Source organism: Podarcis erhardii (genome assembly GCF_964252035.2).
Source record: "Podarcis erhardii genome assembly, chromosome: 7".
NCBI lineage: Eukaryota > Metazoa > Chordata > Lepidosauria > Squamata > Lacertidae > Podarcis > Podarcis erhardii.
In genome coordinates this window covers 70,918,031-70,990,119 of record NC_138511.1, presented here as the reverse complement: position 1 = coordinate 70,990,119, position 72,089 = coordinate 70,918,031, and the positions used below count along the sequence as shown (strand labels likewise).

Here is a 72,089-nt window from a genome sequence, read left to right as displayed (position 1 = left end):
GCGGTGGTGCAGCATCAGTGGGAGGCCCCATTAGCTAAAGTGGTATCTCAGGTTAAGAACAGTTTCAGGTTAAGAAAGGACCTCCGGAATGAATTAAGTTCTTAACCCAAGGTACCAATGTATTCCCTTCACGACAATCTTCTGCATGCCAGGAGTGGATAGGGACAGAGGCAAATTGGGTACAGAAATACCAATTTTACCCTGGAATAGTAAGACTAGTTTTCATACACAGTAGTCTAGGGAGGAGTTTCCAGGGAAAGGCCCTAGTAGGGGGATTCCTTAAGCCCCTCCCATTTACTGGAAGCCAGGACACTTCCATCCAGATAAGCAAGGGGAACTATCAGAGTTTTAGGGGCACATTCCAGCCAGGCAAAAACACTCTAGGGGGACATGAATCAAAGGCAGTGAGGGGTGTGGCTAGTGAAGGTGTCTGGCCTGGGGAGGGGATGCCCAATGATCAGAACTCAGTTGTTGTGTGTGACAGTGTGTGGCAGTGCCTACACTTTGGAACTCCCTGCCTATTGAGAGCAGGCAGAAGCCATTGCTGTACTCTTTTTGGCACTTGCTATAAATATTATTCTTTAGACAACCTTACCCAGATGTTTGGGAAGTTGAGGTAATTTAGTGTTTTAACTTTTGCATGTTTGAAAGTAGAGTTGTGATTTTTTCCCTTGATTTGCTGTTTTATCTTTTGTAAACAGCTTTGAGGGTTTTGTTTTGTTTTTACAATCAAGTGGTGTATAATTTTTTAAATGAAATAAATAAAACAAATTAAAATTAGACAGAGAGGTCTGGTGTGTGTGTGTGGGGGGGTGCATTGGCCCCTGGGACTCAAGTCTCACACTGCTGGTATAAATCAGGGACAGAAGGAACATATTGCCTTCCTCAGCTCTATTAGCACCTTCGCACCTTCCTTCCTTCCTTCCTTCCTTCCTTCCTTCCTTCCTTCCTTCCTTCCTTCCTTTCTTTCTTTCTTTCTTTCTTTCTTTCTTTCTTTCTTGTCTTTGTGATTTTCCTTTCTTTCTCCCTTTTGAAGTTTTCTGCTCATCGATTTCTCTTCTAACACACCCATGTTTTTGAAATGTGTGTGGATGATTCCAATCACAACTTAATCAATATCCACATGACAGGTTTATTTCCCAGGCTCGAAAGCAATTCCTTTATTGTGCTGACACCATTTGTTACTTTGAAAAGTGCACAATTTATGCAAGCTCCTGAAAAGGGATACCTAATGTAAATATGTCAGAAACAGAGGCCTGTAAACCCAGAGCTAATCTTGTTAATCTTAATTTTGCTTAAACTAGTGAGGCACTTAGGCAGCGATTTCATGGTGAGAGGGTCTAAGAACGTAAGAAGCTGCCTTATATTGAGTGAGACCATTAGTTTGCCTAGCTCAGAATAGTGACTGGCAGCATCTGCCCAGGTGTTCAGACAGGTGTGTCTCCTAGTGCTCAACCAGGGCAAACACCTGAGCTTCTTGCTTTGCCATGGTGCCTGTCCCAAACATGTCTACAACTCCCTCCATCTTGCTTTCTGCCTCCTCCTTCCCTCTGTGACCCAGAACATAATCATACTATTATTTGGTTCATTACAGCTGACACTTGGCTTCTGTCCACGTAGAACTTCACTGCTGGAAAAAGATGCAGTCCTTTCCCAGTTTCTTTTGACATGAAAAGAAGCGGTTAATGACAACTAGGGATGTTGCAATATTCCAATGAAAACAGAGATGGGAGCATGAATTGCTGATCTTCACTTATTTGTCCCATGTCTGGAATGGAAATCATTCCAGCTAATATGATTGGTGCTTGTTGTTGTTGTTGCTGCTGAGGCTGTTGCTGCTTTTGGTCTGTAAATGATACATAATTGATTACAGACAAATTTTGCATTTTGTTTTCCTTCCATTGTAATGAATGGGGTTGAGTAATGCAACCTATGTAATTTACATAATTAATTACATACCCTCTGACATTTCTCTGATGAAAATAGGGACTTCCCATTCCATACATCTTATTGGGGTTGTCCCAGCACTCTGGGAAGCTTCCAACATGTGTAATGTTTTATAATTTTTTTTAATGTAATACACGATTGCCTTCGGATGGCTCGGGGTTTGGATAGCTCCATGTTTCTCCAATGAAAATAGGGACATCCTAAGTCATGCTGGCCACATGACCCAGAAGCTGTCTGAGGACAAACACCGGCTCCCTCAGCCAGTAAAGCGAGATGAACGCTGCAACCCTAGAGTCGTCCGCAACTGGACTTAATGGTTAGGGGTCCCTTTACCTTAAGGAAAAGCGGGACATTCCAGCGATCAAATCAGAAACCAGGATGGCTTCTCTAAATCAGGGACATCCCTGGAAAATAGGGACACTTGGAGGGTCTGTAATTATGGAAATTATGCAATGCTGCTTCAATGGACAGCAAATAAGCAAACACTGTGGCAATTTTCATTCCTGTTTCTGTTTTCTTTGGAATTCTCTGTTATCCTAGGCTCGCTATATGTCAGGAAAATGACTTGTCCTGGGTTTTGGGTGTAAAAATAGTGACAGGGAAAACCTGGATGAGATGGAAAAGGCAGTGCAAACAGCCTCAAAAGCTTAAAATCACTATGGGGAGTTTCCAGTAATTTTGATGAGTTTCTAAAATAAAGCTCAACAACTTTGCGGGTGTCAGGAATTTTTTCTTTTTGGAATATGGCAACCCTATGTTATCCTTGCTCTAGGGTGGTTGTTTCAGAAGTAGCAGGCAATGAATCTGTCATCTGTGTGTGTGTTTGTGTATGCACATTCCTGGAAGTTAGAGGGTCTTGCCAGCCAGTACAAACAATTTGTTATTTTTTGAAATAAAAAACAAGTTTGCATCAAAACCAGAATTAGGTTGTCACTAGTTAATTATCACTTGTCAAACAGGCAACACAACAGATGCCTGGTTTAATTCCTGTAGAGATTTGCAAAACGACCTTCCTCTTTTTGTAGTGTTTTTTGCTTATTAATTATTTTTTAAAAAAAACCTCAAAGAGAATGAGATTGACCCTTTTACACCGGGGGACACTCATTGTTTTAAAATGACTCCCAGAGGATTTTGCTATTGGAAAAAAGAACTTTTAAAAATAAGAATCATAAAAAGTTTGACATAACAGGATTGAATTTTGCTGTTGTGAAAACTGGCCTGTTCTGAGATCATATAGCAAAACGTTGAGTAAATTGTGATGGCATTTTTTAGGGTGTTAAAATGCCCTTTATCCTAATGCAGATGGATTGAGGCAGCTAAAGCTTTCTGGTGAATCCTAAGTAATATTGGGTCTGAATTTCAAAGTGAACTCACCTGTTCAGTACCTTCTGGACAAATATACAGATTGAAACTATTTATTTAGTAATTAAATCTCTGTCCTTCCTCTCCTCAGTGGTGCAGCTAGCCGCTCGGGTGCCTAGTGTGGGTGGGGGGGTGTCCTGCAGCCGGGCGCGATCCGCACCCATGGGGGCAGGGGTGAGCTGCCCATGGGGGCGGGGCTATCCACCCATGGGGGGGCGAGCCTCTCCGACACTTGGAGCCTCTCCGATGCTTCCCCCTCAGCTGTAGGGCGGCTGAGGGAGAGGCAGTAGGCAGACGCAAGTCCCACACTGCCGTTTCAGGTAGAGCGGAACCTGCAGGTGCCTAAGCAACCATGTCACTCCTAAAAAGTTTTGTGAGCCCATTTTTAAACAAACAAATAAACAAACTCATTTTGTCACCACCACCCCAGTGATGGCACCCAGGGCGGACCGCACCCCTCTACTCACTTCCTCCGCCATTGCCTCTCCTTTTGATGGAGTTTCATGCAGCAAAGTACATAGAAGCAAAAAGCAAAACCAACATGTAAAATAAATGAAGACATTTAAAGCCTTTTAAAAGAGCAAGTACATCTAAAAACAGTCGCATATCCTCACTGCTAACAATGTCAGAGTTACAAGGAGCAATATTTTCTATCCATCAACAGGAATGTTTTTGTGTTCCTAGAGAATGTTAATAAGGAGAGAGACAGATGCCCCCTAGACCATTTTTGTCTGACTGGGGCACTATATTTGCACTATATATTTTAAATACTGTCATACCACTTTAAACAGTCATGGCTCCCCCCCCCCCCCGCAAGCATCCTGGGAACTGTAGTTGGAAAGGCTACAGTTGTCACAATGGCAAAATGCCCAAGCCGGTGCTTAATTGGTAATCACTTTAGCTGCCACTCAACTGGGAGTGCCTTAGACCTTGTGCTCAAACAATCTGCTGCTTTTTAGATTCCGTATTGCTCCTGGGCCCTAGTGCTCATCCTGTTGTGATGTATGTGAAGAAAACCTATAAAGTGCTGTGAAGACAAATGGCTTTATGTTGGCAGAACTTTTCATGGATTGTGAACCAGGACCCTGATCCAAATCTGCCACTACTCCCATTCTGCCTCTGAGGTGCCTTTGGAGCCAGCCCTGCTGATTGATAGCCATCCAGCCTCTGTATAAAAACCTTCAAGTCCACCGCCCTCCAAGATAATCTGTTCAACTATTGAACAGCACTTCTTGTCAGAAATTTTCTTTTTCTAACCGGAATCCATTGGTTCAGGTCCTTGGTGCACTATATTATCCCTCCACCATCCCTGATTATTTGCAATGCTGGCTGTGGTTTATGTCAGTTGGACTTCAACAACATCTGGAGGGTTGCAGGTTTCCCTGCTTTAAGATTTTTAATATCCTAAACTTGATATTACTATTATTAGTCTTTACTTAGACAGTGTTTTGTTATTTTATTTTTGCTCCTGTGGGATTACTCGTGTGTGTGTGTGTGTGTGTGTGTGTGTGTGTGTGTGTATCTATCCATCTCTATAATCCAGCTAGACCTTCATGAATACAATGGGAATACCATGAACTGCATTTGTCAGTCATACCCTCCAACATTTCTCTGATGAAAACAGGGGTGGCCTACCATACACCCCAACATTTCTTTAATGAAAATAGCAGCATGGAAAAGTTGGACATTACAGGATCAAATCAGAAACTGGGTTTTTGGAACAAGATGGAGACAGAATAAAATTGCAGAGTTTTGAAAAATTGAAAAATAAAGTGCGAGATTGGCTCCATTATTATCAAATAATGGAGGCATACAATTTGGACAAAAAAGTTGGCTTTCAGGTGGAAAAATCAAAACTGGAAACAGAATTGTTAGATTCAAAAATTAAGAATTTGTCAAGAATGTATAACTTGCTGTTGAAATGGAACACTCAAGATGAAATTGTGAAATCTGATATGATTAAATGGGCACAAGATGTTGTACATAACATTATGATGGCTGACTGGGAACAGTTATGGACCACAGGTATGAAATTTACGGCATGTAATGCCCTAAGAGAAAACTTAATGAAAATGATTTATAGATGGTACATGACACCAGTCAAGCTTGCAAAAATTTACCATTTGCCCGATAATAAATGTTGGAAATGTAATGAGATTGAAGGTACATTCTTTCACCTTTGGTGGACATGCCCAAGGATTGAGACATTCTGGGAGATGATTTATAACGAAATGAAAAAGGTATTTAAATATACCTTCCTGAAGAAACCAGAGGCCTTTCTCCTGGGCATGGTTGGCCAATTGGTGCCAAAGAAGGATAGAATATTTTTTATGTATGCAACAACAGCGGCAAGAATACTCATTGCGAAGTATTGGAAGACACAAGATTTACCCACCCGGGAAGAATGGCAGATGAAGTTGATGGACTATATGGAACTGGCGGAAATGACTGGCAAAATCCGAGACCAGGGAGAAGAGTCGGTGGAAGAAGATTGGAAAAAGTTTAAAGATTATTTACGGAAATATTGTAAAATTAATGAATGTTAGAAAAATGTTGGAATGAAGTTATATGGCTTTAGTAGAAATGTTATAAGGAATTAAGTATAAATAGATTAATAGATTAATAGAGTATTAAAAGAAAAAATAAGGTTAGAATGTGTTAAGATAATTATAGGATAGAAAACAGAAGAAGATGGAAAGGAATTGCTGAAACAATTAATAGAAGTGGAATACAAAAAGGGAGGTGTGAGGAGGTCGCGAAAATACGTGAATGAAAGATAAGATATTGAAATTATTTGATGTGTTTTTTAAACTGTTTTTGTTTTGTTTTGTTAGTTTAATGTGTTAGTGTTATGTAGTGTTTTTGTTTTTGTATTGTATTGTATTGTTTTTCTTTTTTGTAGTGTTTAAATTGTTGGAAAACTAATAAATATTATTATAAAAATAAATAAATCAGAAACTGGGACAGCTTCTGTAAATCCGGGACTGTCCCTAGAAAGAAGGGACACTTGGAGGGGCTGAGATGTAGCATCTCTATAGACTTAGGTAGCTAAAGATGCTCCTCTAATGGGTAAAGGTAAAGGCACCATTAGGTCCAGTCGTGGCCGACTCTAGGGACTCCGGCGTACAGCTTCCAGGTCATGTGGCCAGCATGACTAAGCCGCTTCTGGCGAACCAGAGCAGCGCACGGAAACGCCGTTTACCTTCCCGCCAAAGTGGTACCTATTTATCGACTTGCACTTTGAGGTGCTTTCAAACTGCTAGGTTGGCAGGAGCAGGGACCGAGCAATGGGAGCTCATCTCATCACGGGGATTCGAATCGCTGACCTTCTGATCAGCAAGTCCTAGGCTCTGTGGTTTAACCTACAGTGCCACCGGCGTCCCTTTCCTCTAATGGGTAAAAATGGCTAAAAGATCTTTGGCTTAAAGGAGCATTGATAGAGTTTGGATGCTGGTGTCTACTAGCTACCAAATGCAGCCTGCCTGCTGTGATGAAGTTCGTAAGGAAACTTTTTGGAATGTAGCAGGCAAAGGAAATACAAATCTAGCTTCTGTAGCTGGTTAGTAACAAAGGGCCTTCAGGGATGGGGGAACTGATAACATGTTGCTTGCTTGTGGGAGCGAGGAAACTGACAGTGCTTTACAGACTAGCACAGTCTGTTTACCATGTTCCACCACAAATACTTGAATATTTGCAGACAAATTATTATGCAAACACCATATGTCACTAGTGCTCCCGAGGAAACTGAATCCAGAAAAGGGTACACACCCAGAAAACTTCCGCTGAGAGAAATGAAGAGAGTGAAATTATTTACCATTCACTAAAATTTATACATGTCCTCCTGGCTCTCAGCCACATAATTCTCTTTTCCCACATACTCCCTAGTGGGAATAATAATATTAACAACAGAAACTACAATAATGACAAATAACAGTAACAACATCCGCAATAAAAAGACTCTCCATAAAAAAGAAATATTTTCAAAAATGAAGCAGTGTCTGTTAATCATACCCTTGATCAGCTGGAGAACACAAAAACAACCCACTTAAAACATGAAATGCAGTCAGCAGACTGAGAGGACTTTACAATGGAGGAAGGCAGAAATGAAAGCACTGTATGTAGCTGACATCGCTGCCCAGCGCTAAGCAATTTGCAAAGACCAGCAAGTAATGTAGAAATTATCTCTCTTTTACATTGTGTCTTCTATTACCCACTTTTCTCTGTTCGGTTTCCTTTTGAGGACATTTCGTTCTGTTATGCAAGAGATGCTGCCGACAAGAAGGCTTTTGTTATTAGCATTATTACTATGATTATTGGTAAGTGAAGACTCTATCTTCCCTCACCGCAAACTCTGAAAAACAACAATTTGGGATGTGCAGTCCCAAAGGCCACGTACAGAGTGAATTTCTATGGCAAGGGGAGGAGGAGAGGAGTGATATTCACAGTAACATAAGAACGGTCTTCCTGGATCAGATCAAAGGCCCAGCCACTACAACTTCCTGCTTCCTCCCACAGAGGTAGGGATGTACAGATCTGCCAGTTTCTGTTTCTCTCAGTTTCTCATTTTTATTGTCGATGGTTTATAGCGGGGTTTCCTCAAACTTGGGTCTCCGGCTGTTTTTGGACTACAACTCCCATCATTCCTAGCTAGCAAGAGCAGATGGGAATTGTAGTCCAAAAACAGATGGATACCCAAGCTTGGAAACCCTGGTTTATGGGAAGTGTTTAAATAATGGAATTAATTAAATAAATAAATGGCTCAACCCCCCCCCCAAACCTCTTTATAAGACACAGCCTGGGGAGCTTTTCCATGACATTTTCAACCACTGCTATGTCTATGGGAACGTATGAAGCTACATTAGATTGGGACAGATGTTTTGACAACCTTAGCTCAGTATTGTCTGGTTCAGGAGTAGCTGATGCAACACCCTTCAGATGTTGTAGGACTACTGGTCCCATCATTCCTGACCATTGGCCATGCTGTGTCAGACTGATGGGAACTGGAGGCCAACAACACCTGGAGGCACTTTGCTAGTTATCCTTAGTCTGGTCCGATTGGCAGCAACTATCCATCATCTCAGTCATTAACCAGCTACCTGGAGTCATTTTAACCAGCTATGAAACCTGGAAACTTACACATGTAAAGCTTGCACTGTGCCACTGAGCTGTACCTTCCCGAGAATGCTATGTGAGAGAGTCAAGTAGAAGCCATAGCCAAGGTTGTTTATTCCTATAGTAACTGAGGTCATTTTCAGGTTCCAAACAACTAAATACAATCAAATTGCAGGGAGATGGCAAACAATGGTTTAGCGGAGGGTGGTTGCAAATTGGGAAGAAATGTGAGACTTTTTCAGTACCCTTAATTCACAGCAGCTTTTTCCAATCTGGTGCCCTTTGAGATGTTGTTGGACTCCACATCCCATCAGTCCCTGCCAGCAGGGGCTGATGGGATTTGTAGTCCAATATGATCTGAAAGGGCACAAAGTTGGACCTACATCACATAGAGATATATCCTCTTCAGGCCAGACCTTACCAGCCCAGGAGCAAAATTAAATATTTTGCTTGGGTATTTTAGGAGGGAAAGATTAATCAAATGTTATTATAGGTTTTATGTGCGTGCTTCAATTTGCATTTTTAAAAGGCATGATCTTGCTTAGTCTCTGAATACCGCTTTTTGTGTTTACCACTTAGATTGATTCTGTGTTTGATAGGTTATAATTAAAGCAGGCACATTAAGGATTTAATAGTGCTACTTATTGTTAAGAAGGATTAAAGGGGAATTGGGATTTATCCTCTCCTTTAATTACTTTGATTAACAGAGAATGTTGGCGTCTGAGATAGGAGTGTTCAGCTTTGACCTTGGGAAAGTTCCTTAACCCCTTCAGGGATCACGTCAATTCCATTTGCACCTGTGCGAACTCTGAGAGCACAGGCTTCGAAGTGCGATGAAGCTGGTGGTGGGGAGCAGAATAAAGAAATGTGTGATAAGCAGGGCCAGCCCAAGCCATTTTACAACCTGAGGCAAAGGACAAGATGGGGTCCATTTTTCACAGGCAGAAACCATCCAGATGTTGCTTCATTTTCCCTTACATTCTCATTTTCCCAGTCTCAAACTCATTTCTCTTTTTGTTAATTTGAATTTTTACTGAAAGTTTTCAACATAAAATACAATAAAAACCAAACCAATCTAAATAAAATTGGAGAAGGAAAGCAAAACAAAACAAAAAAGAAAGAAAGAAGGAGGGAAAGCAAAAGGAGACAATAGGAGGGAAAGAGAAAGGAAGGAAGGAAGGAAGGAAGGAAGGAAGGAAGGAAGGAAGGAAGGACGCAGAGCTCTCTATCAGCGATAGATCTAAGCCTTTATTTCACAAAAGAGAGAGTGGGCCATCCCATCTCTCACCTGGGAATTTCCACTTCTTCTCCCAGCCTGGGAGTTCTTCCCTTCCCTGTCTTTCACGCAGGATCCTTCATCAGTCATATATCACCATACATAAATTTTATAAACTATCATGTCAGAAAGAGCATTCAGGGAATTATGGCTGACATGAGACTGGAGAATCTTAATTCCTCTGGGCTCCTGTGTGTATAAAGACAGTTAGTTCATCATGTGTTTTGCTGATGTGATGCAGAGCCTTTGATAGTCTAGCCTACAATTACTCAAGCTCTTCTTCAGTACTGGTTAGGATCAGAGAACAGCTCCATCAGAAATGTGAGAAAAAGCATGATTGAATTTCTACAAAAGTCAAATGGCTTTTCCAAAGATGACATGCTGAAAGTGAGAATGAGTTTGCTGTTTCCAACAGACCTCCAAGAAGTCAAAGAAGGAAACTTGGAAGACAGAAGGTCATGAGAAACCATGAAACAAAGAGAAAAGGGTAGGGTCGGGCAAGGCTGTGGATAACCTTAAATAGGGATGAACGAGGAAGCCATAGTCTTCCAAATGTTGTTGGACTACAACTCCCATCATCTCTGAACATGGTCTGTGTCCTTTATGAAGCTGACCTCCCTCAGAAACACAGAGCCAAACAGGGCTGGCACAAGTCATTTTGCTGTTTGAGGCAGAGGACAAAATGCCCCCTCCCTATTCCACATCTCAAAGCTGCCTAGACTAGTATTCAAGTCTTTTTTCAAGAAGGGATATCAGATAGCATTCTCCACTGCAGCTGAGGGCAGAAGACTAGCTTCAAAGGGCCTAGGACACACTTTGTGCCCTCCACCATTTTGCCAACCAACCTTCTTCTTTGGCGATCACTCATAGCTGAGTAAGATTGTCTTCCATAAACATGGTTTTAACAGTGAGTCCGTAAGTGAATGTGGAGGCCAGTTCTGGATCCATACAACCTTCCACAGTAGGGACATTGGTTTCTAGGTAGGAGTTGATCACAGTGTGGATTTGCCAAGCGTGCCTTCCTCTTAGCATGTTTCTCCCTTGCATCCTGAGTTTGAATGTCATCAAAGCCCATGACACCTTTGGTAAAGGCTGTTCTCTAACTGGAGCACTTGCAGGCCAGTGTTTCCCAATTGTCAGTGTTTATACTACATTTTTTAAGATTTGCCTTGAGACAGTCTTTAAACCTCTTTTGTTGGCCACCAGCATTACGCTTTCCATTTTTAAGTTCGGAATAGAGTAGTTGCTTTGGAAGACGATCATCAAGCATTCGCACAACATGACCAGTTCAACGAAGTTGATATTGAAGAATCATTGCTTCAACACTGGTGATCTTTGCTTCTTCCCGTACACTGGTATTAGTTTGCCTGTCTTCCCAAGTGATGTGTAAAAGTTTTCAGAGACAACGTTGATGGACTCTTTCGAGGAGTTGGAGATGGCGTTTATAAGTGGTCCCTGTTTCACAAGCATACAGTAAGGCTGGTAGTTACAATAGCATTGTAAACAAGCATTTTGCCAGCCAACCAAGGGGGGTGGCTGCAAGGTTATAATCAGTACTATTTCCCCCCCCTAGAAAAAGTGGTGCCTGAGCTCACCCCTTCTTAGAATGGCAATGGTGCCCACCTGAAAGGAACTGAATTCTGATGAGAACCAGCTGAGGGGAAAAAGCCCTGCTTATAATTACTCTTATTCATTAGACTTGTTAGTTGCTTGTCACCTGAAGGTCTCCAAGTGAGTTACAGCACATTTCAAAAGTGGAATAGAAGTATATTGTACCATAACATTTAGGATGAATGGCAAGGAAAGCTGCCACTGTTGCCCCCGCTCTCTGTGGTCCATCATCTGCCACCAGTGGTAGTTGCCACACTTACCCCAATGGCAGAGCCGGCCTTGCAGCCAAGTTCTCAGTTCTTGTAAATAAAGTAGCTGAATTATACTGTAGTCAGAAGCATCCCACTCCCTCCCCTTTCCCACTGCAGACATTTCTGTTGATGCAACTCTGGTGTTGCCTTGTGCTAAATTATTCAGCTCAAGTAAGGATTTAATTAAAATTTCATAAGGCAGTCGCTGCACAGTATTTCAGCGCCAACTGATCACTGAGATCACATTTGTGGAGATCTGACAATGAAGCAGCGCAATCTTTATCTGTTTCCCGGGCTCATTACAAAACAATTATTCAGGGAAGCTAATTAACGGGTAAGTGGACATGAATATTTCACCCCTTGCATATAGAACAGCCTTATGGGCATCTTTGTTTCAAGAAGGAACTACTGGTCATATTTATCTGCAATCTAAATAATTGCTATCTCCCTCTCTGACGCTTGCTCACCCAAGCAAGATTGAGATGTTTCTGCCTCACATCCAACCCTTCGTACTTGGAAATCAGAGGAATGCTGTGTCCTCACTAAGTATAGGGCTTAATTCTCTAATTAAAGGCGACTCTACCTAATTCACACTTCCCGGAGAAATATGCGAACCAAAATGCTATCATCACTGAAAATTTGCACATATATGAATTTTGCAATGCAGTTCTCCATTTTGGATACAAAAATGGACCTGCTAGGTAAAGTGTGGCTTAAAATGCATATAGTTGTGAAAAATAGATACAAGAAAGCATTGTGTCAGGGGAAATTCCTCATAAAACTGGCCATATTAGGTCAAATTGCATACAAAAGCACGCAGATCAGGAGGAAATCCACACCAAAATGCTAATTTGCAAACTGATATGGAAATGTGGAGGACTGGAATTAAGCCTAGAAAATGAGAAATTGGGAGAAACTGAAAGGAACTGTTTCATCCATCCCTATTCCTCACAAGAGACCACAGGAAGTTACAGTCTGTTGTTTTAGGTGAATGGCCCACATAACAAGCTGTTGCCTACTCTGATGACCCATCCCAATACCTGCTGACTGAGATCTTTGAACTGGAGATGGTGGGGGATCAAACCCATCTGAATTAACTTTATCATAGTCCTTCTGAGCTATGGAACCTCTCCAATAGGATGAGAAATGAAATGTGTCCCAATAATTTCCATTAGTTGGCGATGGCCTTGGCCTTGAGTTTTAAATCCAAGTCTCTAGAAGTGGCCACACAGCACACGTTAGTATATAGAGTTTACATGCAGCAGCAGCAGTTTACTTTAATTAAATGAATGCTTGCTTGGAGTTGAAAGGCATTCAGAACGAAACTCACATACCTCTCTCTATGCTTGACCCAGACAAAAAGGTTGCGGAGATTTCTGAGGGTGAGATAGAGAGGTCTGGAGGGCCACACTGGGTCCCGTAGGCCTGAGGTTCCCTACCAATGCCTTTAAAGGTTCCTGTGCGCTTCTCAGTTGTGTGGCTCAGCTCACAATTAATCAGGCCCCGATGAATATCAAAACGAAGAGACGATCAAACCAATAACTGCAAGACTGAGCTATTAGCAAGCTGAGCTATTGCCCAACGCATTTTGAACATTCTGAGTAATGTGATTCTAGCAGGAAAAAATAACAGCACAGACTCCGTTCACATGGGAAATAGAATACAGAGCATGATTTGCACTTCTTGTCACATGTATATTAAAAATTGCAGCAAAGACATTTTAAAAAATCCTGGAGCAGATGACGTCCATATTTAGTGGGGGATATGTGTATTCTCTCTCTCTCTCTCTCTCTCTCTCTCTCTCTCTCTCACACACACACACACACAGCAAGTTTATTAGAATAAAATTGTCAAGATTATTAGAAGAATTACATGGCACAGGTCATTATTATCACAATTAAGGTTTCTTCTAGGATGCGTTGAGGTTGTACTATGAGCTGAAATGCAAGAATTGGCCGGGAACTAAATTGTTATTGCACACATTAAGGTGGCAAATAAATGGGGAACTACAAAAGATCCAGAGATAAATGGGTGGTTGAAGAGAGTATGGAATATGGTATGCATACATTTAGCTGGCTTAAAAGAAAGTGGGAAGGAAGGAGTGACTTGTGTAATGGCCTTCCTTTAAATGAGAATGTATCTGTCCATTTTTGGAATGAATAGCATTGACAGGAAATTGCTGCTGAGATTTTTAAGATCAAATCAGCTAAATGAAAAGTGGTGCATTATTTATTATTGTTTTCATTATTGCCATTTCCTTTATTTCTTTGTAATTGTAATTGGTTTTTTTTCCAATTTAAAAAGTGCTCAGCGGGACTATTGAGAATCTGAAGCCTCATAACTTCCAGAAATGTCTGAAACAATGGTGGGAACCTGTGGCCCTCTAGACATTGTTGGACTACAACTCCCATTATCCTGACCAGGTGTGTACCTGCGGTCTTTGACACTACCCACCTGTTGTTTTTATTCAGGTATATATTCCTATATTCTTTTAATGTTTAATAGGTTATTGTATTTTAGCATTTTGTTGGAAGCCACCCAGAGTGGCTGGGGAAACCCAGCCAGTTGGGCGGGGTATAAATAATAAATTATTATTATTATTATTATTATTATTATTATTATTATTATTATTATTATTCCTGCTAGTCTTTCTATTTTGGAATAATCCATTAATTTAATTAGCCACTTGTCAGGGAACTGCCATCGGAAAGGCAGGTGGTGGAGGGGCTCTCGGAAGCTAGGAGAGACTCAGCAGCGGAGGAAGGTACCAGCAGGGGGAGAGAGGGAGATCAGAGAGAAAGTGAGTCGAAGGGATGGCTCAGGGAGTCTTCCAGCAAGAACAGTCAGACAAGGGATTAGCCATGGATCCCAGCAAGGTTCAAGCGGTACTGGAATGGAAGACACCTAAAACAAAGAAGGACGTGCAAAGGTTCCTGGGGTTTGGAAACTTCTACCGGAAGTTCATCAAGAACTTCGCCCACTTAACGGTGCCCATCACGGATTGTCTCAGCAGCAAGAAGAAATTTGTCTGGACGGAAGAGGCGCAGCGAGCGTTCGAAAGGTTAAAGAAGGCGTTCGCGTCGGAAGAACAACTTTTGCACGTGGATCTGCGGCAACCGATGAGAGTAGAGACCGACGCATCAGACCGAGCGGTGGGGGCGGTGCTTCTTCAGCCGGGAAAGGATACGTCAGAATGGAGACCACGTGCCTTCTTCTCGCGGAAATTGAACAAATCCGAGAAGAACTACACCGTGTACGACCGAGAACTACTCGCCATTCATGAAGCGTTCCGGAGATGGCGACACTTGCTGATTGGAGTGCAGCACAAGGTCCAAGTGCGCACCGACCACAAAAACCTAGAATACTGGAGAACCGCCCGAGTACTGAACCAGAGACAAGTGAGATGGGCCCAGGAGTTCTCCAAATTCCATTTTGAAATTTGCTATGTGCCAGGGAAGGAGAATGTCAGAGCGGATGCTCTCTCTCGAAAACCAGAGTATTTAGAGGGAGAGGGAGCACCAGAGGAGAGACATATCATCCCCGAGGACCACTGGGTGTGTGGGGCGGCATTGGTGGGGCCAAGAGAACTGGTAGAGAGAACTGAGAACGATGAATATGCCCAAGAGAAGCTCAGAGGACTCCGGGGAGGTGGAGAGAACACAGGGGGGTTTGAGGAAAGGAACGGAACGTTGTATTACAAGGGGGCACTGTACATACCCGAAGGAGAATTGAGGGGCCGGGTACTCAAACAATTGCACGACAGCCCCACAGCGGGGCACTTCGGGCAACACAAAACCATGTGGTTGGTTATGTGAGATTAAGAAATAAAGAAAAATTACAAGCAAGGGTGTGCCTCAAACTCAGTCTGGAAAGTCCCCATGAACTGCGTACACAGGATAAAGAAATCCAAGGGGCGTAGGCCCATATCTGATAATAGATGAAGTGGTTAGTGTAGAGTGGACAATGTATTAGAAATGTGTTGAACTCTGATAAGTAGATTGTAAGCCAAGCCTCTGAGAGAGGGGCGGCAGCTGTAGGGATAAAACTGCTGCGCTTACGCCTGATCGAGGCTCTTCGTATCTACGGGTACGGAGGGTCCGCCTTTGCAAACGCGACTAATAAAAGGGTTAACCTTATATTGAAGTCCTTTGTCTGTTTGTTTCCACGAACGACTTCTCACAATTCTGGCGCCCAACGTGGGGCTCTTGACGGGTGGCTTGAGCAATACTCGGACCCCGGGCAGGCGCCCCTCCGTCCTTTCGGAGTGGCTCGGGGCCGGGATTTGTTCATAGCGATCCACAACGGCTAAGACAGGACTCAATATAGGTGGGAGAGACAGTCTCGATTATTAGCGGTCAGGGACCGCGAGAGCCCAGCGGGGACGCCCGCCTGTTCACTAGTCGCGAGAAGCGGCGCTGGACTGTATTGGGTGAGTAGACGTGAGAATTTTGTAAACTGTGTTACGGGGCAGGGGTGAGAGACTCGTCTCTTGAGTGAAAGAGAGGTTCCATACGGACGCGTGAGTGTGGATCAGGGCTCTGCCCTGACGAGAGGATTAGCTTGCGGTTCCGTCTATCCCGCGAGGGAAGCGGCCAGGCGATTCCGTGTGATTGTGATAGAGAGTGAAGTTGGAGACTGTGATGGCCTGGGATTCCGAGTCTGAGAGTGATCCGGAGGAATCCCAGCCGGCGCAGGAGTCCCCGCCTCCAGGGCCGGCTGAACTGGGGCAAGGCCTAGTTGCTGAGGAAACTCAAGAGCAGGCACCAGGTGAAATCATTCAGGCCCCAGAGGTGCTGGAAGACTCAGTGGCTACAGGTGAGCCTCCCCCGGGGCCCAGTAACCCTTCGGCCTCTCCTGATCTGCAGAGGCTTAGGGCAGAGAGGCGAAGGGAACTGGTGTCTCCCAGGAGGAGTGCTCGCCTTAAGGCCAAGAGAGGCGGGGCTTCTGGGGGCCGGGACCGCCCCCGGCCTTAGAAGAAGATAAAGGTCAGGCAGCCCGGTCCCAGGTTGCGGGAGCAACGTCGTTGTGAAGTATCTGCTTTACCCAGTCCTTGTTCGGCACTCCCAGTGTGCCTGTTCCTCGCCCGGCTTCCTGCTTCTGCCTTACCAGTGTTCCTGTTCCCCGCCTGGACTCCTGCTCTGCCTTACCAGTGTTCCTGTTCCCCGCCTGGACTCCTGCTTTGCCTTACCAGTGTTCCTGTTCCCCGCCTGGACTCCTGCTTCTACCCTACCAGTGTTCCGGTTCCTCGCCTGGCTTCCTGCTTCTGCCCTACCATCGTTCCTGCTACCCCGCCCGGCTCCCTGTTGATCTTGGCCTACGGTAATAGTACCTCATCCCCCCTGGGACCAGCACAGTTTGCTCCCGCCATACCCGCACTCCCCCTTCGTAGGGGTGCGTTCGGGAAGAGCCAGAGGCCATGGCTGACCAGGCGGCTGCACTGGTGGATTTGGCCCAGAGGAACCAGACCTTGACTCACACCGTGCAGCAGCTCAGTGACGCGGTTGTGGCACTTCAGCAACGCTTGGAAGCCCTACCGGCTCCTGGGGCCGACGCCCCGGCTCCTGGCAAGTACCCAGTGGCTTTGCCTGAGAAATTTGATGGAGCCCCGGCCAGCTTTCCCATGTTCCTGGCCCAGGCCAAGCTGTATATTCAGGGGCGAGCCCGGAACTTTCCTGACGACCGCACCAAGGTGCACTTTTTGATTAGTTTGTTAAAGGACCAGGCGGCCAAGTGGGCGTTGCCGCTACTCAGGCAAGACTCCCCCTTGCTGGCAGACTATACGGGGTTTTGCAATCATTTGGAGGCCGCGTTCGGCAATCCCCAGAAAGGGAGTCAAGCCAACCGGGCGATTCGGCGTTTGAAACAGGGCAAGTCCACGGTGGCCGCATATACCACGGAGTTTCGGCTGCTGGCACAGGACTTGACCTGGAATGATTCGGCACTGCGGGACCAGTATCTCGAGGGGCTTTCAGACGAGGTACTGGACCAGTTGGCCACAATGGAACGCCCCACCACGCTAGACACTCTCATTCAACGGTGTCTACAAATAGACGATCGGTTGGAGGATCGTCGTCAGGCCCGGGGTCGCCGACACTTCCAGTTCACGGCACCAGCTTTTTCCAGCAGCCCCACGGTCACAACTGATTTAACGGAGGAGCCTATGCAGCTCGGGGCAGTGCGGCCACGCCTTTCCCCTGCAGAGAAGGTGCGGCGTCGGGAGGGAAATCTCTGTCTTTACTGTGGCGGAAGTGGACACTTCGCTCGGTCTTGTCCAGAGAAACGCCAGCCGCAGGGGAAACCGCCAACCCCAGTAGCTGATGGCCCTAGCTACCGGGGGTCCCAAACAGCACAGAATGGGGCCGCACCAATTGAATTACAACACCTTATGGTTCCGGTACATCTATACCCTCCAGGAGGGCCATGGATTCTTACCCATGCTCTGGTGGATTCAGGGGCAACCCGCTCTTATATGGACGCTGCTTTTGCTGCCCAGCATCGGGTGCCACTTCGGAACAAGCCAGAACCGGTACAGGTGGAGGCAATCGACGGACGGCCACTGCGTTCGGGCGCCGTCACTCAAGAGACCCAGCCCCTGGTCCTGTGCCTCCAGCAGCACCGTGAGATGCGAACTCTGGATATTGCTTCCATGCCCCGGTTCCCCCTGGTGCTTGGGATGGACTGGCTAGAGGCTCACAATGTGCAGATTGACTGGGTCAAACGGACTGTACACTTCCCAGACCCCAATTCTCCTGCTGAGACTGAGATGCTAGCAGCTGCGCCCACTGAGGAGGCGGCTGCGACGCTCCCCGCTGAGTACCGGGACTATCACGACGTGTTCGAGGAACGGGGGGCAGACCAGCTGCCGCCGCATCGGTCCTTTGACTGCGGCATAGACCTCCAGCCCGGAGCGCCTCTACCGGTGAGTCGCTTATACTCGTTAACAGAGCCAGAGCGCGAGGCTTTGCAGGACTTCTTGCGCAAGAACCTGGAGCGTGGGTTCATTAGACCCTCTACCTCGCCCACTGCTGCACCAGTGCTCTTTGTTAAAAAGAAATGTGGGGAGCTCCGCCTTTGCCATGATTACCGGGCCCTGAACAAAATTACCATCCCGGACCGGTACCCCTTGCCCCTTATTTCGGAGTTACTGGAGCGGGTGCAAGGGGCGCAGGTGTTCACCAAGCTAGACCTCCGGGGAGCCTACAATTTGATTCGGATCCGCGCCGGGGATGAGTGGAAGACAGCATTTGGGACCCGGTACGGACAGTTTGAATACCTGGTTATGCCCTTTGGTTTGTGCAACGCGCCTGCTGTGTTCCAACGGTACATCAACCACGTGTTCCAGGACTTGCTAGACAAGTACGTGGTGGTGTACTTGGATGACATTCTGGTTTACTCCCGTGACCCGGCGTGCCACGAGGGCCATGTCCGGACCGTGCTGCAGCGCTTGCGCGAGCATCGTCTGTATGCAAAGCTCAGCAAGTGCGAGTTCCATCAGCAGTCAGTGGACTTCCTGGGTCATCGACTCTCACCAGGTGGGGTGCAAATGGATCCTGGGAAGGTGGCAGCGGTTCGAGAATGGGCGGCACCTCGGAACCGCAAGGACCTACAGCGTTTCCTGGGGTTCGCCAACTATTACCGGACCTTCATTGCGGATTATGCTCACCGCACCACCCCGTTGACCCGGCTTCTGCGCCCCAAGATGCCGTTTTCCTGGGACAAGGAGGCGGAGGAGGCATTTCAAGGGTTGAAGGCCTGTTTCCAGAGAGCGCCAATCTTGCAACATCCGGATCCTTCTCGACCCTTTGTGGTAGAGACTGACGCCTCCAGTACGGCTCTCGGTGCCGTCTTGTCTCAGCAGCACGGACCGGAAGCGCCACTCTTACCCTGCGCCTTCTATTCCCGCCAGCTCCTTCCAGCGGAGCGTAACTATACCGTGTGGGAGCGGGAACTGCTGGCCATCAAGGTGGCCTTTGAGGTTTGGCGCCACCATCTGGAAGGAGCAAGACACCCGGTGGAGGTGAGAACCGACCACCGGAACCTGGAATACCTCCAGACCACCCGCAAGCTGAACCAAAGGCAGATCCGGTGGGCGTTGTTCTTTTCCCGGTTCCAGTTCCGGATCCGCTACATCCCTAGCTCCCAAAACCAGAAGGCGGATGCCCTGTCCCGGAAACCTGAAGACAACGCAGACACGGTTCAGCAAGCAGCACCCACCACGATCCTACCACCAGCTGCGTTCCTGGCCACCCAGGAGGTCGAGCCACTGCAGGCTCGGGTGCGGGAACAGCAGCGGGTCGACGCTTGGGCCCAGGAACGACTCCGGGAACTGGCCGAAGGATCATGCCCTCAGTATCCAGGGCTGGTCTCGCATCAGGGTCTTCTGCTGCACTACGGGCGCCTGTACATCCCACCAGGGCCGCTGCGGGCTGAGGTTCTCCGGATGACCCATGACGCTCCAGCGGCGGGGCACTTTGGGCGGTATCGGACCACCCATCTGGTAAGCCGTGAGTTTTGGTGGCCCCGTTTGAAGGCTGACGTGGCTCGCTACGTCGCTGGTTGTGACGTCTGCAGGCGGGCCAAGGGGCCTACCGGGCGACCCCCCGGCCTCCTTCAGCCGTTGCCGGTTCCACCACGTCCTTGGCACACAGTTTCTCTAGACTTTGTAGTGGAGTTACCCCCGTCTCGTGGCTGCACCTGCCTTCTAGTTTTCTCCGACCACTTCACGAAGATGGTGCACTGTGCCCCCTGCCCATCCATACCCTCAGCTAAGGAAACCGCGCAGCTGTACCTTCAGCATGTCTTCCGCCTGCATGGCCTACCTGAGCGTGTAGTATCCGACCGCGGCGTTCAGTTCACGTCCCGGTTTTGGCGTGCTTTGCACCAGGCCCTCGGAACAGAGGTCTGTCTCTCATCTGCTTACCACCCACAGACTGATGGCCAGACGGAACGGGCGAACGCGGTACTGGAACAGTACCTCCGGTGTTACTGCAGCTACCAGCAGGACGACTGGGTCGACCACCTAGCATTGGCGGAGTTCGCTTATAACAACGCGGTGAATGCGTCCACCCAGCAGACCCCGTTCCAAGCCAGTTATGGCCTTCATCCACGGTTGTTTCCGGATGTGCTGCCGGCATCTACGGTCCCTGCGGTGACAGAGTGGCTTCAGGAGCTCCAGTCCCAGCAACAGCTGTTGATGGAGCAGCTGCACCAGGCCAAGGAGGCGTACAAGGTCCAGGCCGACCGCCACCGCCAGGTGGGGCCGGAACTTCACGTCGGTGACTTGGTATGGCTTTCCACTCGCCACCTCCACCCTTCTCGACCTTCGCGGAAGCTGGACGCCCGGTTCACCGGCCCGTTCCCTATCGTGGACCAGGTCTCGCCTGTGGCATTCCGTCTCCGGTTGCCAGCAAACCTGAAGGTTCACCCGGTATTCCACAGGTCCCTTCTGAGTCCGGTGGCCCCACCCGACGAGTTCCACCCGGACCGTCCCCGACCGCAGCCAGTCTTGGTGCAGGGAGAGCCTGAGTACGAGGTGGAACGCATTCTGGACTCCCGATACCGCAGGGGAAGGCTGCAGTATCTCATTGACTGGAAGGGGTATGGGCCAGAGGACCGTTCCTGGGAACCAGCGGTCAACGTCCACGCACCTGCCTGCATCCGGGAGTTTCATGCAGCGTACCCCAGCAAGCCGGGTCCGGGCCCTCAAGTGAGGGGGGGGCCTGGGAGGGGGGATGGTGTGATGGCCTGGGATTCCGAGTCTGAGAGTGATCCGGAGGAATCCCAGCCGGCGCAGGAGTCCCCGCCTCCAGGGCCGGCTGAACTGGGGCAAGGCCTAGTTGCTGAGGAAACTCAAGAGCAGGCACCAGGTGAAATCATTCAGGCCCCAGAGGTGCTGGAAGACTCAGTGGCTACAGGTGAGCCTCCCCCGGGGCCCAGTAACCCTTCGGCCTCTCCTGATCTGCAGAGGCTTAGGGCAGAGAGGCGAAGGGAACTGGTGTCTCCCAGGAGGAGTGCTCGCCTTAAGGCCAAGAGAGGCGGGGCTTCTGGGGGCCGGGACCGCCCCCGGCCTTAGAAGAAGATAAAGGTCAGGCAGCCCGGTCCCAGGTTGCGGGAGCAACGTCGTTGTGAAGTATCTGCTTTACCCAGTCCTTGTTCGGCACTCCCAGTGTGCCTGTTCCTCGCCCGGCTTCCTGCTTCTGCCTTACCAGTGTTCCTGTTCCCCGCCTGGACTCCTGCTCTGCCTTACCAGTGTTCCTGTTCCCCGCCTGGACTCCTGCTTTGCCTTACCAGTGTTCCTGTTCCCCGCCTGGACTCCTGCTTCTACCCTACCAGTGTTCCGGTTCCTCGCCTGGCTTCCTGCTTCTGCCCTACCATCGTTCCTGCTACCCCGCCCGGCTCCCTGTTGATCTTGGCCTACGGTAATAGTACCTCATCCCCCCTGGGACCAGCACAGAGACATTGTAAACCATGGGTAAGGGTCAGAGTAAGAGACAGAAGGAGATAAATGTGAAGGGTCCTATAGACCCTAATAGTCCATTAGGGCAAGTATTAATATAATGGAATGAGGATTATATGAGACAATATACAGTTGGTTTGTCAAAAGTGACTATGATTAACTTCTGTAGGGTGATTTGGCCAAAATACCCTATAGGGTCGGACAAAATGTACAACTGGAACCCTGAGGGGGAGACTGAAAGGTATTGGATGACACAATTGAAAAAGTACCTTATAGAAAATAAGAGGAACAGGAGGATGGATTAAAATGGGAAGAAATAAAAAGGACACTGATCGGGGCCCCGGTCTTAGCATTACCCAATCTTCAGCAACCGTTCCACTTGTATGTAACGATCGGTTCCCAGACTGCTGTAGGGGTCTTGGCCCAAAAGAGAGGGGGGCGATATCAGCCAGTTGCATATCTTAGCAAAACCTTGGAACCAGTAGTACGGGCATGGCCCACCTGCATCCAGGCGGTGGCAGCAGCGGCTGTATTGGTGGTTGAGAGTAGAAAATTGACTTTTGGAGGGGCCCTAATAGTTCATAGCCCACATCAAATATCTACTGTGATGACGGGGGCAGCCTCCACCTGGATGATGGACGGTCGCTTAGTAAAATATGAAACTATTTTGAGGACAAGCCCCAATATTACTCTGGGAACTGACCGAAATTTAAATCCAGCTGAGTTTCTGATCGGGGAAAGAAAAGAGTGGGAGCCAGATGAACATGACTGTATGAGTACTATACAATTAATGTCAAAAGTCCGGGAAGATTTGTCAGAAGTGCCCCTGGCGGAAGGAGAAAGATGGTACACTGATGGTTCAAGTTTTGTTGAAGAAGGGAGGAGAAAATCAGGATACGCTATAGTTAAAGAAGATGGGGAAATTCTCGAAAGCGGGGCTTTGCCGGCAACCTGGTCGGCTCAGAAATGTGAAATCATGGCCCTGATACGGGCTCTCGAGTTGGCAAGGGGCTTAGAGGTAACCATATGGACAGACTCCCGCTACGCATGGGGGGTGGTACATACTTTTGGTAGAACTTGGCGGGACCGGGGATATATTAAGGCGGATGGAAAGCAAATAGAGCACATGGCATTGTTAGAAAGGCTATTGAATGCCCTTACTGGACCAGAAAAGGTGGCAGTGGTTCATATTTCAGCCCACACCAAAGGAACGAGTCCCGAAGAAGAAGGAAACAGGTGGGCTGATTTGAGAGCGAAGGAAGCCGCCAAGGGCATCCCTAGAGCCGCACTGGTTCAACAATATAGTTTGAAAATACCTGTCTTGACCAAAGCAGACACAGAAAACCTGGTTTTTACCCCCCAAGAAATTGATTCTATGAAGAAGGAGGGATGGAAACAGAGGGATAATGGATGGGAAACCCCAGCAGGGCAAGTGGTAATACCAAAAGCTATAATGATGGGGATCCTAGAAAAGGTGCATGAGGGTGGGCACTTCGGGACGGAAGCTATGATCAATATGGTAAGACCCCTATATTGGAGTAAGGACATGTGGCCTATGGCACATGCCATAGCCTGGAAATGTTTGATATGTCAAAAAGTAAACAAGACCAGGGCCAAAACAACTGAGAGAGGAGGGAGGCCGTTAGCAGTATGGCCTTTCCAAAGAGTGCAGGTAGATTTCACTGAACTACCCGAAAGGGGGGGGGGGCAGAAATATTTATTGGTGTTCAAGGATCATCTCACAGGGTGGATAGAGGCTTTCCCTAGCAGGAAGGCGACGGCGCAGGTGGTTACTAAGGCTGTTCTAGAACATATCGTTCCCCGGTTTGGAATAATCGAGGCCATAGATTCAGATAGAGGCACACACTTTACCCAGAAAGTCTTACAAGAAGTGATGGTAGCCCTGGGGATTAAATGGGACCTCCACACACCATGGCATCCTGAAAGCAGTGGGAAGGTAGAAAGGGCGAACGCAGAAATTAAAAAACACTTAACTAAATTATACTTGGAAAATGGGCTACCCTGGACGAAAAACCTTCCCCTGGCTTTGTTAAGAATACGAATAGCACCAAGAAAGGACCTGGGACTCTCCCCCTTCGAATTGGTGATGGGAAGACCATACCTAGCCCAGCTGGGTCAGCCCCTGGTAGAATTTAAAGATTTGTTCCTAAGAAAATATTTGCGGTCACTCTCCCAGTCTTTGTTGTCTCTTCATAGACGTGGCGTTTTGGTCCAGCGTCCTCCACTATTGGAACATCAGCACACATTTCAGCCTGGTGACCGGGTCCTGATAAAAGCGTGGAAGGCGGAGAAGCTACAACCTGCTTGGGAAGGTCTGTTCCAGGTACTGCTTACCACCGAATCTGCAGTAAGGACCAGAGAGCACGGGTGGACGCACTATCATAGGGTCAAGAAAGCTCCGCAAGATTGGAGGGTATCTGTTGATTCAGACAACGCACTAAAGGTGACGCTTACCAATCAGGGAACCAGGAACCAGAGAGGACTCAAACGCTGACCTTAATGTGCCTATTCTGTGATTGCAAGTGCTTCTATGAATGTTGTTGTTGTGCCCATTGTGAGTGTTGTGTACTATGCGTGCATTGTACAAGGTTATGTAACATAATCTTCATAGAGGACATAATTATCCAATATTGCACAATCACCTTAGAAGGAGAGGTCCATTGTAGTCTGACTAGAACCCCTACAGTGGTGCAAGCAGTGGACCAATTAAGACAGAAACAATGACAAGGGAGGGAGTAAAGAAAGTAGTGATGGGAATTGGCCTGTTGATCATGTTAAGGGGTGTCACGGCCAAAGAAATTCAGAATTGTGACCAGTGCATCCAGACTACTAAGACTGGGACTATGATTACACGAACTCTAATGTATTACAACGTTGCTCTAGAATGTGTGAAAAAATTAGATCCCTGTGTCCATAATCAGACCCAATATTTTAGATGCAAAACTAGAGAAAATAAGATAGAATGTTACGAGCCCCTAGCAGTGGGACCCATTACGTCCAGCATATATGTATATGGATATAAAGGGGGAACAGCAAACAAAGCAAGCGAGAGAGCGTCCATGTTTTCCCTAGCACAAACTAGGCAGGGATATATAGCCCATAACTCCACCAGGGGCACAGCGAAGATACATGTTTGCTTTGATGCGTGCATTGCCATCGCCAAGGGGCAAGGGCCTAACAATCAAGCTGGAGTCACCCGTGGATCATTAAGCTGGGAGAGATCTTATCTCCAAAAGAATAAGTACCTGTCCCAGCAGGTTGCCGGTTTTAATGTAGGGGCCACTCGGACGACAAATTATTGGTATACCGGTGAGGTGGAAGGGACACCCCCATATCGGGGCCCAGAGGGGATCAATATCACCAAGGGGGCGGCTTTAACGGCCTGTATTTCGGGGAAATGCAACCCTGTATGTTTATGGGCTAAGGAACGTCCTTCCACTAGCCCCAAATATATTCATTTTGGTTTAGGGATAGATGGAACCGGAAGGGATCCTTATGGGTATCTGATCATAAAAATACATACCACAAAAGTTAGCAAAAAGCTCATTTCAGTATATGAGAGCTTCGAGGAAGAAATACAGCAGTTAAACAACTTACCCCTACCCCCAAGAGCCCATAACATGTTTTTAAGCCTGGCTGAGACCATCGCCAAAGAGTTAACTGTGAGGAATTGTTTCGTGTGTGGAGGAACAAACATGGGAGACCAATAGCCTTGGGTGGCTCACGAGGTAAATTACACTGAGGTCTGGAGAAATGAAAAGAAATACACATACTATCATCCAGGCAATGAGATACGAACCCATACCGACAAATGAGGAGGAGAGAAATCACTGGGAGCAGCTATGTGAGTTTGAGGCAAGGTATAAAAGAGAGGGGGGATTGTGAGATTAAGAAATAAAGAAAAATTACAAGCAAGGGTGTGCCTCAAACTCAGTCTGGAAAGTCCCCATGAACTGCGTACACAGGATAAAGAAATCCAAGGGGCGTAGGCCCATATCTGATAATAGATGAAGTGGTTAGTGTAGAGTGGACAATGTATTAGAAATGTGTTGAACTCTGATAAGTAGATTGTAAGCCAAGCCTCTGAGAGAGGGGCGGCAGCTGTAGGGATAAAACTGCTGCGCTTACGCCTGATCGAGGCTCTTCGTATCTACGGGTACGGAGGGTCCGCCTTTGCAAACGCGACTAATAAAAGGGTTAACCTTATATTGAAGTCCTTTGTCTGTTTGTTTCCACGAACGACTTCTCACAGTTACCAGGGAGTTTTGGTGGCCCAAGGTGCGGGAAGACGTACGGGAATATGTAAGGGGATGTGACCGATGCCAGCGAGCAAAAGGGGAGAGGCTGGCACCAGCAGGGCTACTGGAACCCTTACCCACACCAGAAAGGCCATGGGAGGCAGTATCCATAGATTTTATGACTGATCTGCCAAAATCCAAAGGGAAAACAGCTGTCATGGTGGTGGTAGACCTATTAACCAAGATGTGCCATTTTATAGCCTGTTCGCATGCAGTCACAGCGGAAGAAACCGCCAAGTTGTTTGTAAAACATATTTTTAGGTTGCATGGCGCCCCCTTGAGGGTGGTCTCAGACGGAGGGAAACAATTTACTTCCAGGTTCTGGAGGAAGCTTATGAGCTTACTGCATGTAAAGGTCAATTTTTCGACTGCCCGACACCCAGAAACAAATGGGCAGGCGGAAAGGGCAAACGGTATTTTACAACAATACCTGAGGTGTTATGTTAATGACAGAGAAAATGATTGGGTAGATAAGTTGGCCCTGGCAGAATTTGCCTACAACAATGCGGAGAATGTGTCCACAGGGATGAGTCCCTTCCTGGCGAATTATGGGTGTCATCCCAGGGCATTTCCAGGAGAAGGAGGGGAAAGATGGAGTGTCCCGGCAGCGGAACACTTTGTTGAAGAGATGGAAGCGATCCACCGGCAACTCCAACTTAACTTAGAGAGGGCCAAGGAAGAATACAAGAAGCAAGCAGACAGAAGCAGACGGGAAGGTGAAACCATAAGGGTGGGGGACCGGGTGTGGCTATCCACCCAAGGACTGCCGTTCAAGGGAGGGTGTAAGAAATTGAGACCCAAACGGCTGGGACCCTTTGAGGTCATACAACAGGTCAACCCGGTAGCATTCAAACTCAGGTTGCCCAACCACATGAAACTGCACCCAGTATTTCACAGGTCCTTACTGTCGCCGTACCGAGAGGGGCGGGAGTGGGGGGAACGTGAGAGGGAGGTTACTCAAACACCAGTCATAGAAGAAAGGGAACGCAACATGCATGTGGCAGAAATCATTGATTCCAGGTGGAAAGGGAATCAGGTGGAGTACTTGGTAGAATGGGAAGGGGAACCGGAGTCAGAAAACACATGGGTACCGGCAGAGGAGGTCAATGACGAGGTTTTAATAGAAACGTTTCATCAATGGTTCCCAAGGAAACCTCAGCCCGTGGCACGGTTCGGGAGGGAACACTTCGGCACCACCGATGAGGAAGAGGAGTTTGAAAGGTTCCCAGAATCAGGGCTGGAAGAGGGAATAGACTCCGACGAGGAGGAGGACTCAGGGAGAAGAGACGGGAGTCAGTGGAGAGAAGTGTTTGAATCCTCTGACGATGAGGAGTGTTCTTTCCGGGGTTTTCCATCCTCACCGCCAGTAGAGGAGGGGGCGGGAGGGGGTGAAGGGGGCCCTGGAGGGGAGGTGGATGTCAGGGAACTGCCATCGGAAAGGCAGGTGGTGGAGGGGCTCTCGGAAGCTAGGAGAGACTCAGCAGCGGAGAAAGGTACCAGCAGGGGGAGAGAGGGAGATCAGAGAGAAAGTGAGTCGAAGGGATGGCTCAGGGAGTCTTCCAGCGAGAACAGTGGAGAAGTCTCAGGACCTCCTATAGGTACACCCACTCCTCGCCGGAAACTGTCGCGCAGAGAATCCAGAAGACGCGTTTCCATTAAGGAGCTTTTATGCTGGAGTAGATTCCGTAAACGCCCACTGTCGGATTCTGCCAGCGATTAAGGGAGTCATGTTTAAGGGCTCCGCTAAGGACAGAGTTTGAGAACCATGCCCAAACTCTGAGGGACTAAGCTTTTACGCACAAGCAGCTCATCATCCCATCACACCACTCTTTCTTAATCAGTACTACTTCTTCTTTCCATCTCTTGGTAAAAACCATTCCAGCTGCAGTTACATACATGAACGTATTTTTTGGATGGGTGGGTGTGCCTTTGGGTATCTCTGTATCTACTATCCCTAGAAGAAAAGCTTCTGGGTTTTTTTTTTTTAATTAAAAGTTAACTTAAATACTTCTTCAATTTGTTAAAAATTATTTCCCAGATTTATCCACCTGTTTTTGGCACCATTCACCTGTCTGCTGGCATCGACTTGTTTCTGTGCTGTTCTGCCAGATCATTCTCTGAACAATCATTGCAGTCAATGGGTGTCTTTGCCAAGTAGGTCCAGTAGGTTAGCTTTCCTCATCCTGATGCATAGAAACATAGAATCGTAGAGCTGGAAGGAACCCAGACGGTCATCTAGTCCAACCCCCTGCAATGCAGGAATATGCCGCTATCCCATACAGGGATTGAACTTGTGACCTTGGTGTTATCAGCACCACGCTCTAACCAGCTGAGCTATCCAGTTGCCCAGTTTTAAATTACAAGTCCCAAGCATCTGTAGAGCACCAGGGTGTGGAAAGTTACAGGACGTCTATGTTTCTAGGAACAATGAAAAAGAGTTATAGTAAAATTAATTTCCAGGAACAAATGTTGCCCGGTTTCAACACTAATTTTGTGTAATGTCTGTGTTTTCTATACAGCCCTTTAACTTTCAGTTTATTGTTAATAAGCCATCAGTATTTACTCAAGAAGCAATTACCATCTTATTAGTCGACCTTTGGTGCTTAGCAAAGTGCTTGTATATATATAAGAGCTTTTACAACTCCATGTGACTGAATAAAACACAGGCAGAATCTGTCCGCAGCCAGGCGAGGATCAGGATATGAGTATACTTTCCAGTTGTCTCTGTTTACAAGGGAGAATCTTATTTTCTGGCCCTTGTCCTTGGTAAACCAGTCTCTCTATTTATTGTCCTTGTTATAGTTTTTTTGGGGGGGAATGCCCTCCTACAGTTCTGTTAGTTTAACCTGCTACCACTTCCCCCTGGTCTCTAGTCCAACTCAAACTATTTTCAGGGGTGGATCAAGACAACTCTATTCCTTCTCCCATTTCTGACCATGGCTCCGCCTACCATGGGCAAGTGGCCCCCAGAAGGTTGTCCACAAAGGAATGTGGCCCTCAGACTGAAAAAGGATACCCTGCTAAAGCCTCTAAACTGTAGCCTACATGATATGAGAAGTTTCCACTTAGGAATCCATTTTATACAGACTTATGCACATATGTTTTGGTGGTTTTGACCTGATCACATTGAATCATAGACTTGTAGAGTTGGTCATCTAGTCCAATTCTCTGCAATGTATGAAGCATTCATACAGATGACCATCCAACCACTGCTTAAAAACCTCCAAGGAAGGAGTGTCCACAACCTTTAAAGGAGACCATTCCGCTGTTGAACAGCTCTTACTGTCAGAAAGTTCTTCCTCATGTTTAGTTGGAATCTCCTGTCTTGTAACTAGAATCCATTGGTTTGGGTCCTACCCTCCAGAATAGGAGAAAACAAACTTTCTTCTTATTCCTTGTGGCAGCCCTTGAGATATTTGAAGATGGCTATCACATCTCCTCCCAGTTTCCTCTTTTCCTGGCTAATGAACATTGAGGCATCACACAGAATATAGATATATATTTAAAATATGGAAAATATATTTCCCGTTGTCTTAGCAGTGAACAGCCCCTACCATTCAGTGTGGCCTTTGACATCCTGGCAATTAAAACTCCCCTTATAGATGTATTCATGCCCCACGTGTCATTGTGAGCTCTCTACCAAGATTAATGATGGCCGTACAACCCATTTTCGGCTCTAGGCTGTGATTTTACAGTGAAGACTAGCATTCTGACAGATGGGGGAAATAACTCTCAGATACAAATTGCCAGCTCCGAAGTACTCGTGGTCTGCTCTCGGCCAAGGAAAGGACATTGTTAGTTCTGACACTAATACATGGCTCATTAAAGGTTCATATTAATACAAATATAGCCATTTGTTACAGTAAAAGTAAGATTCATTATATTCCAGAGAGAGAGGGGAGATGGGAAGTGGTAGGAACGCAGGAAAAGCTCTAGTCCATTAACCTTCAACCACAGCTACCAGGAGAGAAAATTGATGGAGCGATGTTTTACTTTGCTCCCAATTTAGAAAGGCAGGGGAAGCAAGACGGCCAAGGCAGACATTTACCCAGAAGCAGATCCGGTCCTACCATTAGACAGCAGGTGCTGAGTTATGTTGCAAGTAGGGATGGGGGAGAATTTTGGTGCAATTAGGATTTTGATGCAAACCTAGCAATTTTTCACTTTCCAAAACAACATGCAAACCAAAACACATTGTGTGATGCAGTTCGCCCACCAAACCACGTGTACAAAAATGTCTACATTGGGGGAATGAGTGCTCCTAAACACATACCTTAGTGAAGACCGTGTGTGAAAATGCACTCTGATAGAGGAAACTGCTTGTGAGAAAATGTGTACTTGGGAGAAATTTGCACTCTAACGGTGGTGAATTTTCATGTGGACTTCCAAAAATACACAAATTGCAAACTGATGCAAAATTGTGGAAAAAATGGGGGGGTTTGAGAAAACAAGAAGAACCAAAATAAACAGATTCACCCACCCCCTGCAAAGTAGACGCTCTGCCACCACCTTTCCTGGGAGACTGTTCCACTGTCAAACAGCTCATATTGTCAGAAAATTCTTACTGATGTTTACAGTGGTACCTCGGGTTAAGAACTTAATTCATTCTGGAGGTCTGTTCTCACCCTGAAACTGTTCTTAACCACTTTAGCTAATGGGGCCTCCTGCTGCCACTGCGCTGCTGGAGCACAATTTCTGTTCTCATCCTAAAACAAAGTTTTTAACCTGAGGTAATATTTCTGGGTTAGCGGAGTCTGTAACCTGAAGCGTATGTATCCTGAAGCGTATGTAACCCGAGGTACCACTGTAATTGGCATCTCCTTTCTTGTAACTTGAATTGATTGGATGAGTCCATGAAGGCTACCCCTGGAATTTCCTACCATACATCAAAGGGACATCTCTCATTACCTTTGGAGCAGCCATCCCTAATGGCAAGTGACAATAAACAGAGAACAGAGTTGCGTGCTACACAGCCTACCCTGCACCCCTTGAGCTAGACTGTTGCCTTCAAGATGCTATCCTTGTGCCAGTAAGAGCCAGCTTCTGGTCTGCTCAGCTTCTGTGTATGGAAAGGGAAGGGCTCCATCAGAATTGTCAATATTTGGCTAAAGCTCAAACACCTGCAAAATAGGCTGTGACCACAACAGCAGCAATTAGTCATAACACAATTGTCTTAGCATTGCTATATTAATTAATACCCTTTGTGGGACAGGCAACCATTAACCATACCATGAAGGAGTTTTGCAATATTATAAAGTGGTCCTTAGCAATAAAGCCAGCTCACGTGTGATGAAGGCCGCGTAATGTGGATCACTTTAATCAATCTTTTGCATGGCTTTGATACATTCTGCTGCAAAGTCTCCCTGCCATTTCTGCCTCTCTGCAAGCATGTTCGCTTCCCAAATAAAACCAGGCTGTTGCTCACATCCAGGTGCTATACAATTAAAATGAATGGACATTTGAAATTACCCTCTGGCTAATAACACCACCCGAGTTCCAGAACACTGACAGGGCCAGTTTAAAACTGTCCAAGTGACAGTGTTATCTTTAAACCCTGGAGACGCAGGAGCTGGGTCATCACTTATCTAAGGCTTCCAACCTAATTTTAACCTACTTGTTGAAAGTGAGGTACAAAGCTCAGCAGAACCAATAGCCTGCAGAGCTGTTTGATGCACTATGGGTGCGGACAACCTGCAGCCACAAGTGGCCCACAAGTTCATGAGACCCTTGGCCTAATTTTAAAAGCCATCCGCAAATCATCCCATCAGATGTCTGATGAGAGCAAATCATCCCTTCCATGGCAGTCTGATGGACTGGTAGAGACAGTGGAAGGAAGATAGAAAGTCATGCCCCCGTACTACACACTTAAAGTGGTACTTTCTGGCGGTTCCCTCACTGTGAGAAGCGAAGTTACAGGGAACCAGGCAGAGGGCCTTCTCGGTAGTGGCACCCGCCCTGTGGAATGCCCTCCCACCAGATGTCAAAGAGAAAAACAACTACAAGACTTTTAGAAGACATCTGAAGGCAGCCCTTTTAGGGAAGTTTTAAATGACTGATGTCAATGTATTTTTAATCTTTGGTTGGAAGCCTCCTAGAGTGGCTGGGGAAACCCAGCCAGATGGGCGGGGTTTAAATCATCATCGGACAAATTTATGGCTAATCAAATTTTGAAACTGAGGCACTGTGCAGGGAATAGGGGCATCCTAACAACTTTCAGCACTCTTAACAAAGGACAGTTCTCATGCTTCTTTTGGGGGAAGCTGTGGCTGTTTAAAAAGGTATGATGCTGCTTTAAATGTATAGTGCAGAGACAGACAGAGAGAGGGAGGGAGGGACGGAGGGAGGGAAAAGGGACTTTAGCCTTGACCATCACTGGCTATGGCCTCACCCACTGCTGGCATCCAGCCCCCCCAAATGGAACAACCTCAAGTGAATATGGCCTCAAGGACGTGTGTTTTCTACTAAAGCAGGGATCAAGCGGAAGAATGGCTGCTCACCCCCTGCTTTAGCAGAAGCCTTCTCTTGACTGTATCTATCTACTTAGAAATTACAAGAGCCCCTTTCAGACATTCTAAAACCATGTGCAGTCACACTAAGGGGTGCAGGGGTCATGATCACACCTGCTGGTCCTTCCTTCCAAGCTCACCTGCTGATCATTTCTTTTATGAACAAGCATGCCTCACCTGGATATAGATTTTTGCTGGGTAGTAGGTTAGATGTATTGAAGGCCAGGGGTGGTGCCTGCAAACTCCAGTCTCAATTCTGCATCTTCCTGCTGAAGTTTGGAACATCTGGGTATGAATGCTCTCTCTTCCTCTTTCTCTCCCTCCATATCTTTCTCCTGCCAACAAGAACTTGTCCTGCTGCCATGGACATCAGATCCCTGTAAATGTATTTTGCAAAGTGGCCTTTTAGGAGGGTGGGGGTGGGGGGAAAATAATGTTTTGTTTCCCTGTAGTGTATTGTCATTATTGTTTCCAGAAGATTGGCTTCCTCTCCACTTTTCACTTCCATTCTGCTCTCTGTCATTTATTTTCCTTACCAGAGCCAACTTTGTCAACAGAACTGGTCAAACAGAGATAAAATGGCTCTGGAAACACTGAGAACTTAAGATAGCAGCAAAATCCTCTACGTGGATGAGCCATTCCTAGCCAGGTCACAGCTGCTTTGCCAACTCTTAAATTGCTATCGTCACCATTCTGTCACCTGGCTGAGAAGAACTGAGGAGAGGCTGTGTGTGATTTGCACTAAGAAGGTCAGCAAGCAGATGGTGCCCCGAAGCAGGAAATCAGAACCTCAGCACACCTTTTCCCCACCCTCATATTGCAAAAAAGAAGAACAAATTGAATGGGGGGGGGGTTGGAGGAGAGAGGGAAAGAAGAGCTACTTTTTCCGTGGCTAGGGGGCGCAATATGGACGGTTCTGCCAGGGGCGCCAGATCACACAGCTAAGGCTCTGCCTGCTTCCCCCCTCCACTCTGCCAAACCCCCAAAAGTGAAAGAGGCGACTTCCGGTTCAGCGCGACTCCGATTCAGGCGGGGATCTCTTCACTGCGGAGAATCCCAAGCTTTTCGGAGGAAAATAGGGGTTCCACAGGGCGCAGTGGTCCCCTGAAAAGTATCTGGAGGGCGTGCAGATACACTGGTTCCCGCGGAGCCAAATCGCGGACCTCCCGGCCGTCAGGTAACTCCGTTCTCGGAGCGAAGAGTACGGCGGGGGGAGAAGCGGGCTGAGGGAAGCCATAGCTGCCTCCGAGAAAGCGAAGCCCCGAGCCTGAGGGAGAAGCACTGGATTCTCAAAAAAAGTAAATTCGAGCTCAAACAAGGACGGAATAATGTGGATTTGATTTAAAGACAATTCGAACAAAAAGGAAGTCAAAGAGAGCTCAACTTTCATCTGAAATCATTGCAGACGCAGAGATCTAGGCAAAACGGTGAAAAACGTGAGTGTCGCTAGCGGTCAAACTTCTCTCCCTTGGAAACTTTCCGGACTATTTGAAACTAAGTAACTGATAAAAGAGGAAAGTAGAGGGGAGCAAAAAGATACTATATTGCTATTTTTCTTTGTTTTTTTGATTCCTTCAGCCCCCATTATAACGGTGGGAAAAGAAGAGACGGTAGTTTCACTTTTGAAAGTTCTGCGCGACGGAAGATTCCATTGTGTTAGAGACTCCATTGTTTTTTTTTCTTTGCTTTTGTGTGCCAGGAAGAGGAAGGAGGAGAAAGAGGCTGTTTGTTTTGCACGGCGTTCTTATTTTATTTAAACCCAAATAACTCTAGATATTTAAAGCAACTGTATTACCGGTATCTTTGGGGAATTAAATCCGAAGCTGGGCAATTTTTGTTTTTCTTTTTTTGGCATTTTCACTTCGCCTTTTTTTTTTTTTTTTTTTAACTTCTCTTTGCTGGACTATGGTCTCCTGGTGGTTGGGAGAGAAATTACAAGTTGTTGTTTTTTTCTTTTGTTTTTCTGGCCTTGGCTGGACTCTTTGGGCTGACTTGTCGTTATTGAAGTGGGATCTCTGGCTGCCGGGAAGGAACTTCAAAGAGTCTTAATTTGTTTGAGTGCAGCTCCCGGAACATCCCCCCAGTTTGAGCCCTTATGGGAATTAGCCCAACTGAGGGCAAGAAGATTAAGAAGATCAAGAGTGTCGATGTATGTAATTTGGTATGGAATAGCCTAAATGGTGGCAGGAAGATTTAAGATCAAGGTTTGATTGGATTTATATATTGGATTCGAAATTAAAGCATCTTACTTGGTGGATTAGCCTAATTGGTGGCAAGAAGAAGTGAAGACATTGAATATTGAAATTGAACATTGGACATATATCTAAAAGGCCTGTTATAACCATATTAGGACTAAAAATAGGACTAAAAATATATTGAATGTGGATGTATGGAATGTTGTTGGATGGAATGCTGATGGAAGGTTGATGGATTATAGAATTTAATGATGCAGTTGTGATTGTGGTTTGGGAAACTAATTTGCTCTCTTTTTTGGGGGGGGATAAATAATTGGAATATCTGGAATAGTGAAAGCAGGCTTGACATTTTAATTAGTGGGTTATTAACAAAATTGTGCGAAATGTTGCATGTACAGAAAAAAAGTGGGGAGGGGGGGACTCCGGGAGAAAGAAAGGGGTCCAAGCAAGAATCAGATTTTAGATCTGAAATACTAAAAATGTTCGCAGAAATCAGGCAGAGTGAGAAGAATTTAGAAACAAAAATTGAACAGGTGGACTCAAAGATTGGGAAAATGGATAAGAAGATAGACGAAACAGTAAATGAACTGAAAGGACAAATCAAAGAAGTATCTAAAAGAACTCATGTGTTAGAAGAAGGAATGAAAAAGACAAAACTGGAAATGAGGGAACTGAAACGTGAAGAGGACAAAATCAGGGTTGGTCTTCTGGAAACTATCAAATCACAAGAAGAAATGTGGGATGCCATCTCCATGAATGAACTCCGACAACGGGAGGTCAACCTAAGGCTGAGAGGGATACCAGAAACTCAAAGTGAGAATATTAGACAAAAACTAATAACAGAACTGGCACAATGGTTGGAGCTTCAAGAAGGGGAGGTGGCAAATACAGTACAGAATGCTTTCAGAATGAAGGTAAGAACGACTAAAGCAAAGAAATTTCCAGGAGACTGCCTGATAACCTTCAAAGATAGAGATATGAGAAATTTGGTTCTCCAAAAAAATAGGGAAAAGAGACTGTCTATAGATGGTTGCTACATAATTATTTTTAAAGACATCCCAATCAGGCTGTTGAAGCGGAGAGACCCCTACAAATCACAGGTACAAATCCTCAAGAAGAACAATATAGAATTCAAATGGGAATTCCCGGAAGGGATCTCCTTTACTTATAAAAACAAGAGACATCGACTGACCAGCCCGGGGGAGATAGGCAAGTTCCAGAGAAAGTATAAAGAATTGACAGCAGCAGAAGAAGAAGAAGCCAAAGGAGCAACCGGAGGTGTGGATGTAAAGATGAAAAATGGAGGACAACTGGATGAAGAGGAGGAAGAAGAAGAAGAAGAGGAAGAAGAAGAGGAAGAAAGATTATAATAACTTAGGCAAAAATTTTATATTTATTAATTGGAAACAACATGGCTCTAAAGATATGGAATTGGAATGTGAATGGACTGAACGAAAAGAAAAAACGAAATAAGGTGGAACAATTTTTAAAGAAGAAGAATTTAGATATAATTTGCATGCAGGAGACACACGTGGCAAAGAGACACAGGAAAATTTTGATTAATAAAAGACTTGGAAATGAATTTATATCTTCAGACAAAGAAAAAAAGAGGGGAGTGATTTTGTATGTAAAAAGTAAAATTGAAGCCCAGCAAATTTTCAAGGATGATGAAGGAAGAATCATTGCAGTTCAAATTAATTGGCAAGACGAAAAAATAATGATTGTCGGGATCTACGCACCTAATGGAAATAAAACTGATTTTTATAAGAATCTGGAAGAAAAGCTGTTGGAATTTGTGGATCAAAAGATAGTTGTGATGGGAGATATGAATGGGGTGGTGTCTTCAGAAATGGACAGATTAAGGAATAATGGATCGAAAGAAGGAAAACTACCCAAAACTTTTTTTGAAATGGTTAAAAATTGTAATTTAATAGACATTTGGAGGTTAAGACACCCATTGGAAAAACAGTTCACATTTTATTCGGAACCAAATCAGTCAATGTCCAGAATTGATCAAATTTGGATATCAAATGAACTAACTCCAAGAATTCTTCAAGTGGAAATTCAACCGAGAGTTATCTCAGATCATAGTCCCATTAAAGTAGAACTTAAAGGTTTTGAAGAAAGAACATTTAGATGGAGAATGAATGACTATCTATTAGATGACCAAAAAGTTGTGCAAGAGGCACAGAAGAAATTGAAAGAATATTTTGAAGATAATTGTAACAAAGGAACGAAGATGAGTACAGTCTGGGATGCAAGCAAGGCGGTGATGAGAGGGTTTTTTATACAACAGAATTCGATCAAAAAGAAAAATAGAGAGAAAGAAAAGAAAGAAATTTTAAAACAAATTATGGAAAATGAACAAAAATTAATCAAGAAACCAAATAACGTAAGAATTAAACAAAGTATTAAGGTTCTACAAACTCAATTTGCAATGATAATAAACAAGGAAGTGGAATGGAACATCAAAAAATTGAGACAAAAGAACTTTGAATTCGCAAATAAATCAGGAAAGTGGCTTGCTTGGCAGATCAAGAAAAGAAAGGAGCAAAACATAATAAATAAAATTGAAGTGGGAGGAGAAGAGATAACCAATCCTAAAGATATCAGAAAAGGATTCTTGGACTTTTATAGACAACTGTATAAACGAAAAGAACAACATGAGAAAAATAGAAAGATATTTAAAAGAGAAAGAGGTGCAAAAGATCCCGACAGAAGCACAAGAAAGGCTGAATACCCCAATTGATATAGAGGAGATGAAGGCGGCGATAAAAAAATTGAAGAATGGGAAAGCCCCAGGACCAGATGGTTTTACAGCAAGGTATTATAAAGAATTGGGAACAACCCTAATGTTACCACTGAGAGAAGTAATGAACAACATATTAAAGGAGAGAGAAATTCCAGAGACGTGGAAAGAAGCATTTATTACCTTTATTCCAAAAGAAGATGCGGACTTAACTCAAGTAAAGAACTACAGACCAATCTCTTTATTAAACACAGATTACAAAATTTTTGCAGGAATAATTGCAGAGAGATTAAAAAAGGTTTTACAAGAAATCATTCATGAAGATCAAGCGGGTTTCCTTCCTGGCAGACAGATGAGAGATAATGTGAGGAATGTTATAAATATTTTAGAGTATCTGACAGCCAGGAATGAGAAACAAGCAATGCTGATGTTTGTGGATGCCGAAAAGGCATTTGATAACGTATCATGGGACTTTATGTTGAAAAATATTGAACAGAGGGAAATGGGGAATGATTTCTTTAATGGAATAAAGGCAATATATACGGAGCAAAAAGCGAAGTTGATAGTGAATAATATGATAACAGAAGAAATTAAAATTTCTAAAGGCACCAGACAGGGATGCCCGCTATCACCACTATTATTCATAATGGTCCTTGAGGTCTTTTTGGATTCAATAAGGAAAAACGAAAGCATAAAGGGGGTGACAGTAGGCCAAAACCAATACAAAGTTAAAGCCTTTGCTGATGACTTAGTTCTGATGGTGGAAGAACCGATGGAGACTGCAGCTGAGATATTGGAGGAAATTGAAAAATTTGGAGAGGTGGCAGGTTTTATAATAAACAGGAAGAAAACCAAAATTATAGCCAAAAATATGGAAAAAACAATGATGGAAGTATTGCAACAACAAACGGGTGTTGAAATTGCTAAAAAGGTGAAATATTTGGGAATATGGTTAACTCCAAAAAATATTGATCTGTTCCAAAACAACTACGTCCCGGTGTGGAATGGAATTAAGAAGGACCTGGAGGTATGGAGAAGACTAAAACTATCCCTCTGGGGTAGAATTTCAATGATCAAGATGTCAGTGCTACTAAAGATGTTATTTCTATTCCAGATGATACCAATATTAAAAGGAGCGGCGATCTTTAAAGAATGGCAAAGGATGATCTCAAGATATGTCTGGCAGGGCAAAAAGCCGAGAATTAAATATAAATTATTAACAGATGCAAAAGAAAGAGGAGGCTTTGCCCTGCCAGATTTGAAGTTATATTATGAAGCATCATGTCTTTGCTGGTTAAAAGAATGGATTAAACTTAAAAATACAAAGCTCCTGGATTTGGAAGGATTTGACAACAGATTTGGATGGCACGCGCACCTTTGGAAAGAAAAGAAAAAGGGTTATAAATCATTTGAAAATCATATCTTCCAGAGATCGTTATTGGAAGTTTGGGACAGATACAAAAATATATTAGAAATGGGGGTCCCACATTGGTTATCCCCATTAGAGGTTATAGGTGCCAAAAAAATTAATATGAGAAGTGACTGGATTACCTATGGAGATTTGGTGGTGAAGGAAGGGGGGAAGTGGAGATTAAAACCATACGAACAAGTAAAAGAACATGTTTATGATTGGTTGCACTACTATCAAATAAGTGAAATGTTTAAAAAGGATGTGAAAGAAAAAGGGTACAAAGAAAAAGACTCAAAATTTCAAACAGAAATTGTCAATAATGATTGTAAGATAATTTCCAAAATGTATAAAATTCTGTTAGAATGGCATACAATGGATGAGGAAGTAAAAGTGGTCATGATTCAATGGGCCAAAGATTTAGGATATAACATAGAAATGGATGATTGGCAAAAAATATGGAATGAAAACCTGAAGTTTACAGCGTGTATCACATTGAAAGAAAATGTTATGAAGATGGTATATAGGTGGTATATGACACCAGTAAAATTAGCAAAAATGTACAAAACTTGTAACAAATGTTGGAGATGTAAGGAGAAAGAAGGTACATTTATGCATATGTGGTGGGATTGTAAGAAAGTAAGGGGGTTCTGGGAGATGATATATAATGAACTAAAGAAAATGCTAAAATATAGCTTTGTTAAGAAACCAGAAACCTTTCTGCTGGGAATAACAAGAATGGACATAAATAGGAGAGACTGTAAACTTTTTCAGTATGCAATCACTGCAGCAAGAACATTGTTGGCCCAAAAAATGGAAACAAGAAGAAGTACCGACTTTGGAAGAATGGAGGACAAAATTAATAGACTATGCAGAACTGGATAAATTAACTGGGAAAATCAGATTTCAAAAGGATCACAGGTTTTTTGAGGACTGGGGAAAATTTACGGAGTATTTGAAAACTGTATGTGAGGAGTGTACAACGCTAGTGTGCTTTAAAGAAGCTTTGTGAAAATACAAGGAATATTGTTAGAAAGCAAATAAGGACAGAAATATAGTATTTAATGGCAATATTAAAATTAAGGAATGTGAAGATAGGATTTGAACTACGAATGATTGTCAGAGAAGTTGAGGGAGGTCCAATAAGCTAAAATATGTGATGTGTAAATTGATATGATTGGAGTTTTCTCATGGAAAATTTTTTAATAAAAAATTTATATCAGCAAAAGTGAAAGAGGCAGGAGGCGAGAGGAGCTGGAGGAGGGCACCCTCGTAGCAGCTGCAGAGGGGATGTCGAATGAACACGCGTCACCACTGGAAAGGGAGACCCGCGTTGATTTCAGAGCAGTTACTTATAACTCTTAGAGTAGCACCAGCTCTGCTTGCTCCCTGGTGATGGCCAGGGGCGCCAACTTATAAAAAATATTGGGGGGGCCCATACCGGGGTCCTGCCCCGGGAAGTTTTCCCAGCCCGTTGCTGCTGCTGCCGCCCGCCTTGTGGCCCCCTCGCCAGCTGAGGGAGGGAGAGAGACCGAGAAGGAGAGAGATGCGTGGTGGGCAAGGCAAGTGCCCGCCGTGCCTCGCCTCCCACCGCCCCTCGTGCCGGCCGCCCCCTCCCCTCCCTTCCTCCCCGCGTGCGCGCTCGCTCGCTCGCCCTCCTCACCCCAGCTCTTGGCCGTTCGCCCCAGGAACTCGCCGCTGTTGGCGGTTGTAGATGAACCTCCGCCACTCGGCCATAGACTGGCTGAAGGGCTTCTTCTCCTCCTTGGCCATAGCGAGAGAGAGAGAGAGAGAGAGAGAGAGAGAGAGAGAGGGGCTGGAAAGAGAGAGGGAGCTCGGCGGTTCACGGGCGGCGGTTTTTCCCCTGCCGAAACAACAGCGGCTCCTCAGAACCGCTAAGTAACTCTCCCTCAGGCGCCCGGCGGGAGAGCAGAAGAGAGGAAAAGGAAAGAGGGGCTGGGCCAGTCGCACACAGCGAGCAAAACTACTCGCGCCGCCTCTTTTGCTACCGTAATAATTATTTGTTTTAACTCATTACTGAATGTATTTTAAAAGGTAACTATCGTCAAACAAGGAAAATAAAAAATACCAACATAATTTTGTGATTTTACAAAGCATAATATAACTAATAATTTTCTTAAATTATTGGGGGGGCAGAGCCCCCCCAAAGAATTTTTGAGGGGGCTCGGGCCCCCTCAGGCCCCATGGAGTCGGTGCCTATGCAGATGACTAAAAAGTTGGGATGAGGAAATTTCTACAGTTCAGGAAAAGGCTGTAGCTCAACACTACTATCCCACCCCACGTTCATCATTTATAGATACACACCTTGTGTGTAACAAGGATCTGATGCACTGGATCATCACCTTGTTGTGGTGAGTGGGCTTGCACATTCCTATGAATCCATCGGGAATCTCCTTCGGGTAACCCAAGGCAGTAAGGTCAAAGGGAAGGAGCTAGACAAAAATGCTCGATGAAGTCCTCAACAGCAGAACAGGCGGGTGATAACTAGCGGTGTGTTACAATGGCTATAAAGGCTGCAGCAGATAAGACTCTACTGGTCGTCGTGACTACTCATGCCATTGGAACAGAGCCTTACTGCAAAGACTGTGCGTGGATCATCCTGCACTGATCTACACACATAAAACAAATTCACGCACAGGTATCTTCCAAAACCCATCCCAAACCCAAACTCCCATGGCGATCAGCAAATGGTAATGGGGGCAGGATCATGAAATCTGGAAGCCTGTAGTCATGAATCAACACATGGGCGGTGGATACAGATTCAATCTTTCTGATTCAAGGATCAAGGCAGTTGAGCAGCTCGGCAGCTGTATCCATGACTGAGCAACCCTTTTTGGGATCCACTCTGCTCACCCCAAAAAGGAGAGGGGCTAGAGAAGGTGCCCTAAATGTAGTCTGCCTCCCTTTTTCCCTGACTGGATTACTGTGCCCGATGGGGTCACCACCCAGCGGTTGTAAAAGAAAATCCCACCCGGAAACCAATGTCCCCACTGTGGAAGGGCATGTGGATCCAGAATTGGCCTTCACAATCACTTATGGACTCACTGTTAAAACCATGTTTATGGAAGACAATTTTACTTGGCTATGAGTGATCATAGAAGAAGAAGAAGAAGAAGAAGAAGAAGAAGAAGAAGAAGAAGAAAAAGAAGAAGAGGAAGAAGAAGAAGTTGTTACAAGGATGCAAAGTTCACCCCTTTTTTGTACTCAACATGATCTTTGGAATGTTTTGATTGTTTTACATCAGTCTGTTTTAATATTTTGTCTCTGTGTGTTTTTTAAAGCGTTGTATTAATCCCCAGTGTATCTGAAGAAGTGTGCATGCACACGAAAGCTCATACCAAGAACTGACTTAGTTGGTCTTTAAGGTGCTACTGGAAGGAATTTGTTTTGTTTTGACTATGGCAGACCAACACGGCTACCTATCTGTAACTGTATTAATCCCCGTGGTTCAAATCCCTGCAATGGGGTGAGCTCCCGTTGTTCGGTCCCAGCTCCTGCCAACCTAGCAGTTCAAAAGCACATCAAAGTGCAAGTAGATAAATAGGTACTGCTCCAGCAGGAAGGTAAACGGCATTTCCATGTGCCGCTCTGGTTTCGCCAGAAGCAGCATAGTCATGCTGGCCACATGACCCAGAAACACTATCTGCAAAGGCCAGCTCCCTCGGCCAGTAAAGAGAGATGAGCACTGCAACCCCAGAGTTGTTCGAGACTGGACTTAACTGTCAGGGGTCCCTGTCAGGGGTCCTTTACCTTTACCTATTTAGTTGTTATTACATTGATTGGGATGGTCACTACTACCAAACAGCTGCTGGATTTCTTAAAACAACGTGATGCAAGCTAGTTTGTTCACCCCTCCATCCTTTGCCTTTAGGATGTATGGTAGAGAAGCTGACCTAAGGATTTAGTTCCTTGGAAACTGAAATGTAGCCTTTTCTTTTCATGGTGTCAGTTCTGCATAGTAAATCCAGTGCTTAATAGGAGAGCAAATGCTAAGACCCTTCAAAGCAGGCTTCCTCTTTGCGTTTTGACCACAAGAAGTACTCCCTCATCTCATCCATAGTGGTGAGGAGCAATGATAAATCTTGACAAAATCTAAATAGAGGTGTCTCTAGTAAACTGGCTGAGAAAACAATTGTCTGGACAATTCTTGCTGAGTCCATAAATTTGTATGCTTGTAAATGAATTCAGGAGGTACCTAATAGTGGCATAGAATCCCAATTTACAGCGAGAGAGTAGGTCATAATTAGTTCTGAGAGTTTATTAGCTGCAAGTAGCTCTTCTGTTTCTTCTGTTTTCTTTGTTTTACTCTGTTTAACAATGGCAATATCATAGAATTACAGAATTGTAGACTTGGAAGGGAACCCAAAGGTCCTGTAGTTCAACCCCTACAGAGCAGGCATCACAGCTAAAGAATCCTTGACAGACACCCATCCAAGCTCTGTTTAAAAACCTCCAATGAAGGAAAGTTCACTGCCTTTCAAGATAGTTCATTCCACTGTTGAACAGCTCTTACCAGCTCCTATCAGCTGGTAAGTTGAATCAGTTGAATTTGTTTGGAAGCCCAAATGGGAGCTATAGATCCTTTAAGTGACATATGAGGCATTTTAAATTTCAGAATGGATAAATCTGTCAGTTCCGGTTTCTCTGATTTCCTCATGCTCCCCATTTTAACTTCAGTTCTCCATGTTTCCATATCAGTTTTTTGCCTTTGAAAAGTCCTCATGAGAACTTATCAAAAATTTGGTGCAAATTTCCCCTAATAAGCACATTTTGTATGCTTATTTGCAATGCATTTTATATGCTGTTATCATTGATACATTTTATTGCATACTTTTTAATGATACATTTTTAATTGATACATTTTAATGCATACTTTCCTCCAATATGCACATTTTTGTTTACATTGGTCAGAGAGCTGCATTGCAAAATTCAGAGAATTGTGAATTACAAAGGCTAGAGGTGCTTTGGTTCACATAGTATTTCATGAAACACAAATTAGATAGGTTCACATTAAAATGCTAATCAAAATGGAGCTAAACCAAAATGACACACCAAAGCTCTCACCAACTTTATAGACAACAAAGTTGGGCAGGGATGTTCATGGTAGTGCAGTTGGATGGGGAGGTAATGACTCTTGTTGAGAGTGTGTCAGTGCAACATTTTCATAAGGTACATGTTGAGGTAATACCAAAGAGAATGTTGTCTTGTGACTTAAATGTAAGATTCTCAACTTTTGAATTGTATTGTGTGGATACCTCTTCTATTCTTTCTTCAGCCAGAACTTTAAAACTTTTAATTTGTAGTTGTCATAACTCTGAGGGTATCTCCTGCTAACTTAACAATAACTTGTTCACAAGCTAATGAAGACTTCAAGTTTAATGGTTCCCATAAACACCTCAACTGTTGGCCCTTGGAATGGATATTGTTCGCAGCCTAGTTATTGCTTTGCATAAACAAGACTTATCCTCACATTACTATTATAAAATGTACAGAGCAGCCACTTTTATGTATGCAAGCTATAGACGTCACTTCAAAGTGTCTGTCTATGGGGGAATGAACAATATATGGGTCGTATCCAGCTACATTCTTTTCAGACCAGACCCACTGAAATGAATGGGCCTAAAATAGCCTTGTGACATGGTGAGATTTCTATTCAGTCTAAATTTAGTTTTTTACTTGAAATTTTGTACACAGCAAAGATATACTTTTTATGAGTTTCCAATAAAGAAATGAATTGGTTATAATAATTCCTTTCCCACCAACACTTTTTATTGACTTTAAAAAGGTAAAGGACCCCTGACACTTAAGTGCAGTTGCAGACAACTCTGGGGTTGCGGCGCTCGTCTCACTTTACAGGCTGAGGGAGATGGCGTTTGTCCGCAGACAGTTTTTCCGGGTCATGTGGCCAGCATGACTATGCCGCTTCTGGCGCAATGAAACAATGAGACCAGAGCAGCGCACGGAAACTCTTTTTACCTTCCCGCCAGAGTGGTACCTATTTATCTACCTGCACTTTGACATGCTTTCGAACCGCTAGGTTGGCAAGAGCTGGGACCAAACAACAGGAGCTCAACCCGTCGCTGGGATTTGAACCGCCGACCTTCTGATCAGCAAGCCCAAGAGGCTCAGTGGTTTAGACCACAGCGCCACCCACATCCCTTTTATTGACTACCTGATTCTTTTTGCAATATCAAAACAAATCATTTCATGCTTAATATATCCCCAGGAATTATTTCATCTCTATTGTTTTAATTCCACTACAAAACAAATGGTGACCAGTTCACAATCATCCGAGTCCTTCTGTTCCATCAGAATTCATAACTGGTGATTTTATCAATTCCTGGTCAGTTGGCATTCCTTTTTGAAGCCATCTAGCATCAATGAGGGGGTAGCCATTTAAATCCCCCATACTGCTGTCACGTAATTCTACTGGAAGCATGCTAGGAAATGACAAGGAACAAAGCCACTGCCCAGCTGCTTGATCTGGGAGCCCCCATCTAGGCATCAGTACCAGTACTGATGTAGGTGTTAGAATTCCTGCTCCGTGATTGCAGTCATGGGATTGTTGTCTTTCACATGACGGTGTATGTTTTGACTCCACAGACTGGGAAGTGACGGAGACAGGATGTTTGTGTTACTGTGTTCCGTGAAGTGGGACTATTGTCCTTTGTTCATTCTCTTTGCTGTCTGATGCCAGAGAGAGAGGGGTCCATGTTGCAGTGCTCTGTGTGTGTTTATATGTAAATAAAGTAGATTAGCCAAAATGCTGAGTTGCTGAGTTCTGTCACGCAAGCTGTGAAGACTCTGCGGATCCCTAAGTGTGCCTATGTCTGCTGGCATCAGTCGCTGTGATGTTCGGGCTGAAGAAAGCTTTAAAGGTAAAGGTAAAGGTAAAGGTACCCCTGCCCGTATGGGCCAGTCCTGTCCGACTCTAGGGTTGTGCGCCCATCTCACTTAAGAGGCCGGGGGCCAGCGCTCTCCGGAGACACTTCCGGGTCATGTGGCCAGCGTGATGAAGCTGCTCTGGCGCGCCGGCACCAGCACAGCACACGGAAACGCCGTTTACCTTCCTGCTATAAAGCGATACCTATTTATCTACTTGTACTTAAGGGTGCTTTCAAACTGCTAGGTGGGCAGGAGCTGGGACCGAAAGACGGGAGCTCATCCCGCCGCGGGGATTCAAACTGCCAACCATGCGATCGGCAAGCCCTAGGCACTGAGGTTTTACCCACAGCGCCACCCGCGTCCCCCGAAGAAAGCTTTAGAAGCTCCCAAATGATCGACCAGGAGGGAGAGAACATGCCAGTCGGGCATGTGTCTCTGCCAGGGTCCTACTCGAGTGTAGGACGAGCTCCTGACAGTAGGTAGCTGCCAGGTCAGTGAGACCCCAGCAGTTACCCCAGGGTGCCAGATACTGTCACTAGAACTATTGAGTACTGCTACCACACCTTTTGTTCACCACTTATCAGTCCATCCTGAATGTAGGAAAAACTGAAAATTGATCTGTTCTGTGTTCTTTGAAGAGGTACATTTGCAGTTGCACCTGGAGTCATTCGCTTCCTTGGTACAAGTGCTTTTTCTTGTAAATAACAGTGCATTTCAAAATTCACAGAAAAGGCCAATTGTTGCTATGGAGCTCTCCAGTTAGACACTTGCATGCCCCTTATTGTCAAGATATCCAAGAGGTGCAGTGACCCCAATTAATCAAGTAGTGCTCATTAAGAACAATATCTTGGGGAAGGGGAGAAAATAATCAGATATTGCTTTTTAGATAGTTTGCAAAGTCAATTGAATCCGTTCTTCAGCTGAACTTTGTCATAAAGCAGATAGCTTTATGAATGATGCACTGTATAATGCTAACCCAAACTGTTAATGCAAACCCAGAGAGCAATTAATTCAAAATCAAGTTAGAATAAATAATTGCCATAATTTGCCTTGGGGGAAAACACTGTTATACATGTTTTTAGTCAGTTAAGGTGATAAGATTATTCACAGTAATGATGTGGTAGACATTCATCATTACTTTGTTGGAATATGAATGTGTATAGCTCCTAAGGTTTGCCTTAGTTGGGGTGAGGGAACGTAATTTTTAATTCCCCCCTCAGACAAACCCTCTTTTGTATCTTGGATAAGGTGCCAGGTGCCATGGGGTAGATAGTTTCCATGGCAACTATGGACTTTGGTGACCTATATTTCCCAATGTCCTTAGCATACTTTTCAGATTTATACATTTCACTGATTTCACAATCATTTTGACATTTCAAAACTTGACTTCCTTCCCCCGCTTTCTATGTTTCCTTAAATTTATTTTTAATATTTTCTGTATATCCAAATTGACTTAATTTGCTCATTTATTCATCTTCTTTAAATATATGCTCTTATGAAACAGTAGGTTATTACGATAATCCTGCCAATGTTTTATTTGTTTACAATTTATCTGTAAATATTCAATAAACCATTTCCATTCTTTTATAAAAAGTTTGTTATCTTGATTTGTTATTCTTCTGGTAAGTTTTGCCATTTCTACATATTCCATAAGTTTTTGTATCCATTCTTCCTTTTCTGGGACTTCTTTCCATTTTTTGACAAGAATAAGTTTCTATACATTTCATGCAGTTCTGTCCCTATAATTCCCAAGAGAAAAGCTTCTGGATTTTTTTACGAACGTTATTTTAAACATCCTTTTCATTTCATTATATATCATTTCCCAGTAAGCCTTAACCTTACTACAAGACCACCACATATGATAAAAAGAACCTTCTTTCTCTTTACATTTTGAACACTTATTTGATTTATATTTATACATTTTTGCCAGTTTATTCAGTGTTAGATACCACCAACATATCATTTTCATATAATTTTCTCTAAAAACATACCATGCTGTAAATTTTATATCCATATTCCACAACCGTTCCCATGCTTCCATGTCTATTTTTTATAATTTCTACTTTAATTTTGCAACAACACACACACACACTAATAATAAATAATAAATAAAAAAGCAAAAACAATATCAAAGGAAAATACAAAAATCTATATTAAAAATATTAAACAATGTGTATATACCATGTTTCAATTCTTCTTTGCTTTCAATTGACTTCCTTCATCCTTAGTGTGCTTCTACTTTAATCTTTAGTAAACTGTTTCCTTTTCATTTCCTTTTTACTCCTTTTTCTTTCTGTTTTTAGTTTTTATCCCATAATTCATTTTGCAAAAGTTAACCAAAACAAGTCCAAGTATTAATTTGAGGGCACTGCTTTTTAAGGTAATCCCCATATTTTCCCCATTCTTTTTGAATTTTTTGTTTGGTCTGACCCCTAATTGCACCTGTCATTCTAGCCATGCTTCCACGTCTATATTATGACCAATTGTTTGAATGTTTTTAAATTGCCCTTCCATGCTAATAAGTATCTTTGGCCAGCCTGTCAACTGGGTCAAAGGGACACTGGCCCTGAGGGCTGGAGGCAAAGGGAATGCCAGGCACCTGTCTGTAATACAGAGAAGCTTATTACTCTTGTTTAAGTCAGCTGAGGCTTCTGTAGCAGCCCAAAGGCATTAAACCTTCCAGAGAAGGAAGAAGCCTCATTGTATCATTGGCAAGCCAACACTGTCCACCTGTGTTCCTTTTCACTGCCCTGAATTGATAAGTGGGACATTAACGAATAAGCCACATTTGCCATTGAGGAGACGGGGAGAAAAATACACCCCCCAAACACTCATCTCACAGCTGTTGCTCCATTGCTGTTATTTGTGCAAATGTATGAGCTCAGCAGGTAGCAATCTGCTGTAGGACTCCATGAGCTACAATGCAACACTGTACATTTATTGACCCAAGCCAAAGATGATATCCAAGAGAAAGAAAGCTTATTGATTTGTTTTCTTGTAGTTGGTATTTTCTCCTGCAAGCTGCTGCAGGATCATGATTTGTTTTCACCTCTCACGTTTATGTGTCTATTGACAGAGAAAGACAGAGTGAGAAAGAATTTGCAGTGAGGTTTTTCTGAGCCGTCACTGCTACTCTCGCAGCTTTCTGCGCAACTCCAGATTCTTAACCGCTGTGATTTAGGACTCGCAGCTAGAAAGGCACCAGAAAACCTCTCTTTAGATCGTCTGTTAAAAGTCTCGTACTATCAAGGCAGTCATCTATAAGAGCCTGTTGTAACCTGATATTTTCTTCTCATGCACAATGTTGTCATTCTTCCTGCCCTTTGGACTTGCGCATTTTCACTTCACCCTGTGCAGGAGTAAGCCTTGCAATATTTCTTCCCAAAGGGGCCAATCAGAAGGCCTTCTTGGGCCAATCAGAGAGAGTGTTTACACCAGCATTTATAAGAATTCTGTGGTAACACAGATTTAGCAAAGCATCACCCCAAAATCAAAAATAAGGAGAAAAGTAGGACAATGACTTCCTAGGGAACGGTTATAGAGTTCGGTAGAATCCTTTAGTCATTTCTTCCCCATATGGGGGAGGGGGATGAAGTGGTGACTCACCCCCTGCGGCGGCAATTCCAGGGTCCCCCTCTTAAAGGGGTTATATATATGGGTGTCACTGGCCATAAAATGAAAGATCGTCAGTGAACTACACTGTGGGGATATGGGCTTGGCTGCCTGCCTATACTTACATCTCACAGAGCACCCCCATATCACATTTACCCTGATGAGCCCCAGTTCCCCCCAGCTGGGGGGCTGGGAGGGATACATGCCCAAGGCCTAAGCAAAGGTCTTCCTACATTCGGAAGTTTAATAAAGTTGTGGCCTAATTTTAATTCCATATAATGTTGTCAGAGTCTTTATTCCTTCCTTATGATTCCTGGGGGCTGGGGCTGTCGCCGCCTGGTCATGCAGTGACTTCCCAGGGAATCAGACCAGAAAAAGGCAGCATGCATGAGAAATGGGGACAGTTGTAGTGTGTGGTTAAGGTAGATCATACTATACTTCTGAAATAGCTGCCTCTGTTAAGTCGCCCCCCTTTCTTGTTAATTCCCTACACATTATGCACTAATCAGAGAAGGCTGAGATATGCATTGATATAAGCCACACAAAGAAATAAAGAAAACAAAATGAGGCAGTATTATATTTCAATTAAAAATCCATGAAAATTGTGACTAGGCTTTTTAATGGAACGTTGTTAATTAAACTATGCTCTTGGTATACCCGAGTGTCATAAAATGTATTTGGAAAAGATGAAAAATAATAGTGGAAATAAACTTGGACTATTCATCTAGCAGTGGAATTAAAGGCCTCTTGTTTCTATTGTGCATTTAGATTTCCAGGATTAAGTGAGTGTGAAGCAATTACACACACACACACACACACTCCAGCAGAAATGCTATCATTTTTATTGCAACTGAATGTATGTGACATTTCAATGTTATGATGCTTTCCTCTTTGTGCTTTGTTGCTTGCCATGCTCCTTCCTTGCAAAATGACAGGACTTAATCTCTGTTGGACAGATTCCCATGTAACCAAACCAATTCCTTAAAGAAGCTGATTTTTTCATATATTTCTCAAAGCAGCTTTTTCAAGAGGTTGGTGATGTCACTGGGGAATAAGAAATACCTGTGAGCTTTTTTACAAAAACAGAACAAAGACCAAATCTCATGTTAATGACAGAAAATTTAAAAGGAGAAGAAAGTTATGAAAGTGATAGAGGTCACTTTATCACACTAATCTGTGAATTATTATTATTTTAAATCCACACAGAAATCCACACTGAAATACGTATTGAAATGTGTGAGTGTGTTTTCTTTGTGTAAATGTATTTTCGAAGCACTCTGGATTTGTTGGTTCTTTGTTTAAGCAGCACAGTGTAGGGTTCTTCAAAAAAACACACACTAAATAAAACTTTTCAAAAAGATCACCCACTTCTATTTGTTAACAGAATACAATCCTAAGCTCTCCAGTGTTTGAGAGGCACCATTTGAGACAGCCTCACTTCCAGCTAAGTCTTTATTTCTGTCTCATATTATTCTATGTCAGGCTTCCTCAACCTCGGCGCTCCAGATGTTTTGAGACTACAATTCCCAGCATCCCTGACCACTGGTCCTGCTAGCTAGGGATCATGGGAGTTGTAGGCCAAAAACATCTGCAGGGCCGAGGTTGAGGAAGCCTGTTCTATGTTTTCCTAAATACCTGTATGTTTCTCTCAGTCCATAGACTTTGCTGGAATAACAGACACAAAAAAGTGTGGCAGACTGCATGAGGCTTTCTTGAGGGCCCTGATCCAACTCCGAGAAATATTTACCTTGCAGTTTGACTTGGAAAGGGGGGGGGAGCCCCTCCCCAATCATCTGGATTCACCCTGTTAATTAGTATCGCCACGGTGTCAATACACACACTTAGTTGGTTTGGGAAAGCACAACAGAAAAAGTCTGCAGAGCAGTCAAATAATGGAATGCGGTGTGTGTGTGTGTGTGTGTGTCTTTATCCTTCCTGATGACATTCTGCCAGCTTGTGGAAACATCCTTGCTTTGAAAGGCCTTTGCCTGCAGTTAGGGCAGATGCTTTTATTTTGGCTCATGCCTCTATGCCTTTTTATCACCACTATTATTATTAAGGTTTATGCTGCTGCTTTTACTACACTTTCATTATGTGTAGCTTGCGTGTTTGTTGTGCTGCATTTTATGGCTGAATTGAGTCCCTTTCCCCCCCACTCGCAGTTTTACAATTTGGCTGTTTGCTTTAACTGGGTTTTTTTGTTTTTGGTTTTTTTAAAAAAACAAACTGCTGCTGGTTGCTGATTATGCTGCTATTATGGATTTCTGGGTTTTTCATGGTTCCTTGTTCTGCATTGTATTGATTTTTAATTGCTATGTATTGCCTCGAGTGCCTTACGGTAGGGAGGCAATGCATAAACCTCTGAAGTAAACATATACCTAAATAGGAAAGGAAAGCTCTTCACTCTAGATGCCACCCAGACCCCATAATCTTCCTCTATGCTTTCAGGTGTCTACATCAGGATTATAATTCCAACAACAATACATTTCCCCTTGTTAAAAAATGTAAACAAGATTAAAACAACCAGCACCCATTAACTGTTCTGCAAAAGCTGCTTATGAATCTCAAGCTACATGCACACCATATGGTTATAGCACACTGAAAGCTCATGACTCCCCCCAAAGAATCATGGGGACTGCAATTTTTAAAGGGTGTTGGGAATTACAGCCCCTGCAATTTTGGCAACCTGTTTGAAAGATGGGTAGCTGGAGACAGTTTGGTGAGTTGGGCAGGTTGCATAAACAGAGAGATACTGTGCTGCTGTCCATGTAACCTGTTACATAAGGGCATAAGAAGAGCCCTGTTGGATCAAGCCAAAGGCCCACCCAGGCCAATGTTCTGTTGTCACAGTAGCCAGTTGGATGCCTTTGGACACATGAATGCCCAGCACATTTCATTAGGGGGTGCATGCAAGGATATTTTTTTTAAAATGCAAGTAGTTATTGAATATATACCCATACTCAATCACTGAGGACTTTACAGTCATACCTCGGGTTACAGACACTTTGGGTTGTGCGATTTTGGGTTGCGCACTGCGCCGAACCCGGAAGTACAGGAATTGTTACTTCTGGGTTTTGGCACTTGTGCATGCACAGAAACGCTAAATCGTGCTTTGCACATGCGCAGAAGCGCCAAATCGCAACCCACACATGCGCAGATGCACAGGTCGCAGGTTGCAAATGCTGCAGATTGTGAATGTGCCTCCCGCACGGAACACATTCACTACCCGAGCATCCACTGTATTATTATTTATCAAACTAACAGGAAAAAACTAAAACTTGACTAAATGCATTTTTTAAATTAACTAAACACTCAAAAGATATGAACGTTAAAATGAGACACAGAATACCATTATTTTTTGCCGTAGTGATAACAAGCAGTATACAAAGATACCGCCAGTTTTCATTATCTTTATCTTTAACCAGATAACGAGCTAACCCAAAAGAACCAAAACAGATTAAGGTTTCTTGATCTTCCTTTGTTTAGAGAATGAGACATCACTCCCCAGGTGTGAGCAAAAGATGTTGAGCTGAGCTCAGGCGGAGAAGAAACATGAGGCAGAGACAGATGCAGGCAGAATAAAAAGCCTGGAATGGACCTGCAGCTTCTGTCTGCTCTGCATCCAGACAAAGGCAGAGCAAGTGGGTGCGGTGGGTGCGGTCTGCCCCAGGTGTCACCTCCAAGGGGGGTGTCAAAATGCTGTTTGGCACCCCCTAGGAAAAGAAGGAACTTTCTTTTCTGAAGCTCATCTGACATGGACACGAATCGACCAAATATGGGTAACTAGAGGACTGGCACCTAAGACTAGAAAAGTGGAAATCTGCCCAAAAACCTGCTCCGACCATAACGCATTGAAAGTGGAACTGAGATTAAACATAACCGGATCCTATAGATGGAAAATGAATGACACCCTATTAAGGGATCAGGAGATTGTTAAGAAGAACCAAAAACCTTTAAAGGACTACTTTGAGATAAATTTAAACACCACTGTGGAAAAAAGAACAATCTGGGACGCAAGTAAAGCAGTTATGAGAGGGTTTCTTATACAACAAAATACGATCAAGAAAAAGTTCTGGAATGAAAAGAAGGAGAAGATATTGGAGAAAATAAGAGAAGGAGAGAAAAAAATTAAGATCTAGGCCCAAGTCGAAGGAAGTGCTGAGAGAAGTGAAACTTTTCCAGGCACAATATTCGAAATTGATAAATCAAGAGGTGGAATGGAAAATTAAACAAATGAAACAAAGATCCTTTGAATCAGCAAACAAGTGTGGGAAACTGCTAGCATGGCAGTTGAAAAAGAGACAAAAACTTAATACAGTTACAAATCTAGAGATTGAAGGGAGAATGATTCAGAAACCCGAGGAAATTAGAAAGTGTTTCCAGAGATATTTCAAAGAACTTTATTCACAAGGGCCACAGAAAGACTTTGAGGTGGATCAGTTCCTTAAAACTAATGGATTACAAAAAATAACCCAGGAAATGAGAACTACCCTGAATAGTAATATTACTCCGCAAGAAATTGAAAGTGCCATTCAGAACCTTCAATTAGGCAAATCTCCAGGCCCTGATGGACTTACCTCCAAATACTATAAGGTTTTGAAGGACTATTTGATACAACCTCTGTTGGAGGTCTGCAATCAGATTATGGAGGGGAGGAAGGCACCGGAGACGTGGAAAGAAGCTTTCATCACATTGATACCCAAACAAGAATCTGAAAAGACCCAGCTTAAGAACTACCGTCCCATCTCACTCCTAAATGTGGATTACAAAATTTTTGTGGATATTTTGGCAAGTAGGTTCAAAAAAGTACTCAATGAAGTGATCCATAAGGACCAGGCTGGCTTTCTCCCCGGTAGGCATTTGTTTGATAATACAAGAAACATTATCGACATTTTGGAACTTCTACAAACAAATCTTAATACTAGAGCGGTTTTAATTTTTATTGATGCGGAGAAAGCCTTTGACAACATTTCTTGGATGTTCATGAAGAAAAATTTGGAAGGGATGGGAGTGGGGCGGGGGTTTGAAAATGGAATAGAGGCAATTTACTCAGAACAAAAAGCTAAGCTGATAGTAAACAATGTGGTGACAGAGGGGTTAAAAATTGAAAAAGGGACACGACAGGGGTGCCCCCTATCCCCCTATTGTTCATTTCAGTTCTGGAGGTGCTATTGAACATGATTAGAAAGGACCGGTCTGTACAAGGAATTGAGGTCGGAGTGAAACAATACAAACTGAAAGCTTTTGCAGATGACTTGGTATTAACATTACAGGAGCCAGTCTCTAGTACTAAAAGAGTGCTAGAATTAATTTCTGACTTTGGTCGGGTGGCGGGATTTAAGCTGAATAAGCAAAAAACTAAGGTTTTAGTAAAAAATTTGACAACTACAGAAACAGATGAGTTCCTGAAAGAAACAGAATTAAATGTGGTTAAAAAAGTAAAATACCTAGGGGTGTATCTGACCTCCAAAAATTTGAATTTGTTTAAAGATAATTATGAGAAATGTTGGTCAGAAATCAAAAGAGATTTGGAAATATGGTCAAGATTGAAACTTTCCTTGTTGGGCCGAATAGCAGCTATAAAGATGAATGTATTGCCGAAAATGTTATTTCTGTTCCAGGCCCTACAGATCGTGGACAAAGTGGAATGTTTTGGAAAGTGGCAGAAGGATATTTCTAAGTTTGTTTGGCAGGGCAAAAAGCCCCGAATAAAGTTTAAAATACTAACTGACGCGAAAGAAAGAGGGGGATTTGCCCTGCCAGACTTGAGGTTATATTATGAATCTGCAGCCTTCTGCTGGTTGAAAGATTGGATTTTATTGGAAAACACTGATGTCCTAGATCTGGAAGGGTTTGATAATGCTTTTGGGTGGCATGCATATTTGTGGTATGACAAGGTTAAAGTTCACAAATTGTTTAAAAACCATATTGTCAGAAGAGCAATTTTGATGGTCTGGACAAAATATAAGGACTTATTGGAGAGTAAGACTCCGAGGTGGCTCTCACCGGTGGAGGCCAAGGCACGTAAGAGACTTAACATGGAAGCCTATTGGCCTAAATATTGGGAAATAATTGAAAAAATTGGAGACAATTGGAGGTTGCTTAGCTTGGAAAAATTAAAAAACAAGGTGCGAGATTGGTTGCACTATGCTCAAATTCAGGAGGTTTTTAAAGTGGATAAAAAGGTTGGATTCCAGGTGGAAAAATCGAAATTAGAGACAGAACTGTTAGAGCCAAAAAATAAACTACTTTCGAGAATGTACAACTTGCTGCTTAAATGGAATACACAGGACGAGACAGTCAAATCCGCCATGATAAAATGGGCGCAGGACTTGGGGCACAACATTATGTTTGAAGACTGGGAAAGGTTATGGAACACCGGAATGAAATTTACGGCATGTAGTGCCTTGAAGGAAAATATTATGAAAATGATATACCGGTGGTACATGACCCCAGTCAAACTTGCTAAGATATATCACCTGTCTGACAACAAATGTTGGAAATGTAAAGAGGCGGAAGAGACATTCTTTCACCTCTGGTGGACTTGCCCGAAAGTGAAGGCCTTTTGGGAGATGATTCATAATGAACTAAAAAAGGTACTTAGATTTACCTTACCTAAGAAACCGGAGGCCTTTCTTCTGGGCATCGTAGACCAGAGAGTACTTAAGAAAGATAGAACTTTTTTTATGTATGCTACCACAGCAGCAAGGATCCTGATTGCTAAGCATTGGAAGACACAAGATTTACCCACGCTGGAGGAATGGCAGACGCAGTTGATAGACTACATGGAACTGGCCGAAATGACTGGCAGAATCCGAGACTCGGGAGAAGAAACAATCGAGGAAGACTGGGAAAAATTTAAAGACTATTTGAAAAAACATTATAAGTTGTATGAATGTTAAAAAATGCACTTTTGAGGAAATTCTAGCTTCAGCAATTGTAAACTAATGAAATGAAAATTAAGGTACAAGAAGTCAGAGGTGTGGAATAATGAAATAACTTTATTATGTTCAAGCTAAAACGTATAAGATGTCGGTTACAGCATTTTGGAAATTAGATAACATGATAAAATGAAAGATACAATAAGTTTTGAAATAAACTGCAGAAATGGTGGTCCGCCCGCCACAAGACTCCTCATTGGAAGATACGCAATCTCTGCAGAAAAACCTCGATAACTTTGGATCCCCCCAAAAAGCTCAACAACTTTGGCTCTGCAAAAAAGCATACGAAATAAAGTCAAACCATTTTTGCAGGCAATAAATAAATAAATTTCAATGTGTGTGTGTGTGTGGCGGGGGTGACAAGAAATTTTCTGCACCGGGTACCACCTGCCCTTGCTACACCACTGATCCATTCCAGGCCTTTTCTTCTGCCCATGTCTCTCTCTGTCTGCTTTCCTCCTCCTCCCTTCTGCATCTGTCTCTCCTCCACTGCCTCTTCCCTGGTGGTTGTGCTGTTCTATACTCTCTCCTCATTGCCATGATTCCCAGTTTTTATATATATCAGGTGGAGGGGCAGCACAACCTGTGTGTACAGAGCCTTAGTGAAGAAGAAGAAGAGTTTGGATTTGATATCCCGCTTTATCACTACCCGGAGTCTCAAAGCGGCTAACATTCTCCTTTCCCTTCCTCCCCCACAACAAACACTCTGTGAGGTGAGTGGGGCTGAGAGACTTCAGAGAAGTGTGACTAGCCCAAGGTCACCCAGCAGCTGCAGGTGGAGGAGCGGGGAATCGAACCCGGTTCATCAGATTACGAGTCCATCGCTCTTAACCACTACACCACACTGGCCCAACTAGTGGCTAGTTGTCATTGATAACCTTTGCCACCCTGTTGTCACAGGGTCCTGTTTCTTTAATACTTAGTTCCTTCCTCCTCAGAAGACACTGGAGGTAAGGGCAGAAAGCCCTTCCTGCTTCCTACCATCACTCTGATGAAGCCAGGGATGCTTCCTGTCCTCAAATGTAGCTGAAAGCTCATACATCATCATCATCATCATCACGGGATAATCACAGTTTATTGCTGAGCCTGTATCTTTATCTCCTGAGCCCAAGCTTGGAAGTTGCATTAGCGTCATTAATCTGATTCTGACATTAGTATACACATTGCTTGCACATTCATTGCTTAGATGATTGTTCCATCCCAAACTCTCTCTTTTGATCTAATCAGTCATTTTGGAAGCTGTTTTTATCTCCAAGCCCCTGTTCCTCCTCCCTCGCCACCACCACCCCTCTGCCGTCATTTTGTGCAGCAAGAAGTACTTAGCGAAAGCCTTATGGATCCACATTTCATCACACTAAATCAATGTAGCATAAGAGGGAAGTTTAAAACCAATCTTTTATGCATCACCACTTACAGAGACGAGGACCATTACAAGTAAAATCAATCAATAAAGCCTGTAACTCTAAAGTAACTCCTGAATTGAATCAATGATGCTTATGGAGTAGAATGGAAGGCAGTGTATGCACAGGGTGTGTGTGGGGGGGTGTACATTAAAGCCAACAAATTCTTTCTGGAGTGCTTTCCATCTCTTTTAAGCTGAAACATTCAGGGCTCATTCCCTGAACTTTTCAGGAGAAATATTTCACTCCATTGCACCAAAGTATTAGGAGGCAATGGAAAATGCCAGTGTACACAGTTGCAAGTTATGGTGAATTGCATATGTCCTGAATTGCTCCTTTGTCCCTTGTCTCTGACTTCCTTCCCTAACTCCCTGCTAATATCGTTCAGCCCAGACACTGAGGCACCAAGGGCCTTATGGTGGTTCCCTCACTGTGAAAAGTGAGGTTACAGGGAAGCAGGCAAAGGGCCTTCTCGGTAGTGGCACCTGCCCTGTGGAATGCCCTCCCATCAGCTGTCAAGGAAATAAACAACTATCTGACTTTTAGGAAACATCTGAAGACAGCTCCGTTTAGGGAAGTTTTTAATGTCTGGTGTTTTATTTTATTTTTAATCTTTTGTTGGAAGCCGCCCAGAGTGGCTGGGGAAATATATTATTATTATTATTATTATTATTATTATTATTATTAGCCTTTGACAAAAGTTCAGTTTCCAAAATGCAGAGGGATAAAATGTGATGATGAAACTAGTTTTGTTTCCATCACCGTTGTTTCTTAAAAATAAATAAATCAAGTATTATTGCACAGAAAACATATGTTGGCTGTGTACCTAATACAAGCTGAATCTTATTACGTTATTTTGCAGCTAACATGCCCCGGGTATGTGTTATCACAAAAAGTGCATGGAGAAACAATATTGATTCTTTTGCCTAAATGTCTTAATGAAATGCAGGTCTTCTATCATTTAGAGAGCCATCTGTCAGGATGGGATTTTTTAAAAAAACACACAATGCTACCATCAGAACAATAAATGTAATTCAATTTTAGAGCCTAGCCTAATCTCTTTGGATACAAACCACATGGCCGCAATGCATGCTCCCACCATCAGCCATTCAGTGTACTGGGTTAGACTTAATCAAAGTGCAACACAATGAAAGCAATCAATGTAACAATGAATAATTTTCCTGCTACTTGTTTCTCAAAAGATCTCTTTATGCTGGCTCACTTTTTGAAATTTTACCTGCAAAGATTGTCCCTGCAAACCATTTTTTAGTAAGGGTGCTCCCATTCATTTTCATTGCTGAAGCCTGAATTCATTTCATTGTTCAGTCATTAAAATCATTCTTGTTTCATAGTGAACTCCATCTATTTCATTATGTCCTTTAGTTTCTGCTTCCCAGTCACTGGGGTGGGAGACCTGAGCGCTCTTCTCTATTCATAATTTTGGAGTTTTCCATTGTATTAGCATGCCAACTACCTTTCCAAAGAATCAGGCTGCCCAAATTCCAAGACAGATAAGGGAAAAAAGACCTCCCATTTTACAGGCAATTTTAATAGGTAGATAGATTGAGGCAAACTACCTAAACCAGAGGTAGCCAACGTGATGCTCTGCAGATATTATACACTACAACTCCCATCAGTCCCAGCATGGCAGATGGTGAGGGATGATTGAAGTTGCAGTCCCCAACATTTGAAAGATACCATGGTTGACTGTCTCTGACCCAAATGGATGGTTTTTTTGGGGGGGAGGGATGGGATAAGTCAGGGAAAACACAATGTGGGATATGTTTTGATGCTTACTGTTAACTACAAGGTGACTGAGAAATAGGATATGCTTTCCTGAGAAAGGAAAACAAACAAAAAATGCAATAGCCCTCTTCCTGGGTTACTTGTGTGAAGGGGGCTGGATTAGACATCCATGTGTTAGTATGTTTGTTGGCAGGCTACACATGAGCAGGTTCTTCAGCTCAGAGAAGACTGAGAGGTGACAGGAATGTGCAAAAAGCTTGTTTTCTGCTGCTCCAGAGGGTAGGACCTGAACTAACTGATTCAAATTACAAGAAATGAGATTTCGACCAAGAACCTTCTGGTGGTTTTGGTTAAAGAATAATTCCATGGTTCCCTAGACCTCTGCATGGAGCAAGCACTCTCTGGTAAGAGAGCCCCAGCAGAGGTTTGAAATCACAAAACATGCAGCAAAGTAGGAAGAAAAGTTTGGATTTGATATCCCGCTTTATCACTACCCGAAGGAGTCTCAAAGCGGCTAACAATCTCCTTTCCCTTCCTCCCCCACAACAAACACTCTGTGAGGTGAGTGGGGCTGAGAGACATCAGAGAAGTGTGACTGGCCCAAGGTCACCCAGCAGCTGCATGTGGAGGAGCGGAGACACAAACCCAGTTCCCCAGATTACGAATCTACCGCTCTTAACCACTACACCACACTGGCTCTCTAAGACTCTAAGACCTTTAAAATATCCCATTTTAAGTCACTTACAAAACTTCCCCTTTAGCATAGAGAAGACCACACAGTTTGATAAGTTTAAAATGGTTTACTTACAAACTACATCAAAGATCAGATTTATGTGCTTTTCAATACAGCAGCAAGAAAACACAGGCAGGTAAACTTAGTTTCAAAATTGGCAATAAAATGTTTCTAAACACATGGTCTGAGCTTGGAGTGATCAGGCCAGATGTCTTCTCTGGTGAAAGGGAGTGAACAAAGAACTTTTCTAACCCTTTGCCGCCCAAGGTGAAGGGGCGTGACCTAGTCAACAGCTTACTCTGTAGACTTAACCCCTTCATGCATTAACTAAAGCTAAGTATGCTGGGTTATATGAGGCTGAATTATGCCACATAATGGTGGAATGGACTACCTCGGAAGCTGGTGGACTCTCCTTCACTGGAGGTTTTTAAACAGATATTGGATGACCATCTGACACAGGGTTGAACTAGTTGACTCCTGGTTACCTTCTAACTCTGTGGATTCTATGGATCCCAATTCTATGAGTGAGAAAGTTAGAGGTGATGTAAAACAAAGCAAGACCCACAACCTTGTTGCCGGCATAGGAGTACATCACAATAGCTTACATCGAATGACTTAAATTAGGGTTGCAATCTTTCAAAAAGTGAAAGTCCAGATACAAAAGTTGTTGCGCTTTCCCCCCAACCCCAACCCCCCAAGTTTTGAAATATTTTTCATGAAATTTGCCAAAACCTACACTTCCAACATGGGTTGTCATACATCCAGATTTTCCCGGACATTTAAGTGATTTCTGCCCAGACACTGTTTACAAGGGCTGAATCCTGGCTATGTCTGAGAAATTCCGGACGTAGAGCAGCCTCTACAATAAAAACTGGCATTAAATCATCATAGACCCAGGAAACCTGAGTAAATAGAGACGTCTTACTAACCAACGAAATGTCAATACTGTTGGTGCCTGCTGGACTTAAATGATATGGGGAATTTAACCATTTTAAAGTTTTGATTATTGACATTTCCAAACCTCTTTTATGTCAATGCCTGCCTAGAGTAATTGTTTTGCTTTAATATATAGCACTTTGTGTGACTGACTGAGATGGGAGCCTCTGCATATAGAGAAATATATCCCATGCATTATGCATACATACAGGCTGCATCTGCACTATACATTTCAAGCAGTATCATAGTACTTTAAACAGTCATAACCTAACCTCCCCAAATGTCCTGGAAACTGTAGTTTGTTATGGGTGCAAGGTTTGTTCGGACAGAGCTAGTTTCCAGAGTAGTTTAAAAATCAATCCATCTTCCCAAGGAACTCTGGGAATTGTAGCACTGTGAGGGAAGTAAGGGTCTTCCAATCTCTCTTAGCACCCTTAACAAACTACAATTCCCTACCTCACTTTCCCTCAATCTTTCTCCTGGCTGTCCAATACAAGCATCTACTGAGAAAGCCACTTCCGACCTCGGGAGGAGGTGGTGTTGCGGGCTTCACGATCCCAGCCCCGTGCGATCTGGGAGAATCCTCTGCTGCGTCATCCCCTGGCCAGCCAATCGGCTGGCTCAGGGGGTGTGGCTTGACTGCATTTAAGGCAAGCGCGGCAGAGGATCTCCCTCTTTGACTACTCAGCTGCGCTAATTTCCCAGCCACCCGCCCTTCAAGGCTTCTTCTTTGACCTTGCTATGGACTTTGGTTGGTCGCCGTTATGGGGCCTGGTAGGAATTTTTCCACTTGGCAAATTGGCACCATCCATTTGGTTTTTTTGCCTACCTCGTAGCAAATTGTCACAACTTTCTTGGTTTTGTCGGTTAGGGGTAGGGGTATTGTTATGCAGATGTATGGGGGGTAAGGAGCACCGTCACCTCCCCCTGATATTGAAGGGTAGCCCGGTAAAGGATTCCCAGGGGGTGTGGCCCCGTCTGAAGCCTATGGAGGTGAGGGCCTAAGGCACGCCCCCAAGCAGTGACCCCGGGGGAGCTCCTAGTTGATGTGCATCAGCAGGGCTCCCCCTGCTGGTGATAACCCTTCCCAGTCTTCAAGCAGACAGGCTGAAGCCAGATAGTCGATAGGACCAATGCCTAAGCCAATACCACTCATCACCTGTAACCAATAAAGTTGTGGCCAATTTTTAGCCCATTAACCTTAAATAATGGTGTCATGTGTCTTTATTCCTACTGGTGGGAGGCGGGAACTCACCACACAACTCTGATGGATTTTCTCCTACGGTCGGCACAGGAGGAGGAAACCTTGGCAGACATGGACAACTAGCAAAGAGACACTGGGACAGCTTACTCAAGTTTAGAGAATTCCACTCAGGGAGTATGTGGAGAGGATGGAGAATTTCGCTGGGCAGTATGTATGGATGGAGGTCCTGGGCTGCCCAGATGGAAAGATCCAGCCTTGCTGATGTGGTCTAAAGGAAAGCAGAGCAGTACATTTGGCACCAGCTTGGCTGCAGGAATTTCTAGGAGATGTACAAGGCACAATCCAGCTGTCTTAGGGACTCCACTCCACATTTGTGTAGTGTCCTTAGCCTTTTCTTCTTCCAGAGACATCCCACACAGCAGCAGAGGTTTAGATTCAGTTTTCCTTCTCCTAGATGGGCTGTTTTCCCAGGTTGAGGACCCTTACTTCCTTCTACAGAACATGCATAAACCGCCTTCTTGACTGTTTGACCCACAATTGGTCTCATCCGCTCAATCTGCCAGAACCTGTCTTCACATGCAAAAGGAGTCTTTAACTCACTGAGGTTTGAGACCCATCAGGTACCCTCACTTGATTTAGCCATCCATTCAAAGTCGTTCCCAGAGTGTGGCTGCTGTTGTATGCTGCCAGCTTCTAGGAGCCACAGGTGAGAGCTGTCAGAATCCTTCAGGGATCGAGATGCCAGCTGGCTAGCCCCCAGCTGGATCATGCCCTTCCAGCCGTGACAATCCCCTGATCTCTGGTGCAACGTAAATCAGCGACTCAGACTTCAAAAGCCTGAGCACGCTAGGCACTGCACAAACAGAACAGGCGTGAGGCTTGTGGAAACATACTAACAGCTAAAGATTTATTAAGCATAAATCAGGACAAAGAAAACATGTCATCTCCCTTTCTTCTCCTCAGAGAGACAGTGAAAAGCAAAAGCTATACACACAACGGAAGTTCCCAGCAAGCCGTGCTGGTATGTAAACAGACATGTGACATGCAACAGTTCCATGTCTGCAACTAAAGGTGGAATGGAATTTTCCAACAGGAGCTGGGTGCAGGGTGGGAACCAAAGGTGGACAAACTACCCAAGAAAGACCATGATGTTTTCCCTACCACAAGTACTACCTCTCCTGTAACACTCCATACACCTGGGAATACCCAAAATGTATTCAGTACAATTGTGGAAAGACTAGTGGGTTGCTGGATAGCTCACAGCATATGCATATACACCTCCCCATCGACAAATTGTCTGAGGCTGAGAGCTGCACAGGACTGGTCTCTAATGGTATAACAACACGACTGCTGAAAAATAATGAATTAAATATTTCATGAATGAAGATTCATTATTTATTGCACTCTTTGTAGGAGATTGGAGCACTAGAAGTGGGTTTTCTGTGTGGTCCCATTAAAGTATAGAATCATAGAATTGTAGAGTAGAAAAAGACCCCAGGGGTCATCTAGTCCAAGCCCCTGCAATGCAGGAATCTCAGCTAAAGCATCCATGACAGATGGCCATCCAACCTCTATTTAAAAATCTCCAAGGAATGAGAGTCCAGTACCTTCTGAGTGCTCCATTGAATTGTGAGAAATTTAAAATGGCAACTCATAGCTGCCTTCTGCAGTGGAGGGGGCAGGACATGAGTCTGCTTCAGGGGGATTCTGGTAGGATCATAGAATTGTAGAGTTGGAAGGGACCCCAAGGGTCATCTAGTCGAACCCTCTGCAAAGCAGGAATCTCAAGCATACATGACATCTCAAACTTAAATACCTCCAATGAAGGAGAGTCCACAACCTTCTGAGGGAGAACATTCCACTTCCAGACAGCTCTTACTGTCAGAAAGTTCTTCCTGATGTTTAGTCAGAATCTCCTTTCTTGTCACTTGAAGCCATTGGTTTGGGTCCTACCCTCCAGAGCAGGAGAAACGAGCTTGCTCCATCTTCCATATGACAGCCCTTTAGGTATTCGAAGATGACTGTCATATCTCCTCTCACTCTCCTCTTCTCCAGGCTAAACATACCCAGCTCCTTAAACAATGCCTCATATAAGACTTGCTTTCCAGCCCCTTGATCATCTTGGCCACCCTCCTCAGCACACATTCCAGACTGTCAATATCCTTAAATTATGGTGCCCAGAAGTGGACACAGTATTCCAGGTGTGGTCATCTTGTTGTTGTTTAGTAGTTTAGTCATGTCCGACTCTTCATGACCCCATGGCCAAGAGCACGCCAGGCACTCCTGTCTTCCACTGCCTCCCACAGTTTGGTCAAACTCATGTTCGTAGCTTCAGGTACACTGTCCAACCATCTCGTCCTCTGTCGTCCCCTTCTCCTTGTGCCCTCCATCTTTCCCAACATCGGGGTCTTTTCCAGGGAGTCTTCTCTTCTCATGAGGTGGCCAAAGTATTGGAGCCTCAGCTTCAGGATCCGTCCTTCCAGTGAGCACTCAGGGCTGATTTCCTTAAGAATGGATAGGTTTGATCTTCTTGCAGTCCATGGGACTCTCAAGAGTCTCCTCCAGCACCACAATTCTTCAGCGATCAGCCTTCTTTATGGTCCAGCTCTCACTTCCATACTTCCAAGGCAGAATTGAGTGGTGTTATTACTCTCCTTGATCTGGACACTGTACTTCTGTTGATGTAGCCTAAAATAGCATTAGCTGGTGCCCACAGCACTCTCTCGATATTCAAAATGTGTCCTTTGGTCCAAAAAGTTTGGCATACCATGAGATAAATAAAGAAAATGACAGCAAGAGCTGATTATCTGCAAACACAGTGGCACCTGCTTAAAAACTAGTTCAAACTATGCATTAATATCAATGTCTGCTTTTTTTTTGGTTCTGAAGGAAGAGGGAGATTTTTGTGTGATGCTATTGCTGCATCTCCAGAAGAATCTGGACGAGGCAGAAAGAGGGGGCAAGTAGTCATAGGAGTGGAGAGGAGCTGAGATTAACACAATTTAAAATGTGTGTGTTTACTCTGATCCTCTCGGAGCTATCTTTTAAATAGGATAAAATGATCCGTTAATCCCCCATATCTTATTAAGAGAGGGTTTAAAAGATTGACTTGACATCTAAGATGCAGAAAGAAAAGGACTTTCTAATATTCATCAGAAATGCTGGGTGGGAATGGTCTAAGTTTAACCAAAAAGGCCTGTCATCAAGAAAGGCACCATCCTCTTAGAGAATTATCCAGTGTTATTGTATTTGCTATGAGAAGTGGCTGACACCAATTCACATCAGGCAGAGAAATGTCAGCTGGAGCCCAGGGATAGAAAGCAGAGGGGGAATTGCTGCCATATTGACATATCTCTGAATAGCATGCTTCTGAATCCCAGTCACTGGGGAACATGAGTAGGACAAGCTATATTGCCTTTAGGACTCAATCAAAACTAGGCTTTTCTCTGTTAGTGTATGTGAGTTTATGCATGCAGAGAAAAAATGACAAGAAAGGGTTAATTTAGGAGTGCCTGTCCTGCACCTGCAGCTGGTCAAGTGTGAGTCAGCAAACTTGTGAGAATGAGTCAGAGAGTGACTCAGCACAGAATAAAGTCTAAGAACCTATGTGCTGTGGAGGGACACAGGTGGTGCTGTGGGTTAAACCACAGAGCCTAGGACTTGCCAATCAGAAGGACAGCAGTTCGAATCCCTGGAACGGGGTGAGCTCCCGTTGCTCGGTCCCTGCTCCTGCCAACCTAGCAGTTTGAAAGCACATCAAAGTGCTAGTAGATAAATAGGTACCGCTTCAGCGGGAAGGTAAACAGCGTTTTCATGCGCTGCTCTGGTTTGCCAGAAGTGGCTTAGTCATGCTGGCCACATGACCCAGAAGCTTTACTCCGGCTCCCTTGGCCAATAAAGCGAGATGAGCACCACAACCCCAGAGTCGGCCACGACTGGACCTAATGGTCAGGGGTCCCTTTACCTTTACCTTACCTATGTGCTTAGCCCTAAATGGCCTCAGTCCTGTATACCTGAAGGAGCATCTCCACCCCCATCGTTCAGCCTAGACGAGGGCCTTCTGGTGGTTCCCTCCCTGCAAGAAGTGAGGTTACAGGAAACCAGGCAGAGGGCCTTCTCGATAGTGGCACCCGCCCTGTGGAACACCCTCCCAGCAGATGTCTAGGCAATTGGCAACTATTTACTTTTAAAAGAAATCTGAAGGCAGCCCTGTTTAGGGAATTTTTTTTTTTTATAAATATTTATTAAAGTTTTTGAATACAAATACACAAATAATAAACAATCTTACTTCCAACGCAACGTAGTTTCATCAATTCTTTGGACTCCCTCACGTCTCCCGCTCCCATTTTCATCGTAAAAGGTTTTTCCAAGCAAATTATCAACTTGTTTACGGTCTTATATCCACTCATTTAAATATAATCTAGCAATTCTCCAAAAAATTTATGTTTTCTTTAATCTCACTTATCATCGAATTCAAATCTAGTTTAGTGGTGGCCAATTTTTTATAATCTAGCATCCTTCTTAATTTTCAACCAAGTTACAATGTTTTTGTAAATACATCTTAAATTTCTTCCAATCTTCTTCAATCCTCTCTTCTCCCAGGTCTCGGATTCTGCCAGTCATCTCGGCCAGTTGCATATAGTCCATCAGCTGCATCTGCCACTCTTCCAGTGTGGGTAGATCTTGAGTTTTCCAGTTTTTAGCAATGAGTATCCTTGCTGCCGTTGTTGCATACATAAAAAATGTTCGATCCTTCTTTAACACCTTCTGGCCGACAATACCCAGGAGGAAGGCCTCTGGTTTCTTAGTGAAGGTATACTTAAATACCTTTTTCAGTTCATTATATATCATTTCCCAGAAGGCCTTCATCCTAGGGCATGTCCACCAGAGGTGAAAGAATGTTCCTTCATTTTCTTTACATTTCCAACATTTATTATCAGACCAATGGTATATTTTGGCAAGTTTAACTGGGGTCATGTACCATCTATATATCATTTTCATTACATTTTCCTTCAGAGCATTACAAGCGGTGAAGTTCAAACCAGTGGTCCATAACCTTTCCCAGTCCTCAAACATGATGTTATGCCCAATGTCCTGTGCCCACTTTATCATAGCCGATTTAACCATTTCGTCTTGTGTATTCCATTTTAACAGCAAGTTATACATTCTAGATAGTACCTTAGTCTTTGGTTCTAACAATTCTGTTTCTAATTTTGATTTCTCCACCTGGAACCCTAACTTTTTGTCATTTTTAAAAACTTCTTTAATCTGAGCGCAATGTAACCAGTCTCACACTTTATCCTTCATTTTCTCCAAACTCTGCAATTTCCAATTGTCTCCATCTTTTTCTAATATTTCCCAATATTTTGGCCATTTGGCCTCCATATTGGGTCTTTTTCGGGCCTTAGCTTCCAGAGGCGAAAGCCACCTCGGAGTCTTGTTTTCCAATAAGTCTTTGTATTTTGTCCAGACATTAAATACTGCTTTCCTAACAATGTGGTTCTTAAAGGCCTTATTGATCTTAACTTTGTCGTACCATAAGTATGCATGCCAACCAAAAGCATTGTTGAAACCTTCCAAATCCAGTACGTCAGTGTCCTCGAGAAGTAGCCAGTCTTTTAGCCAGCAGAAAGCTGCGGCTTCATAGTACAGCTTTAAGTCTGGCAGGGCAAAGCCCCCTCTTTCTTTCGCATCAGTTAATATCTTAAACTTAATTCTGGGCTTTTTGCCCTGCCAGACAAATTTAGAAATATCTTTCTGCCACTTCCGGAAGCACTCCGTCTTGTCCACAATCTGTAGTGTTTGAAACAAAAACAACATTTTTGGCAATACATTCATCTTAATAGCAGCAATTCGGCCTAACAAAGAAAGCTTCAGTTTTGTCCAACTGTCCAAGTCTCTCTTAATTTCAGACCAACATTTTTCATAGTTATCCTTAAATAGACTCAGATTTTTTGCTGTTATATTTACCCCTAGGTACTTTACTTTTTTAACCACAGTTAGTTCTGTTTCTCTCTGAAACCGTTCTGACTCTGTATCTGTCAAATTTTTCCCCAACACCTTAGTTTTCTGTTTATTTAATTTAAATCCCGCCACCCGACCAAAGTCCTGAATCAGTTGTAATACTCTTTTCGTACTAGATTCTGGCTCCTGCAAGGTCAAAACTAGGTCATCTGCAAAAGCTTTAAGTTTGTATTGTTTCGCTCCGACCTGAATCCCTTCCACCAACCGGTCCCCTCTGATCATGTTCAAGAGCACCTCCAGAACCGAAATAAATAACAGAGGGGAAATCGGGCAGCCTTGTCGTGTTCCTTTTTCAATTTTGAACTCTTCTGTAACCACATTGTTAACTATCAGTTTGGGAATTTTTTAATTTTTAATGCTGTATTGTGTGTTTAATATTCAGTTGGGAGCTGCCCAGAGTGGCTGGGGAAACCCAGCCAGATGGGTGGGGTATAAATAATAAATAATAAACCTATCATTTGGATTGAACCAAGCACCGACCGAGGAGGAGCAACAACTTGGTGCAGTCGGTGGAAGAGGTACCCAGCAATAAAAATGTCTCTGCAACTCCTGAGTTGGAATTGTAATGGTCTAAACCATCCCCGAAAAAGGGGCCAAGTGTTTCATATATTAAAGAAAGAACACTTAGATGTAATTTGCTTACAAGAAACCCACATTGCCAGGACACATAGAAAACTTCTAACAAATAAGAGACTAGGATTAGAATTTATCTCATCAGATAGAGTCAAGAAAAGAGGAGTAGTGATTTATGTCAAGGAAAAATTGGAGCCAAAAATGATCTTTAAGGACGAGCAAGGAAGATACCTGGCAGTGGAAATTCAAATTCAAGGAGAAAAGATTTTGATTGTTGGAGTTTATGCACCAAATGAGGGGAAGGCTGAATTCTTCAAGAAGTTGCATGAGACTTTAATGGACTTTTTGGACCTTAAAATTATAATGATGGGCGATATGAATGGAGTTGTTTCCACAAATATGGACAAGGCCCAAAGACAAGTAATATCCAAGGATGGAAGACTACCAAAGACTTTTTTTGAACTGACTGACACTATGGACTTGATTGACATTTGGAGAACTAGGAACCCTCTGGAAAGGGAGGGGACTTTTTTCTCTGAAGCAAAAATGACATGGACTAGAATCGACCAAATATGGATTTCTAGTAATCTGGCATCAAGGGTTAAAAAAACAGAAATTTGCCCAAAAACCTGCTTCGACCATAACGCTGTGAAGATGGAAATGAGACTGACAACAGCTGGAACCTTTAGATGGAGAATGAATGACACCCTCTTTGGAGATGAAGAAATTTGTAAAAAGGCCCAAAAGACACTTAAAGACTACTTCGAGATAAACCTGAGATCAGATGTCGAAAAAAGAGTAATTTGGGACGCAAGCAAAGCCGTGATGCGTGGTTTCCTAATACAACAGAATTCAATAAAGAGGAAAAAACAGAATGAGAGGAAAGAGAAAATTTGGAACCTAATAAAAGAAGGGGAGAAGAAACTGAGATCTAAGCCTAAGTCTCATGAGATTTTAAGAGAAATAAAGTTTCATCAAACACAATATATGGAACTGATGAATCAGGAAATAGAATGGAAAATAAAACAAATGAGGCAAAAGACCTTCGAGTCAGCAGATAAATGTGGGAAGCTACTGTCATGGCAATTGAAAAAGAGACAAAAGCTGAATACGGTGACATCACTCGAAGTAGATGGGAAGTTTATTAATAAACCAAATGAGATAAGTAATTGTTTTCAAAGTTTTTTCAAGAAACTGTATAAACAAGGGCCAAAGAATGAACAAGAGATAGAAGAATTTATTGAAAAATACGGCCTGCCAAAAATTTCGGAAAAAAACAGAAGGAGTTTGAATGAGAAAATTACAGATCAAGAAATAGAGGGTGCCATTCAGGATATGCAACTAGGGAAATCACCAGGACCAGATGGGCTAACTGCGAGATACTATAAAGCATTGAAGGAATGGTTAGTACAACCATTGAAAGAAGTTTGTAACCAAATCTTGGAGGGGAAAAAGGCTCCTGAATCGTGGAAGGAAGCATTCATCTCACTTATACCGAAGACAGAAACTGAGAAACATCAAGTCAAGAACTACCACCCTATATCACTTCTGAATGTGGATTATAAAATTTTTGCAGACATTTTAGCAAAAAGATTTAAAAAAGTTTTGTTAGAGGAGATTCACAGGGACCAAACAGGCTTTCTACCAGGTAGACAATTGTCAGACAATGTGAGGAACATTATAGACATTTTGGAACTTCTGGAAACTGACATAAATAGAAAAGCTGTCTTGATTTTTGTGGATGCAGAGAAAGCCTTTGACAATATTTGCTGGAGTTTTATGAAGAGGAATCTCCAAGGGATGGGGGTAGGCAAAAATTTTGAAAACGGTATAGGTGCAATATATTCTGAGCAAAAGGCTAAACTAATTGTAAATGGTATGGTCATGGACGAGATCCCAATTGAGAAAGGGACACGACAGGGATGCCCAATATCCCCCCTATTGTTTATATCGGTACTGGAGGTTTTCCTGAATATGATTAGAAGGGACCAGCTGGTTAAAGGAATACAGGTCGGAACTAAACATTATAAGTTAAGAGCATTTGCAGATGACCTAGTTTTGACATTGCAACAGCCAGAAGCCAGTACAAAAAGAGTTTTGGAATTAATTGAAATATTTGGTCAAGTAGCAGGTTTCAAATTAAATAAGCATAAGACAAAGGTGTTGGAAAAAAATCTAACGATGGGGGAAAAAGATAGTTTCCAAAGAGAAACCGGTTTGGAAATTGCAAAAAGAGTAAAATATCTGGGGGTGAATTTAACATCTAAGAACATGAACTTATTCAAAGATAATTATGAGAAATGTTGGTTGGAAGTGAAGAAAGATTTTGATATATGGTCTAGGCTGAGACTTTCCTTGTTAGGCCGAATTGCTGTTATCAAGATGAATGTATTGCCGAGATTGTTATTTTTGTTCCAGACATTGCAAATTTTAGACAAGATGGACTGTTTCAAGAAGTGGCAGAAAGATATATCTAAATTTGTCTGGCAGGGCAAAAAACCCAGAATAAAATTTAAGATTTTGACTGATGCAAAGGATAGAGGGGGCTTCGCCCTGCCGGACTTAAGACTTTACTATGAAGCAGCAGCTTTTTGCTGGCTGAAACAATGGCTACTTCTTGAGAATACAGATATTCTGGATCTGGAAGGTTACGATAACAACTTTGGTTGGCATGCATATTTATGGTATGACAAGGTAAAGGTTCATAGAAACTTTAAAAACCATATTGTCAGGAAAGCACTGTATAATGTATGGAACCGATATAAAGATTTGTTAGAGAGTAAAACCCCCAGGTGGTTGTCACCAATGGAAGCCAAGGCGGT

At 43.8% G+C, this 72,089-nt stretch overlaps 1 protein-coding gene across 1 annotated transcript; it reads left to right on the top strand.

The window, feature by feature from the left end:
• Nucleotides 1-15,884: 15,884 nt before the first annotated feature.
• Nucleotides 15,885-25,808, top strand: LOC309345377 (endogenous retrovirus group 3 member 1 Env polyprotein-like). The gene is made up of 2 exons (XM_081868391.1): nt 15,885-15,988; nt 24,233-25,808. Exon 2 carries the CDS (start codon nt 24,757-24,759, stop codon nt 25,744-25,746), a length of 990 nt encoding a protein of 329 aa, XP_081724517.1. The 5' UTR covers nt 15,885-15,988; nt 24,233-24,756; the 3' UTR covers nt 25,747-25,808.
• The last annotated feature ends 46,281 nt before the right edge of the window (nt 25,809-72,089 follow it).

Excerpts from the sequence above, each read along its gene's own strand:
- LOC309345377 (XM_081868391.1), top strand. The coding sequence starts at position 24,757 with ATGACAAGGGAGGGAGTAAAGAAAGTAGTGATGGGAATTGGCCTGTTG.